Genomic DNA, 70,233 nt, shown 5'->3' on the forward strand with positions numbered 1-70,233 from the left:
ATTTTTTGACAAGTTTGATGAAAATCTGTTTCATATCCTTCACATTTTACAACCAAATATTATACAAAATAAATTAATTTTTACAACCAAAATAAATAAATTCATATCCTCCACATTGTACAAAATAAATTAATTACAACCAAAATAAAGGGACCAAAAATGAAATTAATCCTAAACTTTCTAACTATACGATGAACATGAAGTGTATTTGGTTCTATTGTGAACGAAATTAATTTTATTCGAACAAATTCAAACATGTTAAAATATTTAATTCATCCACAAAAATGTAAATTCAAGAACTAACTTAAATGTAAATTAAAGTCAAATATATTGTGAAGAAACAAAAAATATTTGATTGTGCAAGAAGACACTTTGATCTCAACAATCAACTCGTTCCTGGCAACAATATGTTATATTCTATCTTACTTTTTTTGCTACAAGAAAAACAATCTTGTTGACAGCATATGACTTGTATATAGTGTGGTTTTTTAAATTTGTGATCTTGATGAGACAACATATGACTTATATATCTCCTTCAAAAAAAAAAATGACTTATATATAGTATTGTTTTTAAATTTTTCTGAACAAATTTTATTTTGTCTATATATATGATCAAATAATTTTTTGAAAATGTAGAAGTGAAGAGAAAGTAGCAAACTTATTGACAAAATTCATTGCAGTTGAAGTGTTGAAGAAGCTAAGAGGCTTAATGGGGATGAGATCAATATCTTTTCCCCTTGCTAAGTGTGTGTTTGGTATGGCGGTGGCGAGAATTGATTTTGATAGAATGGAGTTTGAAAGAATTGATTTTGGTTAAAAGTGAGTTTGGTGTGAATTGCTTTATGTTTGGATACGCTTATTACAAGTGATTTTTATGAGTAGATATTGTTTGGATAGTTTGAATAAAAATTGATTTATGCAAAACAACTTATTAATATCTCATTTTCAAAAACAGCTTATTCAAAACAACTTAATTATGCAAAACAACTTATTGTGATCTCATTTTCAAAAAAAGCTTATTCAAAACAGCTTATTTATGCAAAACAGCTCATTATGATCTCATTTTCAAAAACAGCTTATTCAAAACAGCTTATTTATGCAAAACAGCTTATTACGATCTCATTTTCAAAAATAACTTATTCTAAACAACTTAATTATGCAAAACAGCTTATTACGATCTCATTTTCAAAAACAGCTTATTCATGCAAAACAACTTATTTATGCAAAACAACTTATTACAATCTCATTTTCAAAAACAGCTTTTTCGAAACAGCTTAGAATAAGCTGTTTTGCATAATTAAGCTATTTTGAATAAGCTGTTTTTGAAAATGAGATCATAATAAGCTGTTTTGCATAATTAAGCTGTTTCTGAAAAAGAGATCAAAATAAGTTGTTTTGCATAAATAAGCTGTTTTTGAAAATGAGATCATAAAAAGTTATTTTGCATAATTAAGCTGTTTTGAACAAGTTGTTTCTGAAAATGAGATCGAAATAAGTTGCTTTGCATAAATAAGCTGTTTTGAATAAGTTGTTTTTCAAAATGAGATCATAATAAGTTGTTTTGCATAATTAAGCTGTTTTTAAAAATGAAATCATAATAAGCTGTTTTGCATAATTAAGCTGTTTTGAATAAGCTGTTTTTGAAAATGAGATCATAATAAGCTATTTTGTATAAATAAGCTGTTTTGAATAAGCTGTTTCTGAAAAAGAGATCGAAATAAGTTGTTTTGCATAAATAAGTTGTTTTTGAAAATGAGATCATAATAAGCTATTTTGCATAATTAAGCTGTTTTTGAAAATGAGATCGAAATAAGTTGTTTTGCATAAATAAGATGTTTTGAATAAGCTGTTTTTGAAAATGAGATCATAATAAGCTGTTTTGCATAAATAAGCTAGTTCTGAAAATGAGATCGAAATAAGCTGTTTTGCATAAATAAGATGTTTTGAATAAGTTGTTTTTGAAAATGAGATAAGAATAAGTTGTTTTGCATAAATAAGCTGTTTTTTAAAACGAGACCGTAATAAGTTATTTTGTCTAAGATAAGTTTTTTTATAATACACCTATCAAAAAAATTAATACACTTTAAAAAAAATAATACACCTATCAAAAAAAAATTACACTTTAAAAAAAATTATAAACTTAAATTATTGGATCGGATGGATTATCCATATGAACTAATGGATCTTTTTTGATCCATCCATTAGGATCCAAATCCATATCCATCCAATCCATCCATTTTGTCATCCCTAGTACCAACTTAGTCACATATGTGACTATTTTTAATTGAAGAGGCACCAAGTCCTTGAACTTGAGATCTATGTCCTTTACACGTGCCAATTCTATCATAGTAGAATTTTTCTTTCCCTGAGTGCCATATAATACTTGTTAGTGCTTTTGCTTTTTAAGTATTAGTCTCATGAATATATTTAAAAGCCATATGAGGGCCATATAATTTACCGCTATTACGTGCAACAATCACGTTAGAAAGTTTAGGCTAGCACATTGTGACTCACTACGTAATTCCTCCTCTCTCTCTCCCTCTTTATTGGATAAGATTTCACTATTTTAAAGTGAATAGGCGGTGAATAAGAAAACTATTAAAACATTGATCTTATTTATAAAAAAATATTACTCCTCCGTTCATGAATTAGTGACTATTTGTAAAAAAAAAAATTGTCCTAAAATAATTGACCTTCTCAAATTTTAAAGCAAAATTTGACAATTTCACCCTTTATAATTGCTTGTATGGTCTCCATGTAAAAAAAGTGTGTCAGTTACTGCTCCATTGAGTGCCAAGCATGCTTAAGTTACTACTTCACCTAGCTAATCCAATACTCCACAGGAACAACCAATAGAAGAGTATCACATAATTAAGCATTGTCTAGCATGAAAAATTGGCCAATAACGTGAACTGCAAAACGGCTGAGGAAATAGACAGTCACACAACATACGAAATAAATACTCATCCCATCCATAACAACTTTGCAAAAAATACTCATCCCACAAAATAATAATAAGGGCAATTCAGAAAAAATATCACTTTCTTTCTTTCATCTTTACATTTTTCTTAATCTGTGTGGAATGGTCAAGTAGGTCATTTATTCAGGGACGGAGGGAGTACAACTTTTAAAATGTAATTATTGTTTTAAAGACTTTTCTACCATCCATTTAGTGTTTGTCATTTTAATATTAGTGAGTGTATTTGTTTCATTCAACAAATTTCAATAATTAATGACTACATTTTAATTTTTTATTTTTCTTCTTATCAAAGGTAGTAGTGCAAAAGTGACTCCAAGAAAAATGTACTCCCTCCGGTCTCAAATGTAGGGGAAAAAAAAAAGCACATCAATTAAAAAAATGAATTGATTACATTGAAATCATGTTAAAAAATGTACAACTTTCTAATTTTGCCCTTGTCATGTTTTAGTAATAATTAATAAAAGTGACTTTTGAACTCATGGAGATAGGGTAAAATTGGAATAGTAGCATTTATTAGGTTGCTTTTACTATACTTTTTCTTACATTTGAGACCACAATTTTTTTTGTTTTTTTCCCTACATTTGAGACCGGAGGGAGTAATTAAATTTGAATGCGCACTAGGTAATCACTACCTTACTTTTTGGACAAGTTACACAATGAAAACTTTGAAAGTGGAGATCTGTCTTGCTGTTCCTTAGCTAATTAATCATGCTCGTTCCTATTGTGTGGAAGCAACAATAACTCGTAAAAAATTGCGTGCAAAAAAACAGTATCCACGTTGCTCAAGCAACATTCCACTCGAATGTCTTGGACCACAAAAATATAAAGTGCACAAAATAAATTAGATTCGGATAATCTAAGTACTCCTAAGGACGTTAACCGCATCAGATGAACGGTGAATAAGAAGCACACGTGGACGAGAAGCTTTGTCCACATAATAACGAAGTGGCAAGGCTCTCTCTAGTTCTCTATGAAAAAATATCTAGAAAATATGCACAAACATTATTTACTTGCCCTCCTACACGTAAATAATTTATGTGGTCCTGGTACGAAGACACAAAAATAATTACAAATAATTGGTTTTAATCAGTGCATAATATCAATTCTTTCCTCCTCTTCCTTCTCCCAGTAAAGAATTGAACACCACCTTGTTTTTTTTTTTTTTTGGTTTAGTTATATGCTTACTATTAAAATTCAACAAGCAAATGATTAGACTAAATTTTCACTGTTCTCTAATTCCAACTGCAAGACAAACTAAACCAGGAAGCAACCATGGTTCGTTCATCATCCAAAATCCAAGAGCTTCAAAATTTTCTCAACAGGTTTCCATTAAAGTTAAGGCCGTAAAAGGTGAGATGAATGGAGAAACAAGTGGATCTTCAGGAGGTAGCTGGGATCCTGGGTTGGAAATTGAAGTTCCTTTTGAGCAAAGACCGGTATGTATGTAGCCAACTACTGAATGGCAGCAATAAATTGTTTTATTTTGAATTTTGATGACACTCCAAATAAACTTGATATTGCATGGTGTAATAGGATATTCCATTTGGACTGAGAGGTCAAAAAGATCAGAGATAGAAAGGAAATAGAGAGAGGGAGAAATGAGGAGGAATGTAAAAGAAAACATTAGAAAAAAGGAATAAGAAAAAATCAAAATATTGAATTATGTGTAATATTAGAGTATGAATATTGAATTTCATGGCTGAACCTAGCCATCAGAAAGCATGACAGTTAGTGAGTTTCATATCCCTGCACACACATACAAACTGAAACGGTTGATGCGAAGTAATAAGAATATACTATTAGTTAACATGATTGTCCCACTCAAAAGTGTTTCTTTGAACATCTCATGCTAACTTGGAATATGTCATGGTCTAATAGGTAAATGAGTACTCATCTTTGAAGGATGGAATGCTGTATTCATGGGGCGAACTGGGTCCAGGGTCGTTCTTTCTTCGCCTTGGAGGTCTCTGGTTGGCAGTGTTCACAGTGCTTGGAGCACCAATTGCAGCTGCAAGCTTTAGTCCTTCTAGAGTAAGTGTGAATTTTAAAGTATATGTGTATAATGATTGGGATATCAAGTAAGTAACAATAATGCATGCATATATAAGTGTAATATGAGCTGCACACAACTGACACAAACACGAAAACATTTATAATGTTGCTCATAAAATTTTCTTCTGTGTTGTTGTTACCTTACAGGAGCCTCTGAGATTTATACTAGCTGCTGGAACAGGAACACTCTTCATTGTGTCTTTGATTGTCTTGAGGATATATCTGGTGCGTTCTAATCCTCTTTTTCATGTTCACATCCCAATCATTTCATACTGGGGATCATGGGGTTAGCAAGGCTGAGAGATCCAAACAAATTTGTCCTAGCGTAGTACATCATGAATTCAAAATCTTGTTGCATTTAACAGAGAGGGAACTCCCTTCTTAGTCACAAACACTCTTTATGTTGTTTCCGGAATGTGGTGTCTAATGTCTTTTTCAACCCATTATAATTTATTCGCTGTTCACACTAACTATAACCGATATCATTGTGTTGAGCTTGCAACTTCACATGTAAAGAACTGTCTGGTTAAGATAATAATTGGATTACAATGCAGGGGTGGAGTTATGTTGGTGATAGGCTTCTGTCTGCAGTCATTCCTTACGAAGAAAGTGGATGGTACGACGGACAGATGTGGGTCAAGCCACCCGAGGTTAGTCTCTTAACTCTCATTTACATCTTCCTCTTTTACCTAAAAGTAAAAGGAACAAAAGTCCATCTGAAGACTTCACCTGCACAAAACCATATTCAAGGTGTAGATTCACTGGGCCATAGCAAGTAGGAAATAAGTACTCGACAAAATCAATTACTGGTTTTTTTAGCACAAGACAAGACCATTGGTAAAGGCTAATTTGAGACCGATCAGATGAAAAAGTCCAAAGAGAATAAAAAATAGGTTAGGACCTTTTGCCTTTCAAATTGTAAGAGATGGTTCTTCACTAAGCAACAAGCAGTCTATTCAAAATTGGTGAACGTGAAAGATACATGAAATAAAGTGTAGTTGAAATGTAACAAACTAAAACTACGAAAAGAACCAGCAACATGCTTCATTTCTTTAATTTCGGGCCCTGTAACTGAGATCCTAGTTTTCTTTGCAGATCCTAGCTCGTGATAGATTGTTGGGCTCTTACAAGGTACAAGACATCTCAAAGTATAGCATTGCATAAACTCATTAAGCTGAATAATTAGGATGCAGGGTAGAAGAGCAATATGCTAAACTTGTTTCTTGCTGCATGATTCACATATATTCTATGTCTCCAGGTTAAACCAGTTGTTAAACTGCTGAAGCAAACTCTAGTTGGGACTGGAGCATTGCTTGTTACCGGAGTTATGCTATTTATCTTTGCTACACCAGTGGAGAATTTTCTTCATTCTACCTTTACCACAGAAGAAAATAAATCAACCGTTCAAGTTCCCAAGGTCAACACAAAGTACAACCTAAGGTAAGGAAAAACAAGATCCTACAATATCTTCAGGAGTACTTCCACCATATTGTTGAAACTTTTAATGTGTACTGTAGAAAGGAGGAGTTGCTTAAATTGCCTGCAGATGTGAAAGCGGACGACAATCTTGCAGCTGCTGCTGCTGAGGCTGCAGATGGAAGACCAGTATACTGTAGAGATAGGTTTTATCGAGCATTAGCAGGAGGCCAGTACTGCAAATGGGAGGATCTGCTAAAGTAAAGAACAAAAAGGAGACACACGTGATTTCATATAGTAAAAGCAGTTTATTATTTGTTACATTTCGCAACTCTATGGCCAAGGCATTATTCTATTAGTTAAGAAATCCATTCAATGTAGTCAAAGTAAAAGCAAACAATGCCTAAAATAGATAACTAAAGATCACATGGAGCAATAACAAAATCATATGACGTGAAGAAAAATAAAGACTCCAATATATAGGCAGATAAACAGGTCGACGTGCAATGCAAGTTCCATATGCATGTTACGACACAAGTCCGTGGAAGCAGGATAAGATTATACATATTTAATATGCCATGTGTTATAATAACGAAGAAAACTACAGGAAATTTGTCAGCTCCGAGTTTATTATGGATGAAATTCTTTGTGAAACAATTAGCTTTCATAATACTTGCCAATATGAACAATTTTTTGTTTTGGGACATTTAGGCATTTGTAAAGGTATGGGAAATATATAGAAATCAATAGATGTATATCCACAAAGATTCAGTCTTCTCTTGCATAACAATTCTAAGGCAAGTAGCTACAGAGAGCATTTTTTACAACAATGTTGTGCAACTATCTCCAGGCAAGGCACGGAAGCTAGTCCTTGACCGATTGAGACATTGAGTTCAGTATTTGGCCAATAGACCACAGCACCAGGAAGGTCAAAAGATGAATTTTCTCCAACCATGTAGATAAGACTACGTGAGGCCTCTAATTTACCTTTCAGTACTAGCAGAGCATCTGTCCAAACAGTCAGTGTGTAGCTGTAAATGGACAAGGAAATCTTCTACAATCACAAAATAGAGATTGTTAAAAAGAAATCAGCTGATATGTCCTAATTGAGCTAGCAATGACTCGTTTAATTTATTGACAGTGCATAAGGCTAATAGATATACTACCTATTGAGCAAGTTTTCTGCACCAGTGAAGAACTCGGAACATATGTGCTCCAATAACATTTCTAAATGTTTTCTTGCTTGTTTTGGCATAATCAAGATCAAGCGTTCGATATGCAAGAGCAAACAGATACATTGCTGGATGAAGTCTTCTGCAGATTGTAAAACTGAGACAGTCAGTAAACTCTATAGACAAGTACATGGGGTTGGGTTGAGGCATAGTTTCTAAAATATTGATTAGCTACTATCGCTTGTAAATGTCTATGGGGCTCATAATGTTTGGTTGGTGGTTAGAGTGGAAGAGTTAAGGAGTGGAGTGATAAGAGGGTCGAGGGTTCAATCCCATCCCCAACCTAATATTAACAGTATTAATATTTTTCGTTTAAACAAAACTTGTAAATGTCTACGATGAAACAAATGGTAGATAGCATATTAGAAATTTGGTTCCAATGGACTGAGGATAAATTACTCAGATGAGCTTTCAGAATTCAATAAACAGAGCTAAGGACTAGTCAACATAATTCAGTAAATAAAGCTACGGACTGGTCAACATCTATGAAACGCGACTGTGGGAACTCTCACCAAACCAAAATGCATGTAAAAAACTTCAATATTTTCAAGAAAATCAAATAAAAAACCGAATAAATGCAAATTTTGATTTCTTAGAAAGTTACACAGCTACCCAAAGTCTACAGATTTGTTTATATATCATTGTATATTAATCATTCAAAGACGTGCATGTTAAAAGACATACTTCTTCTGATGGTTCCATTACAGCAATTCTTATAAAGTTAAAAGAAGGCATGAAATATAAACTTTTCAAGTGCTTACCTTTCAGCTTGCTCGCTATAATCCAAGCCATCCCAGAACCTTTGTGACGGCATAGTACGACCCTTCTTATCTTTGCCATATGTTTCAACATACCAACCTCCTATGTCATGGAAGCCACAGCGAGGCTCAAATAGCCAAAATCTGTATAACTAAGGGGTTAATATTATTAAAAAGGATTTCAAGTGGTATTGGAACAATTGATCTGCATAAATAACAAGGGTTAATAGGCAATTACCCCCAGTAATATAGGTCATTTCCGGTTTTTTCCCCTGTAAAATTTTTTTTGTTTTGATTTACCCCCCTAATAGGCCAAACAAAAACCAATTTTATTTTTTTTTCAAGAAATTTTCGTTTTTGTTTGGCCTATTAAGGGGGTAAATCAAAACAATTTTTTTTTTACAGGGGGTAAAGACCTATTAACCCAAATAACAATTAGCAGTAGTAACCAAAAAAAAAAAAAAAAAACAATTGGCAGTATCATGAAAACTGCACGTAATTTAAGAATTGGGTATTTACTTTTGTAGTTATTAATAGAGTATGGAGAGAAAGAGTTTTGAGCCATAAATCTACAATATCACTCCATCGTTTCATGGTTCTTTCACCCAATATGGTATAATAACACCATTTCAACACAATTGAGAGTTGATAAATTAATCTAATGCCCAAACCGCTTCAAGCTTTAATGGAACCTTTTATGCCCAATAAAATCTACACTTGAAATACAAACCAGATGATGGCTACGCATATTAAAACCACAGCATGATCGAAGTCATCTAACTTCTAACAAAGAAAGTAGTCAACACATTATTTTACTAGGAAAGATTATGATGTTAAAAAAAAAAAATCCTTTTCTAAGAGCAGAAAGTGTGAGGGCATATGCACTAATGAACACCAAACATCAGTAATAGAGAGATTCTAGAGCTTTACTTGCTTGGTGGTAAACGTGCTCTGGTGCATCTACACTCGCAAACTGACACTTTCTCACCCACATGATACCAGTGCATATGCTTCACCTGAAAGTTTTATCATAACCCTGAATTTCTAGCAAGATCATGAAACCCATACCATGTTTCTTTTACTATTTAGAAATACAAAAAAGAAAAGACTTGGTACTAGTGCAAAATAAATTCCATTTTAAGTTCCAAGTATTAAACCAATAGGACAGTGGGATAGCAACTATGCTTACCAGTAATGTTCTATGTTTCATGATCGCATGGGTCTTTTCACGGTTGCTGTTGTAGACATAACAACATCCTTCGTCTGGAGTGCTCCCAAGTCCAGATATGGTTCCCAAATGGATTTTGCTACCAACTGTGCTATTTGTAAATAAATTTCTTGAAAAGCTACTGCTGATATGTCTGGGATCTTCATCTGAATTAAGGAACACATGAATGTGATCTCCGGCATCTTCCGTTTGAATTGCATTAGAACATCTAGGTAGGACCCTAGATGCTGTAGCAACTAATTTTCCAGAGACATGCAACTCTAGATCTCTATACGCATCTGATACATTATTTGAAATTTTAGAGCTGCGGCTTTGTTGAGTTCCAAAATCATCTGGCCTTTCTACATTCCTGCTGGTGTTCACATCCATTACAGATTGACAAAGGCCCGAGTGGAAGGATCTGTAAGAAGTTAACTTTTCATTTTCAGTAGATGATATCTCTGGAATCTTGTTGACTAGGCAAACCATCCCAAAAAGATCACGACCTGAAACCAAGTGCAAAACCTCAGGAGTTTCACAAGAGGACCTCTCTTCAGCCTCAAAACAGTCAGGAAGAAACTCCATGGGGATAGAATCAATTTCGGGACCGTAGTATGCTGCATGAATAGCAGAATAAAAATCTCTCTCGAGTACATCAAAATATCCTGTTCCAACTACCACCTTCTTCTCTGACAAAATATCGTTTATAGCTAATCTATACCACTTTAACCATTCAACAACTTCCATCTCCTTGAATGCAGTAGCCTGTGATTCGTAAATGCGCAACTTTGAACCCTGTTCAGAACGCTTCTGCGTAAGCTTTTTCTGAGAAAACAAGTACATGTCATAATGGGCTCTCCTCCTAGCATCTGAAAGAATCTGCAACACATCATGGATTATTCCCGTTAATTCAATATTCCTGAAAAGAAATGAAAAGAAAAACGTCATTCTAGTTACCCACAAAGACGTCATATCATGGCCTGCAAGTTTCCAGCAATTAAAGTCATGAAGTATGTGTTATCTTTATGATAGGATGAATATATAAATCAGCAGAAAACACCATGCCCACTAAATATGTATAAAAGACCATATACGATATTAGAAACAATCCAAGTTCCACATTGAAAAGAATCAAAAAACATATGAGGTCTGCAAAAAGTTTGTAAGAAGAGGCCCTTTTCACCCTACAATTCGGTTTTGCAAATGATGAGTTATGTCCAACTCAAAACCTAAAATGGTCTCTCACCTGTCAAGTCCGATATAACTTGAAAAGATATCAGTTCGAAAAAGATTTTATAAAGAATGAGCATCTCTCACCTTTCAAATCTCTTTTGTAAAGATGAGTTATGACCAATTCAAAACCTATGATGGTATCTCACCGACCATATTATCCACGCACCAACTCCAATATTACTAAGCGTGTGAGGGTGTATTAGGAATTTGTTAAGTCCAATTCAAAACCTAAAATACAACATATCTAAAATGAAAATATTTCCACGTATAGTCATTTGTCCAACTACTAACTAGGCACATACTCTACTCCTATCCAATAATCAATGCAAGAATACCGGAACGGCAGATGCAAATTCACGAAAAGGAAGACATGCATTCAAACATGGCATTACAGACAATCTAAGATCAAACAAACGGCAATTAAGCTATTTAGTAACAGTGTTTTCATCTGATCGAACTATTGGGTATCGAATAACTTCAGCGCTAATAGACTGCTCTTTACACCGTAATTGATAATTTGATATTAAAATCCAGTGCAGCTTCTTCAAAATTACAACTCATTGTTTCAATTTCACAACATTTCTATGGTTATGAACTAACAAAACACGTTATGATCTAAATTAACCACTTAACATAAAGCATATAAAATCCGTCAATTTAATCCATGACATTAAGATGTTAGGGACTAAGAGCCTGTTTGGAGCATAAGTTTTGTGAGACTTTTTGGGAGAACTTATGGAATCACATTGTTAAAAAACTGTTTTCAGCTTATTTTCATAAGTTCTCCGATAAGTTTATGAAAACGGGAAAACGATTCACACGAACCTCATAAGCGGCAAGGATTTGAACAAAACGTTTAGAAGCAGTGGAATCGTTCCTTGACTCGGCAACATCAGGGTGAGTTTCTTTCGCCAATTTGCGAAACGAAGCTTTGATCTCATCGAATGAGCTTGTTTGCGAAACTTCTAGAAGCTCGTACGCGTTCTCAATGGGAAAATCTGTCCAAACTGATTCGGAAGAAGTGCTGAAGGCAAAAACGACGACGTAGCGTGATGAAACGGTGGTGGTGTTTGGTGTAATAATTGATATTGAAGAAATTGGTCTCTGATTATTGTTTCTGATGATGGTAGTGCTGTAACCGGTGAGATAAGTCATGTTTTTTCTCTTGAATGATAGTTGTGTTTAGAGTTAAGGAAAAAATGAATGTGTTGGAGACTCTCTTCTACCTTACCCTCCTTTAAAGAAAGCTTAAATATGAAAACAGTTGTGTTACAACCAAAATTTTACAAAAAAAAAATGAGGCAGTGGCATAAAAACCAAAGCAATAGGGAGAGAAAGTAAAAAGATAATGTCAGTATGAGAGATAAAGTTGTCACAAAAATTGTAAAAAATAGTTGTTCAAATATCATTTCTCATGTGAAAAATAGTTGCATGTTTTTTTTATTATTATTATCTTTGTTTTTTAAATAAACTTTGTAAATTGTAAACGTTTTTTAGTTTTAGTTATTTTCTGTGAAGCCCGATATTTTAAAATTGATGACGTATCGTATCCCCTGCGTATCCTGCACTGATACATGCCCGATACTTCTCAATACATATCAGGAAAGTATCCGAAGATTAAATTTTATTTTTAAAAAAAATAATTATCTGATACTTATCAGAAGAGTATTCGATAATTATCCTACACAAATACTTGCCCCGATATTTCCCAATTAATGTTGACTAAAAAAACTTAACTCTTGAGTACTTATGTGTTCTTTTATGGATATAGTGCTTCTTTTTTGAATCGATATAGGATAACACTAACAATGTTTATTTTGGATATAATATAGCACTGATGATGCTCTTTTTGGTATATATTGTGTATGTAATCGACTAATCATCATTCTCTTAATCGTCAGTATAATTTATATTTATGTTGGTGTGCTATGACGACTAGTTTTTTTTTTGAGAGATATGACTGATTTCTTTTGTTTGTTAATATATTTGCATATTAAAAAAATGGTTATAATTATATTGTACATTTAATTATATAAAAATTTTTATTAACGTATCTCAGCCGTATCGTATCTTGATTTTTGAAAAAATTTCGTATCGACATATCGGTGCAGTATCGTATCTCGTATCCGGGCTTCGCAAGTTATTTTCGTTATGTACTATTGTAAAAGTGTGTATGTGACAAAAACGGATGACGTGGTAGTGAATAAAGAGGCAAATGAGATTGATTTGACAAAGTGGATTATGAATCACATTGTAAGAGAGATGAAAACCAAAAACAAAATTCGTGATGGGACTATAACAAGTTCACAGCCACGAACATAAATTCAATTCATGCATTTTGAAATAGGCTTTCATTTTCCATGTATTTTAATAGATGTTTGTTTATACGACATTGCTAGTTATTCCGAAAGTTTTTGTCCCGGCATTATCACGGCAGTTGTAATTGTAACAGTAACAAAATCTGTGTCATATTCATCAACCGACGTAATTGTAAAAAAAAATCCAAAATTCAATGCCTATCCTTTATTTGCGATGTGTTCGTAATGGATTTTCTCGGGAGAAATAGCACTACTCTTATTTACTATATTTCAATTATTTTTTCAACGGTGTAGCACAATATTTATTGCAAGTGTACTAAAGCCACAATAAATAGATTTCTCGGAATATAATTTACTAATTTTAAAGCGAGTCTCATACCTTCCTTTGCACCCTCTACATTGAGAAACCCTCTCCCTTGAGACTCAATTAATCAAGGAAATCGCAGTCGAAAAAAATATCACCGACAAAAGACCGATGGAAGTATGGAACAAAGAGCATGATAAATGGATCTTCGGATTAAAACTGCATCTGGAAGTTTGGCAGAGATTAGAAAAGCACAGAATGAAATATAAAGTGAAATCAATGAAGAAAATGATAATGCATTCATATAGTTAAAACCAAATGAAGGAACATGAATCTTTGAGGGGAGATAGCAGTGATTAGTAAAACTCTTTTGAATTTAAGAAGTAGAAAGATAATGAATTGGGTTTACATATTTCGGCCTAGATTTCTTATTTTTTAAGTTAAATCAGTTCAGCTATCCAACTTTGATAATTTATATGTTAAGATTTTTTTTTTTCCTGTTGCTGTTATTGGAAATTTGGAATGCAAACTCAGAACGATTAATTGCCAAATCATTTTTTACACATTTGCTCTTTATAAGTGGCAAACCAATCACATTAAATAAAAAAAAAAAAAAAAATCGACTTTAATACAAGTCACATGTTACGTGATACAACTTTACAATCGGATACTCATTGAGCTAGTACTTTCTTCTTGCCAATTGAATACAATTCACTAGAACAACCGCACAAGCAAGAGAGACACTATACTCTTTCCCAAAACCTTAAGACAATAAATTAATGGGTTCTCTTACATATAATGTGTTCAACTTTTATTATTTTATCCGATGTGGGACATATAACTCACACTTGCAAACCAACAAACTTGTCCTACAACTACTTTACAAATTCTCTACCAGTTGCATAAATCAAATGGAAAAACTTCAAATTCTGCATCAAGGTCTTCATGATTATCAGATCAAAAAATCCAAAGAAACAACATCCCATTCACAACTATGCCACTCAAAAACACAACATCGAGACATCACTCAACAATTATGCACGCATTTGCAACCACTCGTATGTAGTTGTAAAGTGGCTTACATAATCAGTGTCTTGACTATCAAAGCAATTTAAACCGTGAGTGGATTTGAAATGTAAAAGATAAACAATCTCCCCTTTTCATTGAAGAGATCAAGCATCATATTCAGATATATAGTTATTTATCTCAAGAACAATTAAAAATATAAAGACAGAAATTAAGAAACATATTTTCTAATTTATCGCGGAGATTGATTTTGATGACTTTATTTATACTCTTAAAACTTCAAGACCAAATATGCTTCACGGCACTTTAGTTAAAAAAAATACTTCACGGCACAAATTTTAATCCTCTAGGTAACATGATTAATTGTATTTTGAAATTCATATCATATACATCCATGTCTAGAATATTGCACGCAGCACACATTTTTTCTTAGTTTATATGGTGGCCAATACTTTTCTCAACATACTCAATTCTTGCGAGACACACTTAGATGAACACGTGAGAGGAGTTCAATTGTGAGGCTCTAACTTGTTTATTAGTTGAACAATCCACTCTTTATTTTGATGAACATAAGATTTTAATTTTAATACTTAATAAACACTCAATCTCTTTGAATCAATACCTTACAAAATTAAACAAATCAAACTAATATTTAAATTATACTTCCCTTTTAAAAAAAGTTTGAGTATACTCAGACTTGTTATTTTATTGTAATGTTTAATGTATTTTAGATATTAACAAACAATTTGATTGGTAGATAAAACAACAAAATTCAAAGTAGTCAAAAGAATTAAAAATCATATTCATGCATGATAAATTTAAAGTCAAACATTTTACCAAACATCATTCATGAAACTTGAAATATATAAAAACATATATTTTATTATATTTATTATATAATCATAACACTAAAACATTCTTGGAGATTTCATTATAATTTCCAACTAAACACAATAGGACTTCTTACAACAGTTTTTCCGTCAGACCATTCCAAACTTCCAAAACTTTGAGTGCTATTTGGTTTTGAACCTGATGACGAAAATGTAATTATGTACGACTTCTTCTCATTTTTCTTAAAACTTAACACTTCTGGTTCAACTGATATCTTGATGGATGGAGCATCTGACTTGATAGATACCTTGTACGTTCCTTCTGCACCCACATTGGTAAGAGTTCGTGTGTGTTTGATCTCCTCTACACCATGCTCACCCTCAAAAACTACTGCAAAGGAAGGGTAGTTAAGGTTTGTTACACTATATTGTTTCTTTGGGTCACATGTGTACTTTCTCCTTGCCACCATTTCAATTTTATCAGCTGAGTAGTTCAATGCACAAAGGAAGCTCAAATAGTCATCCACTGTCAAATCATAGACAAGTCCAGGATTTAGCGCAAAAATAGGGTTGACGTGTCCTGCACCAAAATCAAACGGAGTCGCTGGCTTTTTGTTAGCACCGTCCAATAATGTCTTATTGTTCTTGTAAGCCGTATAAGTTGTTGTCATCAAAGCAGATCTAATGGCAGCTGGGCTCCAGTCTGGATGAACTGACTTAATCAAAGCTGCTAATCCACTTGCATGAGGGCATGACATGGATGTGCCTGAGATAATGTTGAAATCTACACGCCTAGGATCTGAATCCAACCCTGTGGGGCTCGCATTCCTTGTATATGCTGCTAAGATGTTAACACCTGGAGCAATAAAATCAGGCTTCAATATTTGTGGTGTTAATGAATTGGGGCCTCGTGAGCTGAATTCTGCAACAATAGGTGACGGCTCAACCCCGAGCTTTGTTCCTTTAAACAAAATTGTGGCAGTTGGTTTTGGATCAAAAAATAAGTATTTCTTGATAGCTTCACCATCTTTGAAGCCCACGGCAGTTGCAGGCAAAATATGGGCATCTGCCACGGGTTCTTCTCCATCACTCTCAACGTTAGCTAACACCATGCCCAAACCACCGGCAGACTTTACTGTGTTTCCTTTTTCTGTCCTAGAGCTCTCTCCACGATCACATAACACAATCTTTCCTGAAACTTTTTTTGGATCCAAGCTACCCGAAATGCATGTACCAGTACCTAGGCCATTGATGCTTGCATTTCCTGCATATATGAATGGTACGGGAGTATCGGGCAAAGAATTTCCTTTAGAAAGGGACACACCTGGATATTTTTTTCCATTTCCAAGACTAATGTATGCAGGGAAATCTCGATCGAGGGTGCCAGCTCCAACAGTTGTAATCCAAGGTGCTACGTTTGTAACACTCAAAGGATTAGGACCAGAGTTTCCTGCAGCACATGAAACTAGAATCCCATGCTCCATTGCTGCAAATGCTCCAATTGCGAGGTTGTCCTCAAAGTAATCAATTGATCCACCTCCAAGAGACAACGAAAGAACATTGACATTGTCGGCAATGGCCTGGTCCATTGCAGCTAGTATATCAGAAATGCTACAAGCTTCTTTCCAACAAACCTTATAAACAGCAACTCTAGCACCAGCAGCCATTCCACGAGCAGTCCCATTAGCGTAGCCAAAAAGATTTGCGTTGCTCACTGGAGATCCTGCAGCTGTGCTCGCTGTGTGGGTTCCATGGCCGTCATCATCTCGGGGGGATCTAGACTGGATGGTTTCATCAATCGATCCTGTAGATGCCTCGATGCCTTTTGAATAGAACCTGGCACCAATCAATTTCTTATTACAATTTGAGGTTGTGAAATTGGTACCTGTTTCACATTTTCCTTTCCAACTACGGGGGATTGGCCCATAGCCTGTATCATCAAAGCTCTTACTTTCAGGCCAAACACCTGTATCAAGGAGTCCCACAACTACGTCACTGCTGTTATTTGTTGTGGGGAACATACTAGCAATTTTATCGAGCCCAAGGAATTCTGGTGTACGAGTTGTAAGGAGTTTGTACTGTTGATCTGGTGTCACCTTTAGAATCTCAATTTGGCTCTTTAGTAACCGAAGTTCTTCGAGCGTCAGACTTGTCGAGAATCCATTAATTGTATTATCATAGGTGTATAACATTTCAGCTGAATTGGACACCGACTTAAGAATTGATTTGTACCAGATTGAATGGTGGTCGAAGCTTGTAGGCATCATGGATTTGGCAACATGTACTATGTAAGTAATCTTATCATTCTGGCTTTTCTCTGTTCTTGCTAGAGACACATCACACACAACCAGAATGAAAAAAAAAGTTGCAACGAAAGATTTCATGGGTGTTTTCATGTTAGATAGCTCTATATGTATGTAATGAAATGAAATGAGGTTATGTGAGAAATGCAGTATAGAACTTCGCTTTATAAAGGGGTAGGCTTGAATACCTTGGAACTATTACCATATAAAAAGGACCAATAGAACAAGGAGAAAGTGCGGAAAAGATGTCACTCATTAAAGACATAATATTAAATTATATTTATTTATTTTGACCAAGTATTAAATTATATATTTGGTCAAAAAAGTCTTAAATTATATGTTAAATAATTATAATTTTGACTTATGCAATAATATTATCAAATTTATATTCATAATTAAATGAAATATTATTAAAAGATATATATATATATATATATATTTTAAACATACACACTTCTTCCGTCCCAAAATGTAAGTAAAAATTGGTCAATAAAAATTAATATATTGGTTTAAAATTTGTACCAGATACATCAACTTATTGTGACCTATTTTTACTTACATTTTGAGACAGATGGAGTACATTTTGGTCAAATTATTTTTTGTCTCTTAATGTTATGAAGTCAAACTCTAGTAAATGAGTTAACACGTTATAGGTTTTTGTTAAATTTCATGATATAATCATTATGAATAATAGTGATTAGACGGGCACTCCATGACAGTCTGACTGTTCTTCTTATTGCATTTAGATGTGGCAAAACGGACCCAATTCATTGAGTCGGCCTATTTAGCACGCTATTTTAGATGGGCTGAGTTGGAGTTTTGAACTCGCTTACAGGGTCGGCCGACCCGCTTAACTAATTTTTCTTTTTTAGACTTATTTTATCCTTTTAGATTTATTTGAGTTCGACAATTTGTTAATTATCGCGTTTTTACCACAAGTTTATTCGATGCCTATTCTTTTATTTTATTTTTTTTATGATAAAAAAAACAACATAAAAATTAAGTTGTACAAAAAAAATCCATGAAAAATGTTGTTTTTTCCCTAAAAAAAACAAAGTTTTTTGTCTGGCGGGTCGACCCGCGAACTTGTTTGTCCGACACTAAACGGAGCTGGGTGAAATTTTGGACTTGTTCATATAATTTGACTCAGCTCATCTCGTCTCGTTTTAAGCGGGCTTAGATGGGACATGCAGGCCCGCTTTGCCATCAGTAATTGCACTAATGTGTATAAATAACGAACAATGTAATTTTTATGAAATTTTGATTAAAATTAATTTGATTTTAATTAAAATTATATTTATAGATAATAGATATTTTGCACTTTCATATTACAACAACCTTGTTTTTAATCGACCAATATTATTAGTGCAACATCTGCACAAGAAGCGCAAGACTTGCTAGAAAAATACAAACGATAGAGTGGGCATCGCACAACAGCAGTGCACCCCCAAAAAAACAAACACCAACAACATCACACAACAACTGCCAAAAAACTAATGCGTTATCTCCTATAAAAAAAACTGCCAGAACACCTGGACATAAAAACCACAACCAATATTTATCTTTCAATGATACCAACAATATCTATAAATATTGTAACAACCTATATTTATCTTTTGACTATTACTTTTTCCACCATATGAGGTACTCATGCACCCTATTTTAATTCCAAAAATACCCTTCAGATTTTAAAATCTGAAACCCAATTTAGAAAATATAATCCAAACCATTTTGATGTATAAAGACATCCATGCGCCATGATGTATCTACCGCTCAGGGGTATGTCTACACCAGACGAATACAAACAACATATGGATCAACTGGATTTCACAGGTGTTATCATGGTCCTGTATGATGAACATAGTCATGCATGTCTGTTCGAGCGGGTCAACATTTACTCTGGATTACTCAGATACGGTACCCGCATGGTGAGATATCTACCGGAGCGGGTGCTTCGCTAGTTTGGGCGCATCCAGACATCCACATGAGAGTGCACCTCCGCTGACGACCTTAATGGAGATAAGTTACCGCTATGTGCACCATCTTGATCATATGCTGACATATCAACAATTGGGGCCCCTTGCTAGGCAGGGTGTGGAGGCGAAGCAGGGATAAATCAGCTGATTTTATCTCTTCTCACATCCACACATGATTCTTCAGGACGAGGATGTTCAGGTCCCAAAGCCACCAGAGCAGGATGCCCTTGAAGAGATTGTTGTTGTGCAGGATGGAGAGCAGGGGTACATTGATCTGGCCAAAAGGTTGGGCCGTATTAGAGACCATGTCTATGTTGTCATGGTCAGTGGTGTCGTGGAGCAAGGGTCTGAGTAATGGCTTCAATTGGAAGGAATCTTGGGAGAGGTCCATGGAGGGAGGGTTTATCGTCGTAGGCGTGATGTTCAGGGTAGCAGGGGTTGATTTTATATGTTATGGTGTTGTAACCGTTGGATAATTTTTATTTTGATTTTAATGTTATGTTTGAAATATTTTGTAACATTGGGATAATTTTTATTTTTAATCTAATGTTTGAAAATTGTGTTGTGTTGTGTTGTTAATTGCTGTTTTGGATTAAATTTTATGTTTGAACATCTAATCAATGCATTATGTCGTTTAGAAACAATTTAATTGCCAAAGGCATGTTTCAACCAAAACAGACCATGTATGTCTCTAAGCAGATACATTTCAGATTATATAATCCAAAATGGCTCTTTTTTCCTCCAAAGTTTGACATTTTATGGTGTGTTTGACACATTTCGGATTTTATATTCCAAAACTGACTAAAAGTGTTAGGATTATATAATCTGCACTGTTCCAATGCACTTCATGATCAAAGTGCTTCAGGCTCCAACAATTTCTGAATGTTTCAGATTTTATAATCCAAAACTAGTTCAGATTATATAATCTGAACCATGTGTATTTTTGGAAGAAAAAAATAGGGTGCGTGAGAATGTCATAGAGTGAGAAAAATAGTCTTATCTTTTTCAATGATAACAACAACAATATAACAAATATAATACATTCTTTTAAAAAACAAATATAATACCTTTCAAAAAACTATAATAAATATAATATAAATTCTTATCTTTTTTAATGAGACTGATGAGACCAACAAAATAGTATTTTTATAGGCAAAATTGCTTAAAGGTATAATTGGAATAAAAAAAACTCAGCCTAAAATAATCTAGGCTAAAGTGCACTTTTCCCCCCCTTAACTTTCAAAAACTTGCAATTTTGGCTTCCTAAGTACCAAAACCACAATTTAGCCCCTTTGCAACTTTGGTCCTTTTGACCAATTTTGATATAGTCAACGCTGATTTGGTATGCCACATGTGTATTTTTTAATTTTCTTTTTTTTTTTAAAAGCCACATAATCATTTATTAAATTAAAAAAATGAAAAAAGAAATTGAAAAATAAAAAAAAAAATCAGAAGAAGAATCGTTTATTCCTTTTTTATTTTCCTTTTCTATTTTTTTTTTAAATTATGATTTTTTTTTAATTTAATAAATGATTATGTGGCTTTTAAAAAAAGGAAATTAAAAAATACATATGTGGCATGCCAAATCAGCGTTGACTAGGTCAAAATTGATCAAAAGAACCAAAGTTGCAATGGGGTTAAATCTTAGGGGGACTAAATTGTGGTTTTGGTACTTAGGGGGCCAAAATTGGAAGTTTTTGAAGGTTGGGGGGGGGGGGGGGGGGGGGGGGAGGAGGTGCACTTTAGCCAATAATCTACTTTCTTTACAATACTATATATATGTAAAAAAAAAAAACATTATGAATAAAATGTGTTAATTAACTCAATTGTATTTGTCTCGCGGTCTTGGCTTGTGACCATAGAGTGTGTTCCTCTCAAATTCTCAAGTTTGATTCTTACAAATGCCAATTTTGGTGGGCTAGTTTGATTTTTTCAAGAAAAATAAAATGTTTTTTTTGTTAAGAATTAAATTTAAAAATAACACTAGCAACCCATCTTTTAACATACATTTTTCAACACTCGCTCTTAATGTACAATAATCATATAGGTCTCATCCAATTAATATGCGACTCACATAATTCGGTGGGATCCGTGATTTGATGGAGGATCTCATGAGAGACACACTTTAACATTTTCCTAAAATTTAATTAATAAATTTAAAAAAAATTGCATTGGAAAATATGTATTAGAGATGTCTTGCTAGCAATCCTAAAAAACTTACTGCGTCTAATCCTATTTATAAGAAGAATTTGTGTTTGGTCCTTATTATTAGAAAAAGATACTCTTTTATTACTGTGATATATGATAACTCATGGACACTCTTTAACATTTTCCTAAACTTTTACCAATGCTTTCAAAAAAAAGTGCATTGGAAAATGTGTATTAGAGATGTGTTGGTAGCAATTCTAAAAAACTTACTACATTTGATCCTATCCCTCCATCTCATAACATGTGTCATCTTTACTAAAAAAATTGTCTCAAATTATTTGTCCCTTTTACAATATCAATACAATATTTATTATTTTTTTGATTAACATATCATTATTTATTGCATTTCAATAATCTATGATTATTTCACTAACTACGATTAATAAGGATGTTTTAGTAAATGATACACATTTTGTTATTAAAATGAACACAATTAATCATTTTCTTAATAATGATGTAAAACTTTTTTTTTTTTTGGCTTTCGCACCGGTTTCCGACCCACTAAAGGTGAACGACTAATCTGGCTCATACGTAGAGGCATGCGCACTGGCCAAGCGTTGTTCCTCCTGGGAATCGAACCCGGTATTCCCCGGGTACGTCCTTGGAAGGAGCTCCTTGCCACTGGAGCCCAAGCAACTTGGTTTGTAAAACTTAAATAGGATTCATATTGTGAGATGAGGGAGTATTTATAAGAGGAATCTATGTCTTTTTGTGTCCTTATTACAAGAAAATGATACTCATTTATTGCTATAATACTTTTTTGAGATATGATCCCTTGTGCACTTAGACTATCATACTGTGAAAGGAGTACGGTTCGCGGTATGCAAGAAATTTTGAAAAAAAAAACATGTCTGATAAAAACATGCAAGAAATTGTGAAAGAAGAAGTAAAAAAGATTGTGGAATCCCCATTTAGGAGCCCCACTCAAGGAACAAAGACCAATCATTATTACCAATTTTCAAACTACAGAAGCAACAAAACATGCCACAGCAGTACAATTGTTAGGGTGAAGCTGAGCAGGAGAAAAGTTCAACCATTGCATCACCTCACATTCAAAGTTGAAGAAAGAAAGCCTAAGATTTAACCTAAAAACATATAATGTCTGATAAAAGTAGCAATAATCCAGTTTACTACGAGAATTTTTTGAATAGCTTATAATAACAATCTTTTGTTTGCCAATTATTTGAAACAAAACGAATAAAAAGCTAACCGAGAAATTAGCTAGAGGAATGAAGCTTGAAGCACTACGAATTCAATCGTACAAATAGAAGCAAAATACACAACCATGAAATACTTCTAAAATCATTGTTAAAATCCAAGGGTTCTGTGTAATCCCATGACATCTAACAATTCAGGTTTTACCATAGAGAGACATGCAAATGATTAACCATCTCATGCAAGAAAACATGAGAAACAGAATCAATTTTGACAATTTTAATTATTGGAACTTGTTCATTTGAATAGAATAAATGGGAAGAAAATTGTGTATTTGCTGGAAGAGACAAGGTCGTCGATGTTAGTTTGTTTTTAATTCAAGTTTGTTAGTGATTTAATCATGTTAGTTGGTTAATCACATTTACTTTTATAGTTTGTTACTTGGTTAGTTACAAGTCTCCTTGAAAGTAGCTTAAGGTTGTTAGGGTTTGTTACTTTGCTTGTGCTTCAAGCAACTTATACTAGACTTGTATATAAGACCATTATCTTGTACATTCATGAGTAATTCAATAATACAATTACATTCTTCAATTCTATAATCTTCTCTTCTCTCAATTTCTCTCTAATTCACAAATTCACCAAAACCCTAAAACTGAAAAACTGCTTCTGGTTTCTATTGCTTGTGTGACAAGCATTGATTTGCTGCGCTAACAGTCGACTCGTTGGTTATTTTACAAGAAGGTTATCGTGTTATGGGTGGAGAAGAAGAAGATGCAGGACCACAATAGAAGAAAATCAATGGAATACCAACCTTTTTTTACAAGAAGGTTGTCGTGTTATTTTTTGGTACCCAAGCCTAGTAAAGAAGTATCGAATAATACCCAAGTCGAAATAATAGTGTGATTTGAAAACTGTTAGTGAGATCGTATCCAGAATAAGAACTCCCCTTAAGAATAAGAGCACATGCGCGTCTTCACTGTTGTGTAAACCGAAGAACTGAGTGTAACCATTACATGACAAACATGACTACATGAAGATTATCCAAATAAGCACCATCATATCATATCATAGATCATTATCATAATAAATAGGGGTTTGTCACAAGTATAGCACACTTAATATCTCTCACTTAAATCATGTTTACACCTTACGTTATTTTGGCATATGTATGTCTTGGAGGCACATTCCCCATTTTGGAGAAGGAAGAAGAGACGTAGAAATCACATTGATCACCAACTCATATGATCACCCCGTGTTCAAGAACTAATGTGTTTTAAGAGTTTCTTCTGCTAATTAGAAGCATCCACCTTTGTATCAACAACTGAGCTTTAGGGGTCTAATTCTTGAGCTAAAATTGGCCTGCAACATATCTTAAATTCTATCACCATTAAGCTAGATTCTCAAGTTGTAGTCGATCAACTTACAAACATTCATGATTACTATGAGAAAATATCAATGTGCTTATGTTGATTAACCCATTTTTGGAAGACGCTTTTGAAGCTCTTAGATCTTGAGAGAAAATATCAATGTACTAACGAACAAAACTTTAATCAAGAACTTATTTTAATGATTTAATGACAAAAATGCAAAAACATATTTTATTGATCAATTTACTTTTACACATCTCTTTATAACTCATGTATCAAGTAAATTGCTTCCTTCAATTTTTTATTTATTTTTACTTTACGATTGTTAAGACTTGAGAATTGATGTACCATGTTTACAGCCTTGATTGGTTGAAGGCTAAATAACCCTAGAAGCAGGGAACGAAAATATCAAACATGGAAAAAGATACGTGACATCCGTGCTTTCATCCAATCAAGGTTGTCCAAGCAACTTGATAGAAACTTTAGGGCCAAATATCATGTTTGGTCCTTTTAATTTGACTGAATTTTTAAGTTACTTCTTTAAGTTTTGAAAGTTTCAATTATGTCATTTTAATTTGACAGAATTCCTAAGTTATCCTTTAAGTTTTAAAAGTTTCAAATAAGTCATTTTAGTTAATAAACTATTTCACCGTTACCCCTGCTGTCAGTTAATAATTAACTAATAATGCTGATGTAGCCGTTAAGTTTTTGACTTTGATCAAAACGTTGTCTTTAAAAGCTCCAAGGTGTCAAAACGTTACGTTTAATCGTCACAAATGATCATTCTAGCAATATAAATGTCGTTTAATAGTGCTAGAAAGGCATTTGTTGTCGTAAATAGTTGTCTTTCTAGCACTATAAATGATCATTTGTGATCAATAAACGTAGCATTTTGACACCATCGGGCTTTTAAAAGGCAGCATTTTGATTTAAGTCAACAACTTAACGGTTACATCTACATCGTTAAACAGAGACTGACGGCAGGGGTAATGGTGAAATAGTTTATCAACTAAAATGACCTATTTGAAACTTTTGAACTTAAAGGACTAACTTGAGAATTCTGTTAAACTAAAAGGACATAATTAAAATTTTCGAAATTTAAATGACTAACTTGAGAATTCGATCAAACTAAAAGGACCATAAGTGATATTTGACCAAACTTTAGTTAGATGACGACCTTTTTCTTCTTTTATAGAATAAATAGGAAGACTTTCATTAACAACACTTTACTATTCCATAAATCAAATAATTTAAAATATCGATAATACATACTACAGAGACTAAGTTGATAGAAACTTTGTAAAAAAACCAATTGATAGAAACTTTAGTAAAAAAAAAAGTTGATAGAAGTAGAATCATGTACAAGCAACTTGTTCTGGGTTAGTTTTTCATATATACTTGTATTTTTAGAAATATCATTTGAACAATTGTTGTTTAAAAAATTTATGGGACAATAAAAATATACAAAGAAATATAAGTATTAATATAAACACTAAAATAATAGAGAAATATAGTAAAAAATAAAATAATATGAGTATAAAAGAAAAAATTGTTAAAATATCATTTCTCATATTATTTTTATACTGAAAGTAACTTTATTCAAATATCATCAAATACTAAATAAAATACGAACGTTTCTCATAACTTAAATTTAAATAGTAGTTCATCATATTTTGTAAAATTAACTCTTTTTACTAGAATCGTCTTGGTGATCGTCTTTGTATTTTCTGTATGAAAAATTTGAAATTTGTTTAAATTCTACTCTAGAAGTAAAATAGACTTATCATGTAAAAATATATTCTAATTTATTATTAATAGTTATTTTTTGTGTAAATTAGTTATCCTCCTTATGTGCAATCGACTAATACTTCAAATCTTATGGAATTTAAATGAAGAGCAAACTCTAAGTAAATGTACCTTCAAAGCTAAATTCAAACATAAGACATTGGTAATTAATACTCCATCCGTCCTTTTATTTATAAGTACTTTTAGACAAAGGTCGTGTTAACTTGTGCCCTAAGGCCACAAGTTAAGAATCTAAAAAAAGAATTAAAACATAGATTTTTTATTGAAAAAAATAAGTTTTTAACTTTTGAAGACATTGAATGCACAATTTCCAAAAATAAGTTTCTACATTTGGCTACTAAACTTGTATCTTAAGGGCACAAGTTAACATTTTTCACAAACATATTAAATACAACTCATGAGTATATTTGAAACCGACAAAGGAAGTACTCCCTCCGCTCCATATTATAAGAAGAAGAAAAAAATCACACTTATTAAGAAAATTAAAACATAGTAGTTTGTAACATAGTTTTTTATGTTATCTTTGAAATAAATTTTATAGGAAGTTGTAAAAACAATTTTCATTTGTCGTTGATTACAGAGAAAATGAAAGGGAGAGCAAATTGAACGCATTTTGCATTTAATTTTCCTTTAAAAAGTATGATTTTTTGAAATAACATAAAAATTAATTTTTTTTTTATAATTTGAGATAAAGAAAATGAGTTTTTTTCCTTATAATTTATGACAGATAGAGTACTATGAAAAAAGAGCACTCGTTATAAAAATTAAAAAAAGTTACCGGTAGTTAAATTTTCTGCACTTTGTCAACTTTAATATTTATGGCCCCATCGTCAAAAAAAGAAGAAGCAAGTCCCCATCGTCAAAAAAAGAAGAAGCAAGTCCCCATTAATAGTAGTAAATGCTATGAGAAGAGATCATGATGTTCGTTGCAATTTGTAAAGATAATGTCAAGTTACATTTAATGGGGGTCGGTTCTGTATGTAACCACTAATAACCAGTCATATTTTGGAGTATTTTCTACTCTAGAAAACCTACCCATTGAACAATAGAGAATCCTCTTTTCATTAACCAATGAAATTGCATTATTTTTCAGCTAAAGATTTATGCTACACCAAATATCTCTAAGATGTGGCTCTACTTGTTCCTCGTGGCCTAAATAAGTCCAAATACAACGACGTGACTTTCCAGATTCACATAGTCGGTGAATGATTAAACAAAAATAGAAAGTCACAACCTCACAAAAGAAAAAACATAGAAGAGAAAATTGTGTAAACAACAAAAAAATGGGAATAGTGGAAGAAGCTCACAACGTGAAAGTTCTAGGAACGGGAAATAGGTACATAGTTCTAGCTCATGGATTTGGAACAGACCAATCTGTGTGGAAACACTTTGTACCTTATCTTGTTGATGATTTTCGTGTTGTTCTATATGATAACATGGGTGCTGGTACCACTAACCCTGAATACTTTGATTCTGAAAGACATTCAAGCTTAGAAGGTTATGCTTATGATTTACTTGCTATTTTGGAAGAGCTTCAAATTGACTCTTGCATATTTGTTGGTCATTCTGTTTCTGCAATGATTGGTGCTATTGCTTCTATTACACGACCTGATCTTTTCCTTAAACTCATCATGGTTTCTAGTTCACCAAGGTAATTAGTAAGTTTGATTTGTACAGTTTATATAAATTATTATTCATGTACAGTTTATATAAATTATTATTTTTTATAAAAATGAAAAACTGTAACATTATTTAAGGGTGAGTTATTTGAACAGTAAACACGAAATTTGTAGCACCGCTTCACACTCTGTCACACACACAATATATATGTATAAAATAGATAAATCAAAAGGGGGGAAAATTGATTTAGTATCCGCTTAAAATATTTATGCACAAATATTTACTAGGTAATTGTAAAACTATTTTATGCATGATTTGACATGGTTTATTTACTCTTTGGGTTAGGTATTTGAACGATGTGAATTACTTTGGAGGATTTGAGCAAGAAGATTTGAATCAATTATTCAACGCTATGGCTGAAAATTATAAAGCATGGTGTTATGGATTTGCTCCACTGGCCGTGGGTGGGGACATGGATTCAGTGGCAGTACAGGAGTTTAGTCGAACATTGTTCAACATGAGGCCAGACATAGCTCTAATAGTGTCACGGACAATTTTTCAAAGTGACATGAGACAGATTTTGAACCTTGTTACTGTGCCTTGTCATATTATACAAGCTGAGAAAGATATGGCGGTTCCGGTGATGGTTTCGGAGTATCTTCACCAACACTTGGGTGGTCAGTCCATTGTTGAGGTCATGACGACAGATGGTCATTTGCCGCAGTTAAGCTCACCGGATATTGTTATTCCGGTCTTGCTTAGACACATTCAACTTAATATTGAGCCCACGAGGTAAATACTTGTTATTTACATCACTCCATAATTGTGATTTAGATTTCACTCAATCAATAGTTAGGGACGTTAGTTGGACTAAGATCGGATAATTCAATTTTCAAAACACTTTTTTTTAAAAAAACTCTTAAACCATCTGATCTCCCTCTAAAGATATTGACGCTCTGCATGCATAGTTGTGAGGTAATTTCGGCAATATAAAAAACCGTTATGTCACAACCTTATCGTAGATTTTAGGAGGTTTTTTTATCGAGTTTGGTTGGTGGTGAGGTGTCCACGTTTTGACCCTCTTGTACTCTTTTTCCTCCTTGCGGGTTAAGTGCATCTTGTGCTAAACTAGCGTAATAAAATTTGCTTATTAAAAAAAAAAAAATAGTGAGAGATGAGAATCACCCTGTTTTATTCTATATTCAATTAATTTATCTTTGCTTGTTTGTTTGTGATTTAAATTTAATTGTGGTATGGAAGAATGACAGGGGGAATCAAAGGTCGTTGTCCATCAGTGTGTTGTGGGGATGTATAAATTTATTTTCTCAACCAATTGGAGTACTTTGTGTGGCCTAAATTTAATGGGGACAAACCTAAAAATCCAGAGTCAACTTCTGTACTGTTTTATTATGGTGGAAAACTTTTGTATGTCTGAATCATAGTTGGGAATTTTCCATGTATTTTCAATCATATTAAATGAGGTTTAAAGTTAAAACTCTTAAGGTGAGTTTTGTGATTGATTATAGTCTTATTATATCGATGATTTGGACTATTTACTTAAAAAAGGAGGTTTTGAGTTAACCTAGAAGCATTAATAAAAAAAGATAGTTAACTTGGAAGCAGAGAGGAACACATTAGCTTAAGCTGAAATATTGACTTTGTAAAAAAAATTGGTAATATTAGTTGTGCATGTTTTTTTTTGGTGGACGGGTTTGAACCACATATCTTACATATATAATGCATTGTTCCTACCAACTGAGTTAAGCTGACGAGGACAGTTGTGCATGTTTAACTTTAGGAAAAAGTTGAAAGTTGGAAGCCTAAAAAAAAAAGAAAAATACTATTAGGACCTTATTTTACTAATAGAAAATATGATTCCGCAATCAAATTAGGAATTTCATTATATACATAAAATCATTTACATGTGGTTAGTCGAAGTGATAAGATTTAGACACCTTAAGCAAATTGTTGACGAGTCTTTATTCTTATGTGTGAGGAAAATTTTATTTAAAAATGGAGAACTTACTTTGTATGTCAAACAAATAGTCATATCTATTACAAATTTACATGTTTATCCACAACATGTCTTCGTTGGACTTTATGTGGCTTCTTGGTGTTTTTGTTTCCATCTTTGTGTAAAAAAACTAGCTTTACTTAACTATTCATAATTATTTCTTTTTTCTAACAATGGCAGCTGCCAGAGAAACTACCACACTTTCCAAAATCAAGAGGCTTCATCAACAAAAACAACAAATACAGAGGCTTCCTCCTTGATGAAAATGGAGGCAGATTTGTAAATTGAATAGCCATTCTCGGCTGATTGATGTTGGTGTTACTAGCTAGTTAGGGACAACAATCATCCGATGAAGGAACTGGCATTAAGAAGAATAACATAAGTTAGGGGTCCTGGAATAAGAAGGGTAATCTCATCAAATAAATAAGATGCATTATCTCCCCATTTTCTAGTGTAAAGAAGGAAAAAGTTACATATAATATTTTTCTTCTTTCCAATCTAAAAAAATAAAATCTCATTCTCTTCTAATTTTCCATCTATTTTCTCACGTATCTTTTTCTTGTCTAGCAAACTAGGTTTTGGTGCAACATGTGAATCATATATTTAAACATTATTGGTGGGTAATTAAGGATCCTTTTATCCAGTGGGTGATGTTATAATTAGTTTTTGCGATCAACTTTTAGGATTAAGTTAACCATGGATGGGTCTCGTTTTATTAAACTTCAAAAGGTTTGTATGCATGTTTTAATGCTTATGTTATGTTTTGGTAAATAATGTTATCTCATAATTCATAAAGCATTTTGTATTTAATTGTTGTTGCTTATTATCTTTAGCCATATTATTTGAGAGACTAACTTAGAATGAATATCCAATGGATTTGATTCATTGAATGTGGTGACCGTAACAAAATTCAGTTCTTAGCAAACATTTGGTATCATCTGAAAGAGGAATGACATTTGTATAACCATTTTTTGACAATTTTGAAACAATTCTCTCTCTCATATTCACATGTATTTTAATTCTCTCTCTTCTTCTTTCTCTCTCTATTGTTTTTATCCAATAAGAAGAGAAGAAAAGTGATTGTCACAAAAGTTGTTTAGGATTGGTTGTACAAATATCATTCATCCATTTGAAAAGATGCAAGATTTAGAGCAAGATGTCAAAAAGATGTAAGACTTAGAGTAAGAGCAAGATGTCAAAAATGTCTGTGTGCAACCAAAATTTGGTTGGTTATATGATCATCTGAAAATGCTCACGGTCATGGAGAACTTTAGTGGGGTTTAATTTCAAATTTGATCCCATATGTTTATTTAATGTTTCAAATGTTTCCCTACATTTAAAAAGCTTCTCTTACGCCACTCATTTTAACATAAGTTTGTCTTTTCTGTCATATTTTTAGTCAACCCTATCTAAAATATCCATGAGACGCACCTAAAGTTATATGTGTGTGTCTTTATTAGCCACATGTACATTTTAGATGGAATATTGACTAAAAATAATTAAATGATTGTAACGTTAATAAACATAAGAGACCAACTTAAAAAAAAAATTCAAACAAATTTAAAACCTAAAATAAAGTCAATTGGCTAAACATGCAATTTATCCCACAAAAGATTAAAAGTTCTTGAAAGTAAATAACTTTCTCTGTTATTTAACAAAAGATAAAGGACTCTCAATAGAGCACTTCTCTCTACCCCACATTTAAAAAAAAAAAAATTAATTAATGTTTTTTGGAAGTACACTTAGACGATATAAAATTCATGGTTTTTTCTTCGAATGTGTACATGCGAAGTGATATTGGAGGGTGTGAAAGTTTCCCCCATTTCAAACCTTTGTTTATTTTGTTTTATTATGAGATTTAAAGGATATTGCAATGGACGTACGAGACTCTTTAAAATATAACCTAAAAGGTACACCATGAGTTAAGAATGTACAATTGTTTGTTTGTCTTCGTTTACGTGTAAGTGATTCTTGAGTTGCAAGCCAGTTTGAAATTTTATAAATGAGTATTTTGCTTGTACACTTGCCATAGTCAATAAGATGAAAGTAATTTAATTGGTGCTAAAAGAGATGTAAATGCTGTTGAAACGATTTTGCAATATATACTTCAAAGTTTGAGTACGTGGTGTGTTTAGATAAAATGTCTAAGTACACGTGGATTTTGTTTACTGATGAGTTATAAAGAAGCTTGCTAGTTGCCTGCCTAGTACACGAGCAAGCAATGCACGAGAAACTTACAATGCCTCGTCACCACAATAATAATTAAGAAACGACTTATTTAACTTTTTCAATTAAGTAAATAAAACGCATTGCTAACTAGTGTCTGATTTTGTCTTGTAAATATAAGCTTATTTTTGTCTAAAATCAGTTATATTTTTGTCTTGTAAATATAAGCTTTTATTTTTGTCTTAGATAGCATTTTTTGATGCATCAAAGGCATTCATTAGCATTCTCTTAAAATTAATAAAGTAAAGGTATTTGTGACTTTTTATCTTATGAATGGGTTTCTTCTCCACTTTCTCCTCAAACCAACGAGAAAAAAAATTTAGTGTGGCCCCATCAATATGCTTCTTTCATATGCCTTTTTACGTTCCTTTCCACTTTCTTTCTCTCCCCTCACGATCCTTCCCCCCTTTATCAGTTGAAACAAATATACCATTAGAGCACAAGTTAGCATGATCGATATATAAAATCTCAAACAAAAAATTTCTTAACCTAAGTGATGTTTTTTTTGGGAGTCCAATAGACAAGAGATTCATACTCAAAAGGACATAGACTTTTTTTTTATTTATCAAAAAGTGCAAGTCTAAAATCAGTTAAAAAGTGTAAGTGGTTTTGTCTGAATTGAAGAAACTCTTCATTGTATTTTGTCTATCAGAAATGATAATTATGCACAAAACTAGAGACAAATATACGACACCATTCACTGTTGCCTAATACATATATATATATATATTTATTTATTTTCTTCTTCTTTCTTATTTATGGGCATCTTTCCCTCGTTTCTTTTCCCTCTTGTTTCTTTTCTGTTCCCTCTTTCTGATTCACTAATTTCCTATGAGAAAGAACTAATCATCTTTCATTCACTAGTAGTTGCTCATCACTCCTTCATCTTTGTGCAGTGCCACCCTCTCATGCTATTTCCAGTCACTCCAGCTCCCGCCGTAACGTCGTATTCCTCCACTGTTCCTCCTTGTTTTCATGCTCAGGTTCTTTCCTTTCTCTACTCTTGTTTTTAGAATTTTAGTAGTTTGTAGTTATTGTTTTACGTTGGTTGAGAAAAACGTTTGTTTGATTCATAAATAGATAGGAAAAAAAATCCTAAACCCAAATAATTTTTGTTTTATTCCCACTTATTATCTCATTTCATTACTTCATTCTTCCATTTTTATCATGGGGTAAGATGGTCCCTTCATCATTTTCGTTTTCCCCCAATTTCAAATCACAAACCCTAAATTTTTTAATTGACTAAATAATGAAATTGCAGGTTTTTTATAATGAATATGCTCAATATTAATTTTCTCAACTTAATTTCATGATTACAAACTTAGATATTGCTAATACTTAAATTTGATACCCCATTATTTGATACCCTCATTTGTATTACAATTTTTCTCTTATATTTCTCCGTTATGTTTTTCTGCTGTGTTGTGATGTTTCTTTCTAATGACAAAGTATGTGAGGTACATTATGTGTGCTTATCTCGATGAAGTCCACACTTACATTTTGAGTTATTTTGTGCAGATTTGGGGTGTCAATTGCCCCCACAATTGAACATTCATGGATGGTCCAAATGCTTTTGTGGATTGTGGTAGTATTCATGATGAAGGCATAGAAGTTGACAATTTTAATGTTGAAGATGAAGTTGCATTGTGGGAGCCTAAAACAGATATGTGTTTTTCTAGCATAGATGATGTTAAATCATTTTATAGAGAATATGCTTTGAGAAAGGGTTTTGATTGGAAGATTAGAACATCGAGAAAAGAAAATGATGGGGAGGTATGCTACTTAATTCTTGCATGCACAAGAGATCGAGCTGAAGTGATAAAAAAAGTGTATGTACGTTGAAGACACGTCCGACAATGGGAAAAAGTTGTCCTGCTAAGATTTGTATCAAGTTGAAAGAAGATGGATTGTGGTACATTAAAAAATTTGAGCCTAATCATTCTCATCATACCAGCCCTAGAAAGGCAAGGTTGTTAAAGGCTGACAAGAATATGGACTTGCATGTAAAGAGGACAATTCAAATCAATGATGATGCAGGTGTGAGGATCAACAAGAATTTTCAATCTCTTGTTAAAGATGCAGATGGGCATGAAAATGTACCATTTAATGAAAGAGATGTGAGAAATTATGTTAAAAAGGAACGGCATGCAATTGGAAAAGAAGGTGATGGCAAGGCCTTGATAAACTATTTTTGTCAAATGAGGGAACAAAATCCAAATTTCTTCTATGAAATAGATTTGGATGACGATTTTCATGTAAGGAATGTCTTTTGGGCTGATGCAAGAAGTGGGGCTGCTTATGAGTATTTTGGAGATGTTGTAACTTTCGACACAACATATTTGACCAACAAATATGATATGCCTTTTGCTATTTTTGTTGGTGTGAATCACCATGGTCAATCAATATTACTTGGATGTGGGTTGCTATCAGGAGAAGACAAAGAGTCGTTTGTATGACTTTTTAATTCAGGACTTTGTTGTATGCTAGGAAAGCCCCCTGTTGGTATTGTGACTGACCAATGTAAGGCAATGCAAAATGCAATCGAGATTTAGTGGTGGAGATTTGCTAGATGCAAGTACAATGGTAGTTAACTAGTATGAACAGCTCTAATATTTTTTGGACAAAAGCTAATGCACTCATTGCTAAAAAGATGAAGTGGCCCTTTTGTGTGTATATAACAATGATATTGTGTTTTTTGGTGGCCAAATCATGGGGACAAAGGTCAATACAATATAAGGTAGCAATGTTATTTTGCAAGTTCATGTCAATGAAATATCACGGGTGTGTGCTTCTTATGTGTCTTGTATCATTATAAGGTAAAAAAATAGCCAGAACTTCAAATTTAAGCATAGAAAAAGACATGGTTATCTTTTGTTAAATATCATGTATTCACTTCAAAGATTTGGTTAATTTGCAAATTTTTGAAACCGCTTTGTTAACAGTACCAGCAGCGAACTATTATATCTATTTTATTGTGGCAGTCGTGTTGTTTGGTTGGTGCATTGGTGGAGGCGGCTGGTTGGTGTCCTGGACCGATTTGAAAGCGCGACAGACCTGTTTGGAAGTGTTTTATCTGTCACTTTAGTGCTGATTGTGAGGCAGCTGTATGCGTTTTCGGGCTTTAGGGAGCGACTGTTAGTTTTCTTGGTTAGAGAATTAAGTTATGCAAGATACTACAAGACTAAAATTGAACCAGTAGACACAATAAATTTCGAAAGCAATCATTGCCATTATCATAATACAATACATTTCCATTTTGATACAAATACTATGATGTTCACCAATACATTTCCATTTCGACGAGTCTATGCAAGGTGCACAAAAGAGCGGCAATGGAAAAGATAAGATATAACAGTGGTGCCGCCGATATGCGTAACACCTCCACCAAAGAGAAACAAAAAACCACCAAAAACTCGAACAAGGCATCAGACATTGAGGCTGAGATATACATTTATAACGAAGCATACCACCACCTCAAGTCCGAAGACATCCCAATAAAAAATCTAGCCGCAAAAACACCCTGACAACCTAAATCAGCATGCGCATATCAGTCACAGCAGGACAAAAAAACTTGCAGCATGACTGCAGTAGCAAAATCAGACGGCAAAAAAACTCCTAGCAGGCGCATATGCATATCAGTCCCAACAGTACAAGAACCTGCTGCATGAGTTTGTAGACATTTTTTTCACTGCAAAAGGCAAACACAGTCATGAAACAAATCAACATAATGTTCACTGACAAAAGAAATATAGTTTCAAAGGGAAATTAAATGTTTTACCTTTTTCTTTTTAATACCTATAGTATACCATCAAAAGAAAACTTAAAAACACATTGAACATCAACACAGTAAAGTATTAGATGAAATTGAAATAAAATGTAAAAGGAACCGAATGTGATATTGTCATACATGATGAAAATGAGTTGGAGATGTGAGATTTACCTATATCAATTTGCTTCAATCAATGGTGAAAAATTTGAGGAGCACGATCTGAGAAATGGAGATAAGAGAGAGGTTCGATTGAAATGGGACGTTGTAGTGACAACTCAGATTAAGGTGGCAGCGCAAAGAACAGGGAACTCGCCGATTGCAGGAGATGTGAGAGAAGAGAGAATAGGTTTGTATGGAAAGAGAACGCACCGCAAGGAACAGAGAAAGAAGAGGATAAATTGGATTTTACAAATTTGTCCTTAGTTTAATGTTGAAATTCCGAAATTGCCCATTCTTGTAAATATGGTGTTTGTATTGTGTCATATTTAATGTGTCCAATTGTGAAAACTGTTTATCTATAATGACAATTGATGTGTTACCATCTTTTGATTAATAAAATCGGTTATTTTAAAATAAAATAAAAAGTGTAAGTCTAAATTTTCAAAGAAAAAAGTGAATTATTGTATTATTAGGATGCTCAATAATATTGCACCAAAAAAAAAGGATGCTCAATTTTTAGGCTAAGTTACATCAGGGTCCTTTAATTTTGAAGTTTATAAAAAAATTGGTCATTTAAGTTATTTTGGTCACACATAAGTTCTTTAAATTTGAGGTTTATAACAGATTGGTCATTTAAGTTATTTTGGTAAAACATAAGTCCTTTAAGTTTGTAAACGTTTTTTATTTAGTTCTTCTACCACATCATTTGTTTTTGTAACGTTTGGTTAACAGAAAGACTAAATTAAAAACGTTTACAAACTTAAATGACTTATGTATGACCAAAATAATTTAAAAGATTAATTTGTTACAAACCTCAAGCTTAAATAACAGACAAAAATAACTTAAAGAACCAATTTATTAATTACAAACCTCAAACTTAAACACCCTGGTATAATTTACCTTAATTTTTTTTAAACAAGTTTTTTATTTCTAACGTTTGTATGTAAAAAATTAGGCCATTATAGTTCCAATTTTAGCTCAAGTTTGATATAGGTAATCATTATCAACATTTTTTTTTTTATATTTAAAGTGATATTTTCGATTACACACAAGCCTATATGTTTTTATCTTTATCCAATTCTTTAAATTTAGTTAATTATAGTTCTGAAGTACTCTTTCTTTTTGGACAAAAAGTTCTGAAGTACTCTTAAAAAAAAATCTGAAGTACTAATTTCTCCTTAAATATACAACCCATTGATTAAAGGGTTAAATATGTTTTTGGTCCCTACATTTTACGCGATTTTGAGAATAATCCCTACATTTCAATAAATGTTTTAAAAATCCCTACATTTTTCTTTCGTTGGTGCAATTGGTCCCTGCCTTCAGTGTCATATTGATGAAACACAAGCCATCATAACAAGTTCAAACCCACCCCACCAAATCTCCACCACAACACCTTCCACACCCGCAACAGCAAACACTTTCAACGATAACATCATCGCTTTCGGCCTCCAAATCTTTCCATCTAAACCAACATATTTCATTGGAAATGTCACGAACACCGGCGATCCGCATCTACGACGTTGCGGAGAAAGACCGTGGTGAAGTTCCCCGCCGTTTTCCGGCGAGATTGAACCACCAACATTGACATCACGTTAGAAATTTGATAACAGGGACTATTTACGCTAACGGAGGAAAAATGTAGGGATTTTAAAAACATTTATTGAAATGTAGGGACTATTCTCAAAATCGCGTAAAATGTAGGGACCAAAAACATATTTAACCCTTGATTAAATTGCATGTAATAAAAAATGACTGTAATATTAAATTGGGTTAATAGGTCTTTATCCCATGTAATATTGTCATTTTTGGTTTTCCTTCCAGTATTTTTTTTATTTACTCCCTGTAAAAAAATTGTTTTGATTTACCCCTCTAATAGGCCAAACAAAAATGAAAATTTCTTGAAAAAAAATAATAAAATTGGTTTTTGTTTCGCCTATAAATTTTACAAGGGATAAATAAAAAAAGTTTACAGGAAAAAATCGAAAATGATTTATATTACAGAGGGGTAAAGACCTATTAACTCTATTAAATTTATTGATATCACTTTTACGGTTTATATTTTAAGAGGGAGAACTAAGAGTTTTTCTAATCACACCTAAAAAAATGATTATATTTTTTTTGTTTGTCAAGTAGTCTAGTGGCTAGAGTTCACACATTTTAAATATGAAAAAGTGTTGAACCCCAACCCCTGCATATAATATTTCAATATTTCTATCAACTGAGTAAGCTCACGAGTATAAAAATGATTACATTTTAAATGACTAAAATAGACTTAAAATAAAATAAATGATCAACTGTGTCATCCATTAAAGTGAATTTACGTAAACTTTCTTGATCATACTAAACTTATCTCACAAACGAGGTGGGGTTTAGTATGGGAAAGAGGAGTTCTTTCCCTTCATGGGAAAGTTGAACCACGGCCATAGATTTATTACTTTTTTAATTGAATGGCTAGGATCTGTGACCTGTTAACTGCCGTCAATTGTTACATGGCATTATGGACCCGCAGCAGTGGTCCCCACCTTCTGATTAAACAACAATATTTTATTTCTTTGTAACATGTAATGGACTGGCAATTTATTTGAGTCTTTGTTGCTGTAACTTAAATTTTCGAATGGCCCTACTAATTAAGTTGATAAATGTAGCTATCAGATTAAAATTATTGTTGCGCTGCCATATTAAAATTAATTAGTTTTCAAAATAATATTAAAATGAAAAATAATGTTTGACATAAAATTAATAGGCCTGGATTATTTTATACGTAACATAAAATTATGTGACATAAATAACGTTGTTTACATTAAATTAAATTATAGTGTTTATGAAATTTTAAAAAATATTTGAAATAACATGATTATAAATTAAATTGAAATTTTTTATGATGAAGTCATGAAAATGACTTTTTTGGTGAAGTTAACAGTTAACACTATAACGTCAAAAATATAATGAGTAACACCCCACATTTATTAGTCTTAAACTTATTATTCAGTGTTTTGCATTTTTTTTTTAAGAAATTTAGTGTTGGGGCATTACTAAGTAAAAAATTGAAATATTCAATGGATATAGTTATATAGTGGTAGTATACCATTATTATTGACAATGCACTAGTTACGTGTTTTTTTATAAAATTTATTAATTAAAAAAAAAATAATCCTAAGAGGGGTTAAGTTAGTGATCCGAAGTTCCAGAACCATCTTCCTCAAAATTATTACCATTTATCATCAACGCTAACACTCCACTTCTTCTTCACCCAACTCCATTAACACCCAACTTCAATTTTATTTAAGCCTAATTTATTTATTTACCTTGTAGTTCCTTCAATTGATTTTATCATCTCTTTTTCAATTTCATTTTTTTTTAGAAAGGGGTAGGTGGGTATTCCATACAGGATTTGCAATTTCTCTATTCCACCGCCATAGCATCCTTAAAACTACCACAATCGAAATCATCAAGTAACAGAACAAAAGAAGAAAAATTGATGTTTAAAATGAATCTTTACAATCTTAGAATAGTATATATACTTTGGATATTTTTTAAGCTTTTTTTTGCTGGGTTTTGTTATGCTCTGCAGTGTTCTGGAATGTTTGAGAAGAAGAAGAATCGATGTTTTAATGCTTCAGTACTAAATGCATGTGAGGATTACGTTGTTCTGTTGTGAGCAAATGGGGAGGTGGAGTAGGAATTTTACAAACAACTTTAAAAAACAAAACTGAGTTTTTTTTTTTTTGTTTTTGGCATAGTCAGTTATAACTGACAGCTGTCCTGGGAGAAGGGACTTTCCCATTGTGGGAAAGAAGTTTCCTTTCCCAGGTTAAACTGCACCCACAAACGAACTCTACCAATATCCCATTTCTCAAAATCGGAGGATTAACATCAAAATAATTTTATTTAATGTTTTTTCATAACTATCTGATTTTGGGTTTATGCAATTTTATATGATATTTTTAAATATTATGTTAATTTTTTTAGTATAGTTTTAATGTTACTAAAGATTTTTTTTGGAAATAATTAATGTTACTAAAGATAGCATAAACAAAAAGTTTTTAAAATATTTGTACGGTATTGTATTTACAAGTGGTTAAGATTCATTAAAAAGCTACTATGTCCTTTACTTTTTATGTACTTTTAACACTTCAACTCTTCTAAAAACAGACTATAATAATAAGAAATTTGTTTGGCATGTAACTAAAGTTAACTTATCTTATTCGATAGAGACGTTGTATATTATATATAATAGTCAAAATTCGAATTTCAACATTCCACTTATTATTTTTTAAAAGGTAAACTTTTAAGTACTATATTACTTGATAAAAACAGACTATAATAATCTGTCTTTAATTAAATTTATTATCAATTGAGGTCATTCAATTGATTAAGTTGATTTTTTAACATCACAGTCTCTCTCTTTATATATATATATATATATAGTCAAGTAGTCTGGTGATTAAAATTTACCTTATTTAAGTTGAATAAGTGAGGTGTGCGGGGTTCAAACCCCAACCCATCCATATAATAATGCATGTCTCTGCTATGAACTATGCTGACGAAACTTCTCTATATTTATTATCGCTTTATTTGTTTCTTTCACCAATCTTTAACTCTCTCTCCCATCCTTTTGAATCCAAAAGCTATACAATCTATCTCCATACGTACCCCCTCCTCACAAATGTTTGTCACAATTTTTATTTTAAGTTAGAAAATAATGTCCTAAAATGAATTAATTGAACGGCTACACTCCCATTCTTTGCTCCCACAGTAGTTCATCCCTATCCTATCCCCCACGGCAGCACATTTTGTAACATGTCTTCAAACAATTTTTTATAATTTATCATGGATACCAATACCATATATATCTTAATCTTAGAAAATTGAAAAGAAATCCCATCAATAGACTTCCCACTAATCAAAGTATCCAAAGCACAGTATTGTTCATATTTACATTTTTTTCCTTCAAAAAGCCTAATGAGAAGAATCACACATCATAGATATGAATAAGTGAAAATTAATGTTTTTTTGTTTGTTAGAAAGTAGAAACTAGAAACTACCGTCAGTATTAAAACACCAGAAACAAACAAAGTTCAATACTACTTTGGGCCGAACCGGCCTTTTACAGCACGTGCAATCACGCGTTAAGCGCGTGACAAATTCCACCATTTCTGTTTCACGCGCACCACCCTTCCCAATTTTCCTTTTCCCCTCTCCTTCATCCTAATTTCCAAAGCCTCAAAATCCCTTGACCTCAAATTCCCATTTTACCCTCATCTTCTACATCTGAACCCTCTCGTGAACCTCCGAACCAAACCAATCGTAACAAACTCCGCTGAACCAAACCAATCGTAACAAACTCCGATCCGTTCATCATCTTCATCAATGGCGGCACCTGCAACTTCGCAACGAACCGAGCTAGCGAAGCTCTGCAGCACCAAAGACTGGTCCAAGGCAATTCGAATTCTCGATTCTCTCATTTCTCAATCCACTGCTATCCAAGACATCTGGTTCAATCTTCATCCCTATCCGATTTATTTTAATCGTTGTTAATTATGCTTATTCGTTGTTTAATTTTGTTCTTATGCTTGTTTTTCAGCAACAGAGCTTTCTGTTATAGTCAATTGGAGCTGCATAAGCATGTGATTAAGGATTGTGATAGAGCGATTCAGCTGAATCCTTTGCTTCTTCAAGCTTATATTCTGAAAGGTTTCTTAGTGGTTTATTGAATTTGTTTATCAGTATCTACTTTTTCAAACTGTTTGTGTAAATTATAGTTCTGATTTAAGTTCTCGTATGAATAATTGATGCTATCTATAGATTTGCAACCATATTTGACTTCGGAGTTTTGTTTTAAATTTAAGTTTTTAATTGATCTATTCGTGCTGTTTATAAATTGTCATCGCTCAATTTTTGTTATAAAGTTTCATTATTAAAATAAGAATTTATAATTTGACATCAAAATTTTGATTTTGATGCTTTGGTTTTTGTTTGTATTTTTGAAATGTGTGTAAGCTATAGAAGACAAAAAGTAACACAATTCATTGAAATAGACGAGTGGCTTTTGAACTTAATACTGATTTTTTTTCTTTCTGTCATCTAGGTCATGCCTTTTCTGCTTTGGGAAGGAAAGCAGATGCTTTATTGGTATGGGAGCAAGGCTACGAACAAGCTCAACATCACTCTGCAGATTTGAAGCAGTTGATAGAACTTGAAGAACTTTTGGTGAAAGCAAAACAAGCTATCAATTCATCGAATGAAACTAATGGATTGTCTATCCCACAAGCCAAATCAGATTCTTCAAGTAATAGGAACTTGACTGAAACTTGTGAGAGCCAAGCTAAGTTAAGTGGCAATACAAGTGATAAATCTGAGGTCTTGCTAAAGTCTGCTGATAAATTTGATGCAAGGAATGAATTAAATAGCGAAGGCGGAGAGTCCAGTAAATGTGATGGCCAAGTGAATGGAAGCCCTGATATTATTGATAATTTGAGGTATGACTCAAGTGATACTTCAGAATCGTGTGATAAAGTATTAACTAATAGCGGCGAATCAAGCGACTCGAATGATGCTGCTGAAATTCTCAGAAAGCCCAGTTTTAAGTTCACTTTCCCTAGTGAAAAAAGTAGTGAAGCAAGGAAAAGTAAGAAGTTCTCTGTTGCTCGGGTTTCAAAGACAAAATCTATAAGTGTTGATTTTAGGCTTTCACGGGGAATAGCAGAGGTTTGTTTCCGTAACTACTGATTTGCAGTATTTATCTGTTTAATTGCATAATTGATATTGTGATCATTTGCAGGTTAATGAAGGGAAATATGCTCATGCTATATCCATTTTCGACCAGGTGCAGTGTTGTCATCTCTAGTGATACTTGTGGTGTCTTTCTTTTATGAAATTTCTACTATGTCCTCTTTTTATCGATCATCAAATGACACACTGTGGACTTGTCTCCATCACACAATCAGATATTGAAAGAGGACTCTGCATACCCTGAGGCACTGATAGGAAGAGGGACAGCATATGCATTTAAGAGAGAACTTCATTCTGCTATAGCTGATTTTACCAAGGTATTTACGCAAAATATTGGAATGTTGCATATCGATATGTTTATTTCCTCAATTTATAATTCGTTTACGTGTTGTATGCCTTAGGCTATACAATATAATCCAGCTGCTGGTGAGGCATGGAAGAGAAGAGGTCAGGCTCGGGCAGCCTTGGGGGAGTTTGTTGAAGTAAGAATGCTTACTCTATCTTAGTATCTATCTCACTGACATTTTGAAGTTTGCCCTAAACTCCATTTCTGATTGAAATCTCATTTTTGTTGTTTGAATCATCAGTTATTTTAGTTCAACAAGGTTTTAAGTCTGGTCCATTGACGTGCACACACTCAAATAAAGAAGTGGACCAATTCTATTGCAGAAAATGAAAATGGAAAAAAAAATAGTTTTTATTTTTGTATGTCTCTGCTTCTTTAACTAAGGTGCGAGTTTGATATGGATTACACATTGTCACTTAAAACTTTTAGTTGAACCAATGCCTAAACAATATACATTTATTTACGGAGAAAACTTAAGTACAGTGCCTAAGGCACCACAGTCCTATTCTCTTTTTAAAATACAATGCTTGTATTATTTCTTCGAAGTCAAACCTATGTCAATCAATCCACTCTAGGTATAACCGAAGAGGTTGAGTTGAATAATGAAAGACTGTTGAATTTTAAACAAAAAGCACATGTGTCCTTTGTTTATAAGAGAACAGTTCCACCCGTACATGTGGATTGTATTCAAGTATTTTCCGTTATTTCTTTTGGCCTAAACTAAACTAATGTGGTTGTTAAGATTTATGTGGTTTTTATTGTGATAGATTCATGTTGTTGCACCATGTACTATGTTATTGCACCGTGAAATATTGAAATTTTTGGCGCTTCTTGTGATACCTTACTTGAGTCACTTCTGATTGTGTATTATGATTTTCTTACACAAATAAAAATCCCCGAATGTGACACTGACCACTGTTTCCTTTGTCAGGCTATCGAAGACTTGACTAAGGCATTAGAGTTTGAACCCAACACAGCAGACATTTTACACGAGAGGGGTATCTTATCTAACATTGAGTGTTTTCATCTTGTTTTTTTTCAATAAGTGATTGATGCATGTGCCATGTATCATGTAGCAACTCCATGAAGTCTAGACAGAGCTTTCCTTAGTTTTATGTGAATTGAGTTTGTTGTATTTATTTTTGATATTATCCTGATTCCTGCATGTGTTTCATATCTCATTTAATTTCCAGTTTAGGGAGTTTGATTCTAAATAATTGCGGTGATAACATTGACCTAATTATTTTTTGTCGCGAGGAACTCTTCATACACATCTAGTCTAATGTATGTCTTTGATTAAATTTCAAATACAGGAATTGTGAATTTCAAGTTTAAAGAGTTCAACACTGCAGTTGAGGACCTTTCTGCTTGTGTGCAGCTGGACAGGGATAATAAGTCTGCCTACACATATTTGGTGGGTCCTAAGTCTTAATATTTAAATCCTCATTCACTCAGTTCCCCTGATGTTGGTTTTCTTCTCATATACATGATGTGCAAACATTGTCTTTTACAGGGTCTGGCATTGTCTTCAATTGGTGAATATAAGAAAGCCGAGGAAGCTCATCTAAAATCACTTCAACTTGATAAAAGTTTCCTTGAAGCATGGGGACACCTGACTCAGGTATCTATAAACTGTAATACATTACTGTATGTATTGATAGCGTGTTGGCTCACTGCACAACTGAATGTAATATATTTGCAAAACTGATAGTGTTTGAACTGTGATTAGCTGTATACTTGCATGTATGCACTCTTTGGTCTCTTGTAATATCTTGTCACCACTCTTACCCATCACATTTTTGTCTGCCTGTGTTCTAATTTACTCATTCAACATGAGTTGAAATTTCCATCTCATGGCTGCTTAGTCAGCATCTACATTTTTTTTTTGTTACGTGTGTGCTTAATTTGTTTAGTAGGTTACCGTTTGCTAGTTTTATTCTGAATATAAGGCTTTTGGCAGTTCTATCAAGATTTATCAAAGCCGACCAAGGCTCTTGAATGTCTAACTCAAGTGTTGCAAATTGATGGGAGGTAATTGTTGTGAATGAAACAGTATTACATTATCATTGTTTCCTCTGGTTTATTACACTTGATGTAGTTTGTGCCTGTAAGCTCTTTATCTGAGGCTAATTGCTTTACTTTCGATGATAGGTTTGCTAGAGCTTATCATTTGCGTGGTGTTCTGTTCCATGCAATGGGAGAGCATAGGTATTTATGCAACCATAACTGCTGATTAGTTGGAGATTAATATTTGCTCGACATGACTGTTTCTTGCTGCGAGCTTTTAATTGTATTGATGATCGGGTCGATGAATACAATTAAAAGGAACTTTGATGATATGCTGTTATAGAATACAATTTAGAATTTTTATCAAAAAAAAAAAAAAGAATACAATTTAGAATTAGAATAAGGAATATTCTGAAACCTTTCAGGGTGTAAAAGAGGTTGAGACTGGTTTTAGTTACTTAGGAGTTGTCATGGAGGGGAAACTTTGATTGATTGTTTTTCACTACATTAACTGAATGAGATCTTATTAGGAGGATGGTTTCAGACATGTAAATTTTGGCTGGTTGTAGAATACGTACTTAACTTGGGATTGACTATGACAGGAAGGCAATCAAAGATTTGACAACGGGGTTGAGCATTGATGGTGCCAACATTGAGTCCTTGTATTTACGAGCTGCATGCTACCATGCTGTCGGACAATACAAAGAGGCGGTAAGATTTTAATTTTAGCTTTTGGGAGCATTGCTAGTTCACATTTGTTAGTCCATAACTGTATTTGATCGTCACAGGTCAAGGATTACGATGCTGCACTGGATTTGGAATTGGACTCGATGGATAAGTTTGTGCTCCAGTGCCTTGCCTTTTATCAGGTTTGTCACACTGAAATAGTATATTTGTAGCGTAATGTTTTTTTTTTTTTTTAATCTTATAGTATGGTAACAAAATATATACAAACTTGCTAAAAGTGGGAAAAGAAAACCAAGAGACATAAACCAAGTAATATGCATTAAGGACGAGGAGTGAATAGTATCGGTCATAAAACAAAATATTAAGGTAAGATGGTAGAGCTATTTTCATAATACTTCTAATGAAGGGCATGAGTATTTTTTGGACTTCATTGGGCTTAACATTAGAAAGCAGGATTGAAGTTACTCCTGCTATTTAAGAATTCAACAATCTGATGTAAAAGAAGCATTGAATATGACAGTAATAGTAACCTGGTAGCTAATTGATAAAAAGCTATGAGGTCTAAGACCGTGCCAAATGAATGGAAGAGTACTTTAATCCTTATTTTGAAGAGCAAAGGTGAAATTGTGCAAATTATAGAGGGAGTAAACTTGTAAGTCATACTATGAAGTTTTGAAAGATGGTAGTTATGGAGAGATTACAGCAAAAGACCTACATTATGGAAAATTAATTTGGTCTGTACCAAAGATTGAGATAGAAGTTTTAAGGGAATAAGAAAGACCTACACATGGTTTTCATTGATTTGTAAAAGATGTGATATATTTCCTAGATAAGTTTTTGTGGAAGGCCCTAGAGAGAAAGAAGTTGCGATTGCTTACATTCAAATGATTAAAGATATGTATGAGGGTACTATGAACTGTAATTATAGGAGTGCATATTGGTCATTTTGGAGCCTTTCCAAGTTTTAGATGTGCACACTAAACATAACCAAGAGACAAAATCATGATGTCTTTTTCTTTTTGCAGATTATAGTCTTAGTTGGAGAGTTTGGGGAAGAAATGAATTAAGATTTAGAGAATGGAGACATGTAATGAAAACACATGGCTTTTTCCTAAGTAGAAGTAAAACAGAGTTAGAGTAATAACAGACTAGTTTAGCAACAAGAGGCATACAAGTACTAACTAGCATAGGTGAAAATTTGATAAACAATGCCACGAGTCTATGTTTAAAGTACCTTCGATCTATTATACAAAATGATTGAGAGGTAAAGGTAGATGTCAACCGTGGGATTCAGATAAGGGTGAATAAAATGGAGGAGTATGTGGGAGTGATTTGTAATTTGAAGGTGCCACCGAAGCCTAAAGGGAAATTCTATCGCACAACTATAATAAGATCTGTCATTCTGTGTGAGACTGAATGTGATATGGTGCTAACAAGAACATAAGCTTGGTATCATAGAGATGAGAATGTTACAATGGATGAGTGGTTGCACAAGAAAAGATTACGAATAATCATATCGAAAGTTGAATTATCCTCAATTATAGAACACATGATAGTCACAAAGTTGAATAATTATAACTGGTTTGAACATAAATGAAGAAGACCTGACAAAGCACTAGTAAGGAGAGTTGACTAAATGGAGGATGTTACATTAGTTAGAGGGAAAGAGAGACCAAAGAAAGTCATGTCAAACCATTAGGAGCGATTTGAAAGTAAATGGTATATTTGTGAACTTAACAGGGTATTGTTGTGTTGATTAACCCATATACACCTAGTGAGAATAACTAGGTGCAACGGTAAGGTTGCCGTCTAGTTTTTGTTTTACCACGAAAAAACTACTAATGAAGTTGGGATTGTAGTAATTAGGCTTGGTGCAACGGTAAGGTTTCCACACTGGGTTCAAATAGTTTCTCTGCTTGCAGGGGTGAGACTGTGTATATCTACCTTTCCAATTGGAACCTTATGAATTGGGCCTCCCTTTTTAATAAAATTCTATTGTCGAACTTCTTTGTATCTGTGTAATGCAGTCAACATTGTCCTTGTATGTTTTACCATCAAGAGCCTGGTGAAATGATGTGATTCAAACTCTTCTCTTCTTTTGCAGAAAGAGATTACTCTTTACACAGCCTCAAAGTTTAACAGTGAGTTTTGCTGGTTTGACATTGATGGGGATATTGATCCACTTTTTAAGGTAAAAGTTGTGAATCTTATTCCACTTTTCTTTGATACTTTTGTATCTTAATTTGCCCCTACTAAATGTGTTGTGGGATATATGAACTGAACCATTTGAAATCATTGTATCATTGCCATGGCATCTAAATGCCAGAAGCTAATGACTCTTCCTTGTTTGCCTGATAACTTGAGTTTCTTTGTTGGTTTCAGAAGCATAGCAATTTTTATTCTGAAAACTTTTGTATAGGAGCTGTGTTTTGCAACGCATAGATTCCAAATTCTGGCATATTTATTTGTGCCTTTTTAATATTCAGGAGTACTGGTGCAAAAGATTGCATCCAAAGAATGTATGTGAAAAGGTTTTCAGGCAACCTCCTTTGCGTGAATCTTTAAGAAAGGGAAAGCTTAGAAAGCAAGAATTAACTCTTACAAAGCAGAAGTCTGCTCTTATACAGGCTGCAGACTCCATTGGCCAGAAAATCCAATATGATTGTCCTGGTTTCCTGCCTAATAGACGTCAGGTACAGTGAATTTGTATGTTATTGTCTATGTCCGTGGCTTGCTAATCTCAATATTGTTTTCCTATGTTTTCCATGAAATCCTTTGTCTGTGGATGTCTATTTACTTTATTTTTGTCCTAATAGACTCGGGAAAGGCTTTTGACCTTTAATAGGCCCCTCTTCCTTGATTCAATTATTGTTGCGGAATGTAGCAGCTAACAAGTCTTTTGAGAGCCCCAGTGGATTGTAATACGGCTTGAACAATGTTCATAAGTGGTGGGCATCCTTCATATTATTAACCGGTTTTGTAAGGATGGGTTCGACCCAATCCAAAACTCTAATATGGTATCGGAGTCTATCCTAGATCCATTAAGCCACCTGTTATCGTGTCACTCAGATCATGCTCTAGATTTCCCATCTTGAGTGTGAGGGGTGTGTGTCTTGAGAGACCCACATTGGAAGGTAATATGGCCTGAATAGTATTTATAAATGGTGGGCATCCTTTACCTTACAAGCCTGTTTTGTGGGGTTGAATTATAAACAACCCCCAGGGCACTCTTTAAGCATTCTAAATTAAAAGTAACTATTCTTTAAAAAAGCGAAACATTTCAATTCCCAATACTGAATACACAAACTTTCATAAAAACTTACCATTTAAAGTCCTTAAAAAGTGCCCCGGGGGCACTCGTTAGTATTTCCCTTAAAAATAAAGTCCAACGATCCTTGAGTAAAATCATAGCGTGAAATGTTTAGTTTTCATCAACTACATGGTTCATTGGAGGTTTTGTTGACATGTCTGGTCTATTTATTAAGCTTGTTTTTTCTCCTTATAAAGTTATGATGTGTAGTACTGCAAAAATCACATCCATATTAAATTTCCATTTGCGACCATTATCATGTTATTATCTTAATCTTTACAGTCGATTCTAAGTCTTTGTAAGTTTTTAATGTTTGAATTTTAAAACAACTTCCATCTAACTAATGTTCAAAGTTATTTTCATATTGTTGACATTTCTATCTTATGTTTTTGTGTCTCTGATTCTGTCATTTTTTTCTTCTTATTTATCAGCATCGTATGTCAGGATTTGCTGCTATTGAAGTTGCACAAAAGGTCTCCAAGATTTGGCGTATCCTTCAAGCGGAATGGAAATCTTCTAACAAACCCAACTCAAACTCTAAGCATGGCAAACGGGTTCGAAGGAGGGAAAGAATTAATTTGCCCAGTCAGAATAGGGGAGGTGCAGGTTGTAGCACAAGTAGTGTCTTTGAAACATCTTCATCTGGCATTGTAGATGATAAACTTTCCAGCCGTCACATGTCATGGAAAGATATTTACTCGATAGCTGTTAGATGGAGACAGATTTCAGAGCCTTGTGACCCTGTTGTGTGGGTGAACAAGCTAAGGTAGACCATCTTATGTGTCAATCTTTCCATCTTTTGGTGTTTATGCATTTGATTATTTTACATGTTTTTGTTTATATCTGGAATGTTCAATTGTTCTCTATTATCATTGTTGTGTGCATGGTCTTTGAACTCTCTGTTGAAGGTATATGGTTGTAGATAAAGAATAGACTTGGAATTATGATTATGGTTTGATATTTTATTTAAAAAGTTAAGCATTAACCTTTATTTATACTAATACAAGACTCTAATCCTACTTAGATAGGAAATAGAACATGATAATAACTAAGAAATATTGAAACTACTCTTAAGAGATAATCTAAGATGTTCTAATTTAAGAAACTTATCCATGAGATAATAACTTTGATGATACCAGCTTGTTGAGCTTTAAGCTTGTTACGCATTACCCTAACAAATACAAAAAATATAATTTGATATTGACAATTCAGCGATTATCACTTGTCAAACAAGAGTTGATACCAAATTGCAGCTGAGACAAAAGCTGGGGTCCAGACCACAATTGGGACAGAAAAACTGGCGTCAGGTCATAATAGCAGAGACAAAAACTGATGCCAAAATGGGTTTTAGTCAAAACCTACAACAACTCACAACTGAGACAAAACCAGTGTTAAACTGCAACTAAAACAAAACTAGTGCAAGACGACAAGACAATGTGCCAAAACGAACTGAGACAAAACTAGTGTCAAACCACAACTACATCAAAACCAGTGTTTTCAAGGTGGGATCAGAGAAACATGGATTGATCCAAGGAGAATATGTGAGGTAGATTTTGCTGGAGTTGCAAACGAGGCTAAGATCAAAATCAAATGAAAGACCCACAAACTGATAATAGTCTCAACAGAACCTGGAAGAGCTGAGAAACCAAACTTGACCACCAGTGTGACAAACAGATTGTTTGAAAGTGGTGTGTAGACCTCACGTGCTGACAAGAGTGAACACGATAGCTGAAAAGTGATGGAGACGGTAAAAACGGATTTCGAATAAAATTACTATTGTACAGTCCAAAGTACAAGTGAACTTGGCTATGAAATAGTGATGGGACAGATCATGCAAGATGGTATCACTCTGATGGCAAGTTCTACTGTGGACGATCACCTTGAAAGGTAGTTCATGGTCGATCAGTACCTAAAAATTTCCCAATATACTGATGATAAATGACGTCACTCTATAGAAGTAGAAGCTCACAGTCCTCTGTTATCTGCACGATTGAGACGGTGATCTGATTGGTGCCAGTTTGACAAAAACAAGTGAAAACAAATGAGTTGAACTTTGAAGCACATATATATCTTTTCTCTTGTTTTTGCCAAACTCACACTTATCAGGTCACTATAATAGACATTGCAATAAGGAGGACGTGAACTTGTACTTCCAGGGGCCGACATCAATCATCATTCTAGTTTTGGAAAATTTTCAAGTACTGATGGACCACCTATTCATGGTAGAGCTTTCCCACTATGAAATCATGTTTAAATTATCTGTAATTTCGTTTAATGAAGTACTTTTGCTGTTTTATGAAAATCGGCTGATAATTTTGTTGGTCTAGGTTTGATAAGTATTTCCTTGCTTGCTTGCTTGCTGCAACATTTGGCTAACTTTTCCAGTTTCTATTCAGATTATTACTTTGGACTTAAATAAAAATGAGATCTTTTTATTTTTTATTTTTTATTTTTAATTGGTTTATTTGCACTGCAGCGAGGAGTTTAATTCTGGATTTGGTTCTCACACACCCATGATTCTGGGACAAGCCAAAGTTGTCCGTTACTTTCCAAACTATGAAAGGTGAAGAGACATTTTTAATTCTATATTGACTGACTGGCTGTTGAATGCTTATCCTTTTTAAATGCCACAGGACCTTAGATATTGCAAAGACCGTCATGAAAGAGAGATCTTATGTCCACGGAAAAACTGATCAGATCATTCATCTTTCCAATGATGGGAAATTAGAAGAGGTGCTTTGTACTCGTTGATCTAGATATTTTCTTCTTTGTTTTTACGTTGTAAGGGACCTTGTGACCCTGACTTGTATAGGTTTCAAAAAGTTAGTTTTATTTTCCCACATTGGTACTGCACTTCTCTGCTGTTTCATTGGGAGATACAATAATATTTTACACATCGAGGATATACATTATTTCTTCTACACATACCACAATGATATAGTTGATGTGCTAGTAACATTGAAAGTTGAAATTTCAAGTTGCATCACTGGTAACATTTCCGAATACTTGTGGGTCAAGTCAGATATACTATTGTTAAAAGCATTTGCAGTTAGTTGATAGATGCCAATAGTTTTGTGTTGTCGACATTCCTTTTTTAGGACTCAGGCTTGGAACATGGACAGCACACAAGCTATTTTTTGCTGTATGCTGAAACTACACTGATTTTTTGGAACAGTGGGGGGAGACATGGATAGAGCTCTGACTAATAAAGGCTTCCATACTAGGCATAGAACCAATAATCTTAAAAACTGACGACGTTAGCTATAAATATGCATCAATGATTTTAGATTACAACTATGAGACATGTAATCTTCTATTTTTAGCTATGATATTTAATTTTCATAGTTACCTGATTGGAGTTGAATTTTTCTTCTAAATAGCTTAAGATTCTTTAATAAACAATAATCAATCAACTTTTTTGAATAAATTTTCCATGATTCTCCTCATTTTGCTTGTGATCATTGCAAATTTTTAATATTGGTCTCTGGTGGATGTTACATGTTACTTTTTTTTCAAATAGCAGTTTAAATATTAGTATTTCAATATTCCATGCTTCTATGAAAATGAAAAGTCAAATATTTGATGTGCAGATTATGCATGCAAAGTCATGCTCTGACCTTTATAAAGTTGTTGGCGAGGATTTCTGGTCGTCTACTTGGTGCAACAGTACTGCATTTGAAGGGTAAGTATGCATAGTGAAAATATAGCCTGTGTGAAGGAACATCTAATGTTTCAAATGCTTACCTCTGAATGTTAATGCTTCTACAGGAAACAGCTTGAAGGGACAAGGGTAACACTTGTAAAAATGTAAGCAAGATACGTGTCTTATAAAAATTCAAGTTATTTTGTTCCCTATTTCCCTTTTCTTGCTACTTAACTTTAGCTTTCATACATGCGTTTTTAATTGTGGGAATTGATGAATATTCAGGGGGCAGCATGGCTTTGACTTTGCAATTAGAACACCTTGTACACCTGCCAGATGGGAAGACTATGATGCAGAAATGGCAATGGCGTGGGAAGTATGTTATACCAAATTTTCTAGACGATAGATATTACCGTATCTGTCCAATTTATGTGGCTTGTTTCTGAATTGAATATTTCTTTTGATCTTCACCCATGATCCCATGATGGCTTTATCATTAAACAATGTCTTATGCTTCCATGGGAATTGTTTAGAAATTTGCTGGCAGTATTTATTCTTTTAAGTTTCATTAGATTGGTAGAATATATGTTCTTCATAATTAAAATTACCAGATGATATGTGGAAACTTATCTTGCTTGGTACTGTTTTTGTTAGGCTCTCTGCAATGCTTACTGTGGTGAAAATTATGGATCTACTGATTTCGATGTGCTTGAAAATGTGAGAGATGCAATTTTAAGGATGACATATTACTGGTATGACATTATCAAAATATGTAAATTATTTTGGTTTCTTGGAGCATTTGCAATGATTGCTATAAACCTATCCACATCGATTTTCAGGTATAATTTTATGCCACTATCTAGAGGAACTGCTGCAGTTGGATTTGCAGTTATGCTGGGTTTGTTACTTGCTGCTAATATGGAGTTCACAGGAAGCATCCCACAGGGTTTCCAAGTTGATTGGGAAGCCATTTTAAACTTGGATCCAAATTCTTTTGTGGATTCAGTCAAAAGTTGGCTATACCCGTCTCTGAAGGTGACCACCTCATGGAAAGACTATCATGATGTTGCATCAACTTTTGCAACAACAGGGTCGGTTGTTGCTGCCCTGAGCTCTTATGATGAATGAACTCTTGGAAGCAAAAGCCAGGCGAGTCCCTGGCATACCACATATTTTAGGCATCTGTATGGTTGGATAATAACAATATTGCTGCTGGTTTTCACAACCTTCTGCAGTATGCAGCAGAACTGTTCGAAAGCATTGCCTTGATCTTCAAATCGAGGCTTAATTTGTACAATAGTTATTTATTGATGTTTATTGTATGGTATTGTAATCTGTACATTAATGTAACTTTAGGCATTGGGCGATGAAATTACCTTTAATGTTTGTTATTTTTCAATAATCACTCCTCCCCTTCTCCCAAACAAAAAGAAAATACTCACACAAATAGACACACCGTTTGTTTGTATTGTCAGAATGAGGTATGTTGAAGGTGCTGTTGTATTCGGGACAAAACAGATAAAATAACGTAACATCTTTTGTTGGTAGAAACTAATTTATTTTGGTAGAAATAAAATAACGTAACATTTAACAAATGATAGTTTGTTTGTTTATTTTATTTAAATCGAAGGTGTTTTAGTATTGTATCCTCTTGGATTTAAGTTTGTCACAAATAGGCAACCCAATCTTCATATTGATATATTTCGTGCTAAGTTTTTGAAGTTGTCTATTAACCATTTGATAAGATAACTCAACTAAAAGGGATTGATATTTGAAACTTTCTGAAAATGAGATGTGTTGGCTAGAGGGAGAGTTGACTGTGAGAAGCATTTAGTCAAAAAATTTGTCCTTAATAAACTTCTTTTCAAATTATTAGAAGCATTTATCATTTTTTCATAAACATACCTCTAATTAATATTATTAACTTGTCGTGAAATATGAAAAGTTAAATTTAATACTTATGTAAACAAAGGATAATTTAGTAATGTTAACACACAAAATAGACATGTTAATTGCACAAAATAGACAAAGGGAGCTTATATATAGAGAACGTTTTTTTTACACTTTTAAAAGGCTCATTACACAGGTTTCAAGATATTTTTACAGTATTAGTATTTAGTTTCTAACAAGAGTTTGAGGGGCATTTGTTATATTTTCCTTGAATGGTTAAATGATTATGATTATACAAGAATATTTGTTGAGATGAAATGAAGATAGATATATTTTTTTTTACAGTTGAAGATATCTATGTTGTCAATAGCGGCCGCTCCTGGCGCGGAGCGGCCAAAATTGAACCACGACGTTATAACGCTCTAAAGCGGCGCGTTTAGAGAATGCGGGTTTCGCGGCCACCTTCTCCATGTTTTGGAGGTTGTTTCCGACGAGTTGCAGGAGATAGGGACACAAACGACCGTGTTTTGGAGATTGTTCCGACGAGTTGCAGGAGAGAGGGACAAGGGGAGGAAGATACAGTTTTTTTTTTTTATTGATTTGAAGGAAAAAAAACATTTTTAGCATTTTATCAATTAACATTGTTACTACAAGTAAAGAGGTTTGACAAAATTATCTTCAGGTACGATTTGACTTTTATAGGTTTTGTTAGCAGATTTAGATTAATTTTATTTGTCAATGTTGCTAATGTATTGATGGTATGCTGATACTACTTTAGACACATTATAAAGCTTCTCTGATTCAAATGAAAGGTTGTGGCCATTCCAAGGCGTTGGAAATAATTTTCAACAAAAATAATGCAACTGGGATTATTTCATCATTCGTCTGCCCAAGAATTTGAGCGCATCAATGCCTTAATACTCAGAGTGTGAGTCATGTACGTGTTGATGATGATATACAAGATTGGAGCGCCTCGCTTGTAATGTAAAGCGAAAAACTCAATTAAGATCCCAAGAAAAATGCTACATCACGTCAGATGGGAGATGCACTTGCACCCCGGGTTCAAGTATTTTTGGCAAAAGTTGAGAGATATGGGGGATAAGAGTGGCAATGCTACTTCACGTGTAAAATAACAGGGCTTTCCAAGTGTCAAGTGAGCCCTTGATGACATTGTAAATTGTAAAGAGAGGGAAAAAATGTTCTTAGGTGGTTTGCTCACTTGTACCATCATTAATTGTTTTATATACGGTGTTTGACACTACAAAAAAAAATACATACGGTGTTTGAGATACAAGGCTTCTTTTTTGTCAATTTTTTTTTCATATATGTACTTGTGTTCGTCCTTTGTATAATTGATTAAATTTCTCATATTTAATCATAGGTTAGAAACTGAGAATAAGAGAATATAGAAATGAAATCATTTAAGGATCTTGGCTTATCTGATTCACTGGTGGAAGCTTGTGAAATCTGTACTAACCCTTTTCTTAGTCTAGACAGCTTGCTGTTCAAATAACCGGACGGTTTGAAGCTCTGTTTTGATTTGCAAGAGCATCTACAGTGGAGATTTAGTTTTTCGGGTACTTATCATTCTTTTATAATCTTTTAATGATGGTACCTAATAAACCACTTTAACCCTCAAACCTTGTTTTCTCTGCAACATTTACTGAAGTTTTTGAAGTTAAATCACCCTATTGTGGATTACGCATGCTTGAGTAATAATGATATTTAAGAACATCAAGACAAAATATGAATTAAGAACATCAAAATAAACTATGCTACTCCATCATGTCGGTTACATACGGTGGCGTTTAGGGTGGAAAAGGAGAATATTTTCCCACCATGGGAAAACTAGATTAAACTATTAGATCTAACCAAAAACACAGATTTACCATGGTCTGTCAGTATCAAATCCACTTCAATTTCTCTCTCCACTCTTAAGAACAGAATCATTCTAACCACCACCATGTTTAATTTCATCCTTCAACCTTTGCCATTAAACAATCTTCACTTAATTTCACTTGTCAATGAAAGAAGAAAAAAAATCAAACATTTTCAATGAAATATTGGATCCATTGTTCTTCTGGAAAGAAAAGAAAAACGTGAAATATTATTTAGCAAAAAGAAGAGAATAGAAACCACACCACATCCATAACAACAACAACTCCTAAACTAAATCTCTCAAAAACTCCTAAACTAAAACCCATAAAATCTAAACTTTATTTCAAAAGCAAAATTAATGAGTCTAAATCCATTGCAATAATGTTTTGCTGATCAGATATGTAGTTTTTGTTTTAAATCTGAAATTGAAGAAAGATTGGTGGGAGAGAAGGTTTTTGAATCAAAAATTGGATATGTTGTTTGATGAAACTAATCTATTTATTTTTTGTTTTAACATTGGTCTTTGGGAAGATGAACAATGAAAATGAAACTAAATGAGTGTTAGAACCATGTAGCTAAATTTGTAGAGAATGGTAAAGCATATGTTGACAGTTCAATTTGGATCGCTGCAGATTGCATCTGATTTGATTGTAGGAATTTTGGATCGTTGTAGAATCCATTGCATCTTATTTAATTGTAAAATTCCAGATCTAGAGGATGAAGAAAGGTGAAAGAGAAAGAAAAATAAAATAAAGTGTAGGTAGACCATTATAAGATCAATACACCTCTTTAATCTGATGGTAAAAATCCAACTTTCCCATGATGGAAAAATACTCTTTTTTTCCACCCTAAACGCCACCGTTACATACTATTGTTTGACGGCACAACTCTAGAACATTTTTATCAGAACTCTAGAACATTTATAAACCACTAGAGATTTGCATTTTTTTTTTGTTGTGAAATGCATTATAATTGTTTTGTGCAATGAACAAACAAACATTGAATAGTATAAACCCTAAGAAAAACCAATCCCCTGAGCAGCCATTCTTGGGAAGTAGGAGAATAAACCTAATTCAGTCAAGATTTTGATTACAATATATACACAATGAGTATCCATTTGCACTTCTTATACTAGTACTACCCATCAATTGAAGTCTCAATAGTAATAGCTCAAATTTCAAAATACCTTTTCATAATAACATGAAATCTAGAACTAATCAATATTGCTTCAGAGGAATTTAGTCTCAATAGACTTGAGAATGTACTCTACTCAAGCATCAATATGCTCAGAAATTGTGAAAGTGCTCCATCTCCTCTCCTAAAAATTACCAACTTACTAAAATGATTCTTAGGCCTGTGGTCTATACAGTAGATAAACAAAGTTCCATATAAATCTCTGACAACACATGCCATGTTGTATGTCACTACTCACTATCCATGATTCTGGACTCTGGTATATATTTGTGGGGAAGAAAATCCTTATACAACAAATCAGTACGTAACATATCTTCCTGCAGTCTCACTTGGCCGGATTATCTTAACAACTTGTCCACGCTTCATGCCATAATATCCTGCAACAGGATCCCTCACCTGGATTCTAGGTAGCTGAGATACAGACCATAAATATTAGATATAGTGAACCATGTCAGCGTCAGTACAATTTTGTAGTAGAATGATACAATTGCAAAAACGAGATAATATGCAAACAAGAATGGTACATCCATTAGACAAAGAATAAAGCAGTAAACACTAAAAGCGAGGGGAATAGGAAAGGGCTGTGGACCGAGTGGCGTCTTAAAGGAGAAAGGGTTGAGGGGTTTGAGATGACCAATAGCGAGGGGAATAGGCAAAAATCTTTCATGCTCACTTCATTCTGAAGTTAATTCACTATTTTCCAGATCAACAAAAACACTAAAAGAAAGAAAATAAACAATTTAACATAATGATATAAGCTAGAACAAAATCATCAAAGAGGAACTAAAATACAAATAACAATCCAACATCAGCTACTACAACATTAACAAAGTCCTAATAGTTTACATTTTCACTTTGTCCTTCCTTCAATGTTACAATGCCATCAAGTGTACTCATTCGATTAGTCACATTCTAAATAACACAATTTCATCAATTTTATTTATAACTGACCTGAGTTTCTTTAACGGTGTATCTCTCGAGTAAGGTTTTCTTCTCATTGTCGGTCAGCACCTGATGTTCTGGCACAAGCTCGTGATATCTTACGTTAACCAGCAATTCAGCCTCCTTCAAGAACGCATACACTAACAACGGTTACCTCAACCATTAACAACCACCACAAAATTTGATTGATTGATGGATTGATGAATTACCTGAAAAACTTCCAAATGAAATTTGGAGTCGATTTCAGAGAGTGCCATGTTAGTAAGGCTGGTCTGGCAAACGATGATGGCTCTGTAGACATTCTCGGAGTTCATACGTTTGGTGCAAGTCCTGAAGGTGTGGACGCCAACCTTCTCATCCTCCGGGAAGAAGACATAAATCTGGTCAGAGGGATTGTCCTTTTTCGCCTTGTTGATGACAAGGTCTTCTCTATTCATGTGCTCCCCATATTTCTCCTTGAACTCTTCTTTCGACATGTTAACCTCAAAATCTCCTACGAGGTAATTCCTATCTCTAAGCATCTCCATCACCGTCTTCCGGATCCTATACAGCTTAGATATTTCATCCTCCGAAAACACCATTGTGGAGTCGCTCTTCTAAGTCCCTCTAATAGGAAAAACAGAACTCAAGTATAAACAGAGGCAAAATAAACAAATTAATCATAACTGTTATGCAAATAATAACAGTGTAAATTTTGTTTAGACAACTACAGAATTAAATCAAATCATATTATAATCATAGTCTCTTACGACAAGTATAGAAACCCTAATCTAGTGTTTGATTTTTTCAGTGTCTATCTATTTCAATGAATGCGAAATTATATGAAGTACATTGCCACTAATTGCAGAAGATAGCATTCAAAGTTGGAATTCATAGAGAAATCGGTAAATAAAATCGAGACTTACCCGAGAGGGAGACGGAACGCAAAGGATTTGAGTTAGGCAGGGTTTAGGTGGAGTTGTGTTATTTGAACAATCAATTATGTAACAAATTTTAATACAATCAAAATTTTAAAAAAGAAAAGAAAGTATTGACATAAAAAAGAAAATATTGACACAAAAAAAAATTAAATCAATAGAGAGAAAAAGTTAAATCATAAGGTGAGTATGAGAGAGAAGGTTGTTATAAAAGTTATCAAATATTAGTTGTACATATTTGAGTATGTGTGTGAAAAGATGCATATTGCAATATTTATAGAAAACGATATCATTAGCCGTGTGACCCATGGGCCAATTATATTTTTGGAATAAATATTCCTCAAAATATTTAATGATATATTTTTTTAATGATATAAAAAAATATTAGAAATTTTTGGAATGACTTTTCTCTTTTTAAAAATGTCTTCTATATTTTAGATAAATAAGACATGTAACAAATAAATAAAAAATAAATTTAAATATTAAAATAAAAGTGTAACAAACACAAATGTTCAATTTTTTCTTTATCAATTAAAAAGTGTAATAAACTAAATGAATGTATCTATACTTACTTTTTCATTATCTTAATTACACTCTTTTTATTTTTTGAGAGAATCTTGATTATACTCTTAAACAACAACTTTTTCTTTAATAAAGATTGTTGTTGGTGTCATTAAAAAAATAAAAATTTAGATTATATTTTTTTGTTATATTTGTTGGTTTCATTGAAATAGATAATCATGATTAGTTTGATTTGTTATAGTTTGAAAGCAAAAAACATTATATTTTTACTTTTAATCAAAATTAAAATTTTATAAAATACACTGTTCAAACGTTAGCATAATAAAAAGAATAGAATGACAAGCACGTAAGTGTCTGTCTTTTCGCTAGTTAAGATAAAAAATATGATGCTATTCATAATGATTTTTTATATCTTATATGCTATATATAAATAAAATAGCATGTTTTATCTATTTAAGGTTGTCCTATTTTCTTTCACAAATTACATTTAAAAAGTGTAACAAACTTTTTTATTTATCCTTTAAAAAGTGTAACAATTTTTTTTATTTATCCTTTAAAAAGTGTAACAAACTAGATGAGTATATATATACACTTAATTTTTTATTATCTCAATTATACCCGTAAATAACTTTTTCTATAATAAAAATTGTTGTCGGTGCCACGAAAAAAGTATGAAATTATATATTTTTGTTATATTGTTGGTGTAATTGAAATATATAATAATGGTTAGTTTGATTTATTATAATTTGAATGAAAAAATCATTGTGCTAAATCAATTTGACTTGACTTTTGTAGGTTTTGTTTGCAAATTGACATTAATTTTATCAGTCAATGTTGCTATTGTATTGATGGTATGCTGATACTTTAGGCACATTATAAATGTTTCTCCAATTCAAATGAAAGGGTGTGACCATTCCAAGGCGTTGGAAATAATTTTCAACAAAAATAATGCAACTAGGAGTATTTCATCATTCATTTATCCAAAGAATTGGAGCGCATCAATGCCTTAATACTCAGAGTGTGAGTCATGTATGATGATAGTTCAGAGGATGATCTACAAGATTGGAGTGCCTCGCTTGCGGTATAAAGCGAAAAACTCAATATCCTAAAAAAAATGCTACATCACGTCAGATGGGAGATGCACTTGCACCCTGGGTTTAAATATTTTTGGCAAAAGTTGAGAGATATGGGAGATAAGAGTAGCAACGCCACTTCACGTGTAAAATCAAGTTGTTTTCATATTAATAATGAGAATTGCTATACATCGCGACAAAGATTTCACCATAACATCACGAAAGTCCTTCAATATATACCATCCCCTAAAAAAAAAAAACAATATATACCATTAACCACATTTACATTTACATGCACTCAATGTCTACAACCATATGTCACCATTGCACCTTACGTGTCTATACGTGGCTTAATTATAGAGAGAAAAGCTCTTCATAAATTGGAGTGTACATATATTATTATTCCCTAACAATTATAGCAGTAGGTTTTGTCAATTATATTGATGCACAAAAACAAAGCAAAAAGACAGTATCACTTATAATTATAAGGAAAATTTATATCAAGAGCGCTATTCGTTGTGCTTTCGTGAATTATTTTATTCGCTACATATAGCATTTTTCATTAATAATAGGCGTTTTAAGTGTCAAGTGAGCCCTTGATGACATAGTAAATTATAAAGAGAGGGAAAAATGTCCTTAGGTGGTTTGTTCACTTGTACCATCATTAATTGTTTTCTATACGTTGTTCGACATACATTGTCTTCTTTTTTGTCAAAATTTTTCTCATATATGTATATGTGTTCGTTCTTTGTATGATTGATTAAATTTCTCATATTTAATCATAGATTAGAAACTGAGAATGGAGGAAGAGAATATAGAAAGGAAATCATTTAAGGATATTGGCTTATCTGAGCTTGTGAAATCATTTTCTGTACTAACCCTTTTCTTAATCCAAACAGCTTGCTACTCAAATAACTGAACATTTTGAAGCTCTAGGTAGGTTCTGAAATTAGTGTAAGTGTAGTGTGTCGTGGTGAGTTTCTAATACATTTTTCTTACATGATTCGTCATACATGAATTTTATGCCTCGCTCAAAACATAGGTTATGTTTGTTTTTGTTTTGTCCAATGAGGCATAAGCATACTAAAAAATCTATTTTGATTGGTATATTCTCTTTTTTTCTATAGCTTGTTGGAAGGTTTGACATGTTACGACAATCTAAGACAACAAAGCTACCTCATATTATTGTAAGTGATGTCCAAAATCTAGTAGTGCTTGTGTGGATTAAAAATTTAATTCATGATTTCTGCATTTACAAGAACGAGATTGAGACTGTATTTTCATTTAATACTTATTATGGTTTCTATATTGTTTTGAATTAAGCTCAAGTTTTATTTTTGACTAAATATACATGTTTTTTCCTTTTTAATGAATTTAGGTGAATCTTTTTGGTGGTCATAGATACTGTTGTTATGCATGTCAAGCTAGAAAATTAGCACGACCTTGATTTGCCTTAATTAATTAAATAATATTTTTCTTGTGAAATGAAAGACATGTTGCTAGATGGACTATAGTTAATACTTAATATACATTTGTCAAGGAAGGAGTGACTTTTTTTTTGATTGGTAAGAGTATCTACAATAAAAAAAAATTTGTTCTTAAATCAGTTTCACATGTACTTGTCATTCTTTTCTAATTTTTTAATGATGGTACTAAATAAACTACTCTAATCCTCCAACCTACTACCTCTTAAAAATTTACATGACCATTTCCACTAATAACTCTATCATCTATATTTATTAATTTTTTTTTGCCAATAATAACTCTATCATCTATCAATAATTATATATTATTATATTTTAATATTAAAAATGTGTGCAATCCACAAAGAGCAATAATGTTTATTTAGGCTTTGTTTGCGAGTTTGGAGGGGAAGGAAAGGAAAGACTTTGAGGGGTGCAAAATATGAAGAAAAATAGAGAAACCTTACAAATTTTTTAAAAGAGTAGTTTTTTAGAGAATGGTAAATTAATGCATATGATTACTTTATTTTTAATTTTAAAAATATTATAACAACATAAATTAAATTTGAAGAATTCTTATTAACCCTCCAAAACCCTCCTCCAATACAATTTTTTAATTCCTCCAAATGAGGAGGGTTTTGTATTATGAAGAAAAGTTAACCCCCAAAGCCCTCCTCTCCCATTTTCTTCTATTTCTTCCACTTGCTCATTCTTTTTTTCCTAAGCCTTCCCCTCCCTTCCCCTCCAAACTCTTAAACAAAGCCTTAAGATATTGTTCTCTTGGGTTCTGATCAATAGGTGCGACCTTACAACTCTTATTTTCTCCACAACATCTGCTAAAGCTTTTGAAGTTAAATCACCCCATTGTGGATGGTAATACACATGCTTGAGTAAGAACTTGAGTAAGAACATCAAACAAAATATGCATCAAGAACATCAAAATAAATTATGCTACTCCATCACGTCGGTTACATATTGTTTGACGCCACAAACTCTAGAACATTTAAAAACCACTAGAGATTTGCATTATATTTTTTTTTGTTGTGAGATGCATTATAATGTGCAATGAAGAAACAAACAATGAATAGTAGTACATCATAAGAGAAACAAATCTCCTGAGCAATTCTTGGGAAGTAGGAGAATAGACTTAATTCGGTCGTCACGATTTTGATTATATACAATGAGTGTCCATTTCCACTTCTTATACTAGTACCGCTAATAGCTCAAATTTGAATATACCTTTTCATAATAACATGAAATCTAGCATGGAAGTATCAGAAGAGAGCTCTTTACAGATAGAAGATTCTTTACATTTTAACAATTTCACCAGGGAACATATAGAACTAATCTATATTGCTTCAAAAGGAATTTAGTCTCAATAGACATGAGACTGTACTGTACTCAAGCATCAATATGCTTAGAAATTGTGAATGAAAACATGCGCCATGTCCTCTACTAAAAATTACCAACTTACTAAAATGATTTAGGTCTATAGTCTATACTGTAGACAAACTAAGTTCCATATAAATCTCTGACATTACGATCAATAACAACACATGCCATGTCGTATGTCACCCACTACAAAAAAAAAAAAAAAAAAAAGAAGCTATATAATCGCTATCCAAGCTTATGGACTCTGGTATATATCAGTAGGGAGGGAAATCCTTATGCAACAAATCGGTATGTAACATATCTTCCTGCAGTCTCACTTGGCCGGATTATCTTGACAACTTGTCCACGCTTCATGCCATAATATCTTGCAACAGGATCCCTCACCTGGATTCTAGGCAGCTGAGATACAGACCATAAATATTAGATATAGTGAACCATGTCAGCGTCGGTACAATTTTGTGGTAGAATGATACAATTGCAAATACGAGATAATATGCAAACAAGAAAAGTACATCCATTAGACAAAGATTAAAGCAGTAAACAATAAAACCAGTAGAACTATCCAATGTAAATAGATTCAAAAGCTCTCAGGACAAGCGAACGACAAGGGTGACAATCTGACAAACTTTCGCTATAGGAATAAACAATGAAGAAGTTTTATTTGCATGAAATACAATGGATGCTAATTTTACTTTTCATGCATGCTTAATTACATCCAAATCTAAATTAGAAACAGGAACTAGATTGTACATCATCATGGAAAGAAGAAAGGTTAAAAATCAGAGATGAAGCACATGTGTGTGTGCAGAAATTTTTCAAATGCCTAGGTGAAATACTATTATATAACTTTACTCATTCGATTAGTTACATTCTAAATAACACAAAATTTCCACAATTCCTTTTTATAACTGACCTGAGTTTCTTTAACAGTGTATCTCTCAAGTACGGTTTTCTTCTCATTGTCAGTCAGCAGCTGATGTTCTGGCACAAGCTTGTGATATCTTACATTAACCAGCAATTCAGCCTCCTGCAAGCACGCATACACTAACAACAGTTACCTCAACCATAAACAACCACCACAGAATTTGATTGATTGATCGATTGATGAATTACCTGAAAAACTTCCAAATGAAATTTGGAGTCGAACTGAGAGATACTGTTCCATGCCATGTTAGTAAGGCTGGTCTGGCAAACGATGATGGCCCTGTAGACATTCTCCGAGTTCATGCGTTTGGTGTAAGTCCTGAAGGTGTGGACGCCAACCTTCTCATCCTCCGGGAAGAAGACATAAATCTGGTCAGAGGGATTGTCCTTTTTCGCCTTGTTGATGACAAGGTCTTCTCTATTCATGTGCTCCCCATATTTCTCCTTGAACTCTTCTTTCGACATGTTAACCTCAAAATCTCCTACGAGGTAATTCCTATCCCTAAGCATCTCCATCACCGTCTTCCGGATCCTATACAGCTTCGATATTTCATCCTCCGAAAACACATGAAAAACTTCCAAATGAAATTTGGAGGCGATTTCAGAGAAGTCCCGTGCCGCTTTAGTAAGGCTGGTCTGGCAAACGACGATGGCTCTGTAGACATTGTCGGAGGACATACGATTGGTGTAAGTCCTTAAGGTGTGGACGTCAACCTTATCATTCTCAGGAAAGAACACATAAATCTGGTCAGAGGGATTGTCTTTTTTGGCTTTCTTGATGACAAGGTCTTCTCTCTTCAAGTTCTCACCATATGTCTCCTTGAACTCTTGTTTTGACATACAAACCTCGAAATCTCCTACGAGGTAATTCCTGTCGCGAAGCATCTCCATCACCTTCTTCCGGATCCTATACAGCTTTGATATTTCATCCTCCGAAAACACCATTGTGGAGTCGCTCTTCCAAGTCCCTCTAATAGAAAACAGTACCCAAGTATAAATAGAGGCAAAACAAACAAATTAATCATAACTGTTATGCAAATAATAACAGTGTAAATTTTGTTTAGACAATTATTGAATCAAATCAAATCACATTATAATCATAATCTCTTACAATAAGTATAGAAACCCTAATCTAGTGTTTGATTTTTTCAGTGTTTATTTCAATGCATAATTTCTATATTAATCTTCTTAACTAGTGCCTAACATTTTCCATTAATTTTTAACCATATACATCAACTTTTTAACCATCATTTTATTTATACTGGCGTTGGATTTCACTTTATTTATAAAGGCATTGGATTTCACATGGAGTATTATATACTATAATCCCAAAGACAGTAACAGGAACAAATCTGATTTGATATGATATGAAGAATCTCATGAACAAAATCTGAACCGTGAAGCACTCTATCACTTCCAAGTTCTAACACAGTAGTTTACTTTTCACATACCCCCCATATCCCCACAAAAAACAATGAAAAAGTGACAAAGCAATTTTCACCGTCAATCACAGGCTTGTTACAGACAGACACAGTATTACAAAGAGTCAACCGACCCTTTGTAATCGCAGAAGATAACATTCCAAGTTGGAATTCAAAAAGAAATTGGTAAACAAAATCAAGACTTACGCGAGAAGGAAGACAGAACGTTAGTTAGGGTTTTGATGAATGGAAGAAAAGTGAGAATATATGCATGCGCTAGCAATTTATCAGTATGGTGAGGTGAACCGCGTGGATGTCAATACTAATCTAATATTTATAGAAAACGAATCTTTGGAGTAAATATTTTTCGAAATATCTAATGATATCAAAAAATATTAGAAACGAATCTTTAAAAATTGGAAACATATTTATTAGGAGTATTTTTTTTATTGCGATAAAGTTTGAAAATTATGAATAGTATTTTTATTTTCTTTTTTATGAAATTTTGATTTTTTATTAAAACTAAAAGTATAGATGTTTATTATTATCAAGTTATAATAAATCAAACTAACTACGCTTATCTATTTTCATGACATCAACAATATAACAAAAAAAATATAATCTAAATTTTTTTTTTAAATGATACCAACAACAATCTTTATTATAGAAAAATTATTTAATGGTATAATTGGGATAATGAAAAAATAAGTATAAATATACTCATCTAGTTTGTTACACTTTTTAAATGATAAAGGAAAAAATCTAACATAAATATTTATATCGTATTTGTTACATTTTTTTAATATTTAAATTTATTTTTATATTTGTTACATGTGTTATTTACTGAATGCATTTTTTAAAAAAGAAAAAGTCAAGCCCAAGATAGCTTTCTTTATATATACATCAAATATGAAATTATGCAAAGACATCAACAAGTTGGAAAAATTGGTGGAAATGCACCGTTAAATCATGGACGTTGAGATAATGAAGAATATGGTGCAAGATAGATTGGAGAGCAAGAGCGAAGAGTCTCCTTTAACGAGGAGAGATTGAATGCATAAACTTTTAATGAGTTTTAAGCCTAGGCTGAGACCCCGAAGCTCAACAGAGTCTCTAATTAACCCCCCAATGTGAGTGATCTATCATAAGCTTGGTGAGAACCGTCAATATAAGATTTAAAAAAATTATCATGCGAAGGGTGACAAACAATGTGCAATTCTTTCTTTAAACTTTCTTTGAAGTAAGAGTTGAAGCCAATTGTATGAGTTGTATTATACACCCTCCGATCATAAATATAAGCAAAAATTTATGTTTTAAATTTATTCAATAAATATTGTATGTGGTTTTTATTGTAGACAACATACATCATTTATTGAATGAATGTAAAATATGAATTTTTACTTATATTTATGACCGGATGATGTAGTTATATGGCCAGACCAAACCATCCACTATATTGTGGAGGTTTGTACCAACATCTATTTACTATCTTTAGCTTCAATATTTACAACAACAAAACAAATTGATCGAAGTATCGAACCCATTTAGCTAAGCAATAATTTGCGTTTTATATATAAGTGTTAGTATAGAGTACAATCGATGTGTGTAAATACAAATGATAATATGTGTCATTAGATGGCGTGAGAACATATTTAGTGGTTGATTTATAAATACATCGATTTTATCATAACTCTTTGCTAATTTTAAAGTATGTTATTGTTGTAAATTCGTTTAAAAATCACATCAATAAAATATTTGATGTGTGGAGCAAATTAATCAAAGCAACCAAAACAACGTGGGTGACAGTCATAAACACAAGCAAAAATAGAAGAGAGAGAACACAAAATTTGTCTTCAAACATAATTCTCTTCCCTATGATCAAGAGACTCAATGGTGATTCAATCCCAACCCTACTATTTGTTGTCAAGAGAAAAACTCTACAAACTCTAGTTTTGTTGTTGGCTTCTAATCCTTGTTTTTCTACTCTCTCATACAATTTAGGCTAAAGTGCACTTTCCCCCCTAACTTTCAAAAACTTGCAATTTTGACCCCCTAAGTACCAAAACCACAATTTAGCCCCCCTAAGATTTAGCCCCATTGCAACTTTGGTCCTTTTGACCAAGTCAACGCTGATTTGGCATGTCATATGTGTATTTTTTAATTTTCTTTTTTTTTTTAAAGCCACATAATCATTTATTAAATTAAAAAAATAAAAAAAATCAGAATTTTAAAAAAAATCAAAAATTGAAGAATTTTTTTTACTTTTCTTTTCTATTTTTTTTAATTTCTGATTTTTTAATTTTCTTTTTTTTAAAAGCCACATAATCATTTATTAAATTAGAAAAATGAAAAAAGAAATTGACAAATAAAAAAAAATCAAAATTTTAAAAAAAAAATCAGAAATTGAAGAACTTTTTTAATTTTCTTTTCTATTTTTTTTTAATTTATGATTTTTAATTTTTCAATTTCTTTTTTCATTTATCTAATTATCAGAAATTAAAAAAAAATAGAAAAGAAAATTAAAAAAAATTCTTCAATTTCTGATTTTTTTTTAATTTTTTTTAATTTAATAAATGATTATGTGGCTTTTAAAAAATCAGAAATTAAAAAAAAGTAGAAAAGAAAATTAAAAAAAATTCTTCAATTTCTGATTTTTTTTTAATTTTTAATTTTTTTAATTTAATAAATGATTATGTGGCTTTTAAAAAATCAGAAATTAAAAAAAAGTAGAAAAGAAAATTAAAAAAAAATTCTGATTTAAAAAAAATTCTTCAATTTCTGATTTTTTTTTTTTATTTTTCAATTTCTTTTTTAATTTTTTTAATTTAATTAATGATTATGTGGCTTTTAAAAAAAAAGAAAATTAAAAAATACACATGTGGCATGCCATATCAGCGTTGACTAGGTCAAAATTGGTCAAAAGGACCAAAGTTGCAATGGGGCTAAATCTTAGGGGGGCTAAATTGTGGTTTTGGTACTTAGGGGGCAAAAATTGCAAGTTTTTGAAAGTTAGAGGGGGAAAAGTGCACTTTAGCCTACAATTTATAGAGAAATATTTTTTCCTACTCTCTCATACAATTTATAGAGAAATATAATTCATAAATTTAAAACGGATATCACGTTGAAGATACGTTTTTTTTTTCTTCCTCCTTCAGTGCAAAATATATTTGCATCAAATATTTCTTTCAAAAAAAATATATTTGCATCAAATTTTCCTTCATACAGTACAAAAATCTTCTGAAAGCACAAAATATATTTGAAACAAATCTTTTATATTTTTAGCAATAATCTTCTTCATCTATCAAATTTTAAGTCAATTTCAACAGTCATAATTCTGGTAAACCCTAGTATATCCAACTCGCTTAAACTTTCAATTATGAAAAGAAATGTGTCAATAGATAATAATACGTGTGTCACTGTTTTATTGTAGAAAATAACAATGCAAATCATGGCATAAAATTATTTTAGCTTTGTATATAATTTGATTTGTTTCTTGACATAAAATAGTAAAATTTTAGACGCAACACAGAAAACTAATTAAACTTAACAATTCTTATATAGGTCATGCTCAAATGTGCTGTACATTTGAGGAAAGTTGTGTAAATGAAGACATTTCATTCACAAGAAAAAATTAAAAGGTTTGTTTAATTTGAATATTTTATTGACTTAATTGCACTTTTGCCTCTTATTTTTGTTAATTGTGTGATTTTGCACCCTCTATTTTTTGAGTGATTTTGCACCTCATCTTTTGACAATTGTGTTTTGTTCAAAATCATCATTAAAAGAGGGGAAAAGGGGCAAAAGATGGGGTGCAAAATCGCTCAAAAGAAGAAGAAGAGATGCAAAATCGCACAATTAGCAAAAAGATAGGAGACAAAAGTGCAATTGAACACAAAAATGAGATGCAAAATCAGAAAGAGGAAAAAAAGA

General features: G+C 32.9%; 8 protein-coding genes and 1 long non-coding RNA gene across 15 annotated transcripts; 4 read left to right on the plus strand and 5 right to left on the minus strand.

Annotated features, from left to right (window-relative positions):
* The first annotated feature begins 3,989 nt into the window (after nucleotides 1-3,989).
* On the plus strand, nucleotides 3,990-6,845 carry LOC11407828 (protein CONSERVED IN THE GREEN LINEAGE AND DIATOMS 27, chloroplastic). The gene is made up of 7 exons (XM_003611581.3): nucleotides 3,990-4,416; nucleotides 4,859-5,011; nucleotides 5,180-5,257; nucleotides 5,587-5,682; nucleotides 6,128-6,163; nucleotides 6,291-6,472; nucleotides 6,550-6,845. The coding sequence occupies exons 1-7, from the start codon at nucleotides 4,186-4,188 to the stop codon at nucleotides 6,710-6,712; spliced, it is 939 nt and encodes a 312-aa protein (XP_003611629.1). The 5' UTR covers nucleotides 3,990-4,185; the 3' UTR covers nucleotides 6,713-6,845.
* Nucleotides 6,846-6,897: 52 nt separating this feature from the next.
* Nucleotides 6,898-12,094, minus strand: LOC11411920 (uncharacterized). 5 transcript variants are annotated; one of them, XM_039834901.1, is made up of 6 exons: nucleotides 11,704-12,094; nucleotides 9,628-10,524; nucleotides 9,369-9,454; nucleotides 8,442-8,582; nucleotides 7,615-7,762; nucleotides 6,898-7,479 (listed from the first exon to the last, which is right to left on the minus strand). In XM_039834901.1, exons 1-5 carry the CDS (start codon nucleotides 12,031-12,033, stop codon nucleotides 7,615-7,617), a joined length of 1,602 nt encoding a protein of 533 aa, XP_039690835.1. In that variant the 5' UTR covers nucleotides 12,034-12,094; the 3' UTR covers nucleotides 6,898-7,479. The 5 variants fall into 5 exon arrangements, 4 of the variants coding, with proteins under 4 accessions (XP_039690835.1, XP_024640061.1, XP_013453485.1 ...); XM_024784293.2 differs by having other exon boundaries at nucleotides 6,898-7,499; XM_013598031.3 differs by having other exon boundaries at nucleotides 6,898-7,502.
* Nucleotides 12,095-15,402: 3,308 nt separating this feature from the next.
* Nucleotides 15,403-19,702, minus strand: LOC11407318 (subtilisin-like protease SBT1.7). The gene is made up of 2 exons (XM_039834389.1): nucleotides 19,688-19,702; nucleotides 15,403-17,854 (listed from the first exon to the last, which is right to left on the minus strand). The coding sequence occupies exons 1-2, from the start codon at nucleotides 19,700-19,702 to the stop codon at nucleotides 15,458-15,460; spliced, it is 2,412 nt and encodes an 803-aa protein (XP_039690323.1). The 3' UTR covers nucleotides 15,403-15,457.
* A 7,468-nt stretch (nucleotides 19,703-27,170) lies between these two features.
* Nucleotides 27,171-30,576, plus strand: LOC11405441 (probable esterase KAI2). Its single transcript, XM_003611586.4, has 3 exons — nucleotides 27,171-27,822; nucleotides 28,137-28,583; nucleotides 29,986-30,576. The coding sequence occupies exons 1-3, from the start codon at nucleotides 27,455-27,457 to the stop codon at nucleotides 30,086-30,088; spliced, it is 918 nt and encodes a 305-aa protein (XP_003611634.1). The 5' UTR covers nucleotides 27,171-27,454; the 3' UTR covers nucleotides 30,089-30,576.
* Nucleotides 30,577-32,793: 2,217 nt separating this feature from the next.
* Nucleotides 32,794-35,230, plus strand: LOC112421838 (protein FAR-RED IMPAIRED RESPONSE 1-like). Its single transcript, XM_024783789.2, has 2 exons — nucleotides 32,794-33,014; nucleotides 33,550-35,230. Exon 2 carries the CDS (start codon nucleotides 33,888-33,890, stop codon nucleotides 34,485-34,487), a length of 600 nt encoding a protein of 199 aa, XP_024639557.1. The 5' UTR covers nucleotides 32,794-33,014; nucleotides 33,550-33,887; the 3' UTR covers nucleotides 34,488-35,230.
* Nucleotides 35,231-35,240: 10 nt separating this feature from the next.
* LOC112421839 (uncharacterized) lies at nucleotides 35,241-36,185 on the minus strand. Its single transcript, XR_003012162.2, has 2 exons — nucleotides 35,972-36,185; nucleotides 35,241-35,719 (listed from the first exon to the last, which is right to left on the minus strand). It is a non-coding gene; the product is annotated as an uncharacterized lncRNA (long non-coding RNA).
* Nucleotides 36,186-41,136: 4,951 nt separating this feature from the next.
* Nucleotides 41,137-54,161, plus strand: LOC11411921 (suppressor of RPS4-RLD 1). Its single transcript, XM_003611591.4, has 23 exons — nucleotides 41,137-41,457; nucleotides 41,547-41,656; nucleotides 42,051-42,670; nucleotides 42,744-42,788; nucleotides 42,910-43,011; nucleotides 43,096-43,176; nucleotides 43,972-44,038; nucleotides 44,354-44,454; nucleotides 44,554-44,661; nucleotides 45,001-45,071; nucleotides 45,192-45,248; nucleotides 45,650-45,758; nucleotides 45,836-45,916; nucleotides 47,839-47,925; nucleotides 48,221-48,427; nucleotides 49,476-49,810; nucleotides 51,521-51,607; nucleotides 51,678-51,777; nucleotides 52,635-52,726; nucleotides 52,813-52,851; nucleotides 52,973-53,063; nucleotides 53,342-53,439; nucleotides 53,527-54,161. The coding sequence occupies exons 1-23, from the start codon at nucleotides 41,333-41,335 to the stop codon at nucleotides 53,813-53,815; spliced, it is 3,102 nt and encodes a 1,033-aa protein (XP_003611639.1). The 5' UTR covers nucleotides 41,137-41,332; the 3' UTR covers nucleotides 53,816-54,161.
* A 3,293-nt stretch (nucleotides 54,162-57,454) lies between these two features.
* LOC11407830 (DNA-directed RNA polymerases II and IV subunit 5A) lies at nucleotides 57,455-59,560 on the minus strand. Of its 2 annotated transcripts, XM_003611592.4 has the most exons (4): nucleotides 59,497-59,560; nucleotides 58,801-59,197; nucleotides 58,601-58,714; nucleotides 57,455-58,060 (listed from the first exon to the last, which is right to left on the minus strand). In XM_003611592.4, the coding sequence occupies exons 2-4, from the start codon at nucleotides 59,170-59,172 to the stop codon at nucleotides 57,947-57,949; spliced, it is 600 nt and encodes a 199-aa protein (XP_003611640.2). In that variant the 5' UTR covers nucleotides 59,173-59,197; nucleotides 59,497-59,560; the 3' UTR covers nucleotides 57,455-57,946. The 2 variants fall into 2 exon arrangements, with proteins under 2 accessions (XP_003611640.2, XP_024639634.1); XM_024783866.2 differs by lacking the exon at nucleotides 59,497-59,560 and having other exon boundaries at nucleotides 58,801-59,485.
* A 4,338-nt stretch (nucleotides 59,561-63,898) lies between these two features.
* LOC11426241 (DNA-directed RNA polymerases II and IV subunit 5A) lies at nucleotides 63,899-65,847 on the minus strand. 2 transcript variants are annotated; one of them, XM_039834035.1, is made up of 4 exons: nucleotides 65,813-65,847; nucleotides 65,072-65,437; nucleotides 64,872-64,985; nucleotides 63,925-64,357 (listed from the first exon to the last, which is right to left on the minus strand). In XM_039834035.1, the coding sequence occupies exons 1-4, from the start codon at nucleotides 65,825-65,827 to the stop codon at nucleotides 64,232-64,234; spliced, it is 621 nt and encodes a 206-aa protein (XP_039689969.1). In that variant the 5' UTR covers nucleotides 65,828-65,847; the 3' UTR covers nucleotides 63,925-64,231. The 2 variants fall into 2 exon arrangements, with proteins under 2 accessions (XP_003611642.2, XP_039689969.1); XM_003611594.3 differs by lacking the exon at nucleotides 65,813-65,847 and having other exon boundaries at nucleotides 63,899-64,357; nucleotides 65,072-65,804.
* Between the last annotated feature and the right edge of the window lie 4,386 nt (nucleotides 65,848-70,233).

The sequence above is a fragment of the Medicago truncatula genome, chromosome 5, assembly GCF_003473485.1.
Source record: "Medicago truncatula cultivar Jemalong A17 chromosome 5, MtrunA17r5.0-ANR, whole genome shotgun sequence".
Lineage (NCBI taxonomy): Eukaryota > Viridiplantae > Streptophyta > Magnoliopsida > Fabales > Fabaceae > Medicago > Medicago truncatula.

Coding starts and splice junctions, on each gene's coding strand:
- LOC11405441 (XM_003611586.4), top strand. CDS start 27,455: ATGGGAATAGTGGAAGAAGCTCACAACGTGAAAGTTCTAGGAACGGGA. Junction 27,823..28,136: donor ATGGTTTCTAGTTCACCAAG/GTAATTAGTAAG, acceptor TCTTTGGGTTAG/GTATTTGAACGATGTGAATT. Junction 28,584..29,985: donor CTTAATATTGAGCCCACGAG/GTAAATACTTGT, acceptor TAACAATGGCAG/CTGCCAGAGAAACTACCACA.
- LOC112421838 (XM_024783789.2), top strand. CDS start 33,888: ATGGGAAAAAGTTGTCCTGCTAAGATTTGTATCAAGTTGAAAGAAGAT.
- LOC11407828 (XM_003611581.3), top strand. CDS start 4,186: ATGATTAGACTAAATTTTCACTGTTCTCTAATTCCAACTGCAAGACAA. Junction 5,012..5,179: donor CAAGCTTTAGTCCTTCTAGA/GTAAGTGTGAAT, acceptor GTTACCTTACAG/GAGCCTCTGAGATTTATACT. Junction 5,683..6,127: donor TGTGGGTCAAGCCACCCGAG/GTTAGTCTCTTA, acceptor TTTTCTTTGCAG/ATCCTAGCTCGTGATAGATT.
- LOC11411920 (XM_039834901.1), bottom strand. CDS start 12,033: ATGACTTATCTCACCGGTTACAGCACTACCATCATCAGAAACAATAAT. Junction 10,525..11,703: donor AAATCCTTGCCGCTTATGAG/GTTCGTGTGAAT, acceptor GATGTGTTGCAG/ATTCTTTCAGATGCTAGGAG. Junction 9,455..9,627: donor TGAAACATAGAACATTACTG/GTAAGCATAGTT, acceptor TAAAACTTTCAG/GTGAAGCATATGCACTGGTA.
- LOC11426241 (XM_003611594.3), bottom strand. CDS start 65,773: ATGGAGATGCTTCGCGACAGGAATTACCTCGTAGGAGATTTCGAGGTT. Junction 64,986..65,071: donor TTCATTTGGAAGTTTTTCAG/GTAATTCATCAA, acceptor GCGTGCTTGCAG/GAGGCTGAATTGCTGGTTAA. Junction 64,358..64,871: donor ACACTGTTAAAGAAACTCAG/GTCAGTTATAAA, acceptor TCTGTATCTCAG/CTGCCTAGAATCCAGGTGAG.
- LOC11407830 (XM_003611592.4), bottom strand. CDS start 59,172: ATGGTGTTTTCGGAGGATGAAATATCTAAGCTGTATAGGATCCGGAAG. Junction 58,715..58,800: donor TTCATTTGGAAGTTTTTCAG/GTAATTCATCAA, acceptor GCGTTCTTGAAG/GAGGCTGAATTGCTGGTTAA. Junction 58,061..58,600: donor ACACCGTTAAAGAAACTCAG/GTCAGTTATAAA, acceptor TCTGTATCTCAG/CTACCTAGAATCCAGGTGAG.
- LOC11411921 (XM_003611591.4), top strand. CDS start 41,333: ATGGCGGCACCTGCAACTTCGCAACGAACCGAGCTAGCGAAGCTCTGC. Junction 45,917..47,838: donor AGTGCCTTGCCTTTTATCAG/GTTTGTCACACT, acceptor CTTCTTTTGCAG/AAAGAGATTACTCTTTACAC. Junction 51,608..51,677: donor TACTTTCCAAACTATGAAAG/GTGAAGAGACAT, acceptor TAAATGCCACAG/GACCTTAGATATTGCAAAGA.